The 72089-nt window shown below is 40.6% G+C and overlaps 1 long non-coding RNA gene across 1 annotated transcript; it reads left to right on the top strand.

The window, feature by feature from the left end:
• The first annotated feature begins 33374 nt into the window (after nucleotides 1–33374).
• On the top strand, nucleotides 33375–37740 carry LOC129151470 (uncharacterized). The gene is made up of 3 exons (XR_008558160.1): nucleotides 33375–33406; nucleotides 35458–35576; nucleotides 37420–37740. It is a non-coding gene; the product is annotated as an uncharacterized LOC129151470 (long non-coding RNA).
• Nucleotides 37741–72089: the final 34349 nt, after the last annotated feature.

Raw genomic sequence — 72089 nt, forward strand, 5'->3', positions numbered from 1 at the left:
ATGAGACAATTTTATCTTGCCAAGTCTTGAGACTGCTGGCTTCTCTGTTTGGGGTATAAAAAAATAAAATGGCTCTTTTTTCCTTTCTCCTTCCCTAAAATGGCTGATTTTCTCCCTCTTCTCCCCTCCTTTCCTGCATTCTTTAGTTGGAGAATCATTAACCATTTGCTTTCAACCTTCTTTGGGAAAGATAAAGGCTTACAGTTTACAAGCTGGCTGCAAATTGCCCACACTGTTTGGCCTTGTTTTAACTTTCTTGTCTCAGTTTCCCTATTCTTCTTGCCTTGGAATTTTCCTAGTGTATCACTTCCCTGTAACACTAGAACAGATGCTCTACCTGAATTCAGATGGTTGCTTTGAAAACAGATGCTTTGGTGAGTTAACTGTTTGCTTACTTCTTTTTCTTAAATATGCTTTTTAAAATGCAGTTGGGGAGCTGAATAGAAAGACAATGAAAAAGGAGAACCCAACAAATGAGGAAATGACCCTCTACTGACAGGAAAACCTTATTGGAAAAATGAGAAGACAGGAGTGACCCCAAGTGAAACAGTGGAGATTTCTTGGCATCCCTGAATCCAGAAGGAGCCTGGACTCTGACCTGGAGCCACAAGTTATGGAGTAAAACAAGAATGAAGCTTGAGACTAAGGCCACTCATTCTCTGCAGGCGGCCCCAAGAGCAGCTCCTCTGCCAACGTCAGAGGATTGCTGAGGTGAAGGAAGAGACATGAGGACCCACCAGCTTCCAGGTTGAGTCAATGTACAGTAGCTCACCCCTTATCCACACTTTTATTTTGTGCAGTTTCAGTTATCTGTGGTCAATGTTGGTCCAAAAATATTTAATAGAAAATTCTAGAAATAAACAATTCATAAATTTTAAACTGGGTGTCATTTAGAGTACCTCCCTTCATCTCCTCACATAACTTTGTATTCACATATATATCTGTGGGGCCTTGTCTAAGAATACACCGGATGTTCAAGACCACTCTAAGCATGGGCCTAATTGGGGTGCTCAAGGCCAAGATACTTTTATGCAGGTGCAAGGTTGCCACAAGCCTTACACTGCATAGACACACCTTTCTGTAGCTAAATACTAATGTTATTTTTGGCAAAAAGCCTTCTTTGTTTTGATCTTGTTTGAGCATGTATATAAGCTGTCACTGACCAGCTTGCTATGGCTTTTTGTGTGGAATAAAGCATGTTCCATTTGCCTGCTTGCATACCCGTGTTCTTCCGATTCCCCTCACCCAGGAGGGTCAAGTCCTTAGCTGAGGAGCTTGCATCTGACAATATCCCATGATGTATATGTAAAATACACATATATTTCATGTCATATATATGTAATGTCTAATTAAAATTTTAATATAATCTCATGTTGAGTTCCAGCCATGTAATTTAAATAGTCCATACGGAAATATTCAACTAAACAACCTGGGGAAATTCCTAAAATGAAAGCATGGAAGAGATTCAGTCTTACTCCTCGTCATCTGTTTAGTGAACTTTGCATAACAGACTTCAAGCATCCCAACAGAATCTGTTTTAGATGTGGAGGCCAAGATCATAGAGGGAGTGGTTTTAAGCATTAATCTAAAATACACACGTTGTTTTTCTCAGCATCAAACATGACTTTATTATTATCATCTATTATCCTCTTCCTTCCTTTGCATCCCTCAGGCATAATAGTTCTGTGCAGCTCAGTGGAAAATGTATTTGTGTGAACCAGCACAGTGGAACCACCCCTCAGGGAATGGGGCCACAGGAAGATCAGGCCACCTCTGCCTTCTTGGAAAGGGAAGGTGCCTATGGCCAGACCCTATGTCTTGTAGAAGAGGAGAGTGAACTGTGAAATAATGGCTTTCCTCAGGGAATGTTTTCCCCCAAGAGGGATGTTTTTCTTTCTTTAAGGTTTCCAGCCTTCCTACTTAGTCTCATTACTGCCAAGTTGCACACAAACATGTGCTTGAATTCAGCCTTTTTCCAGGCCCTCTAGCCGCATCTTGATTTCTTCTTCTGGTTAGGGTTCCATACTGGGCCTGGTGGTCAGACAGTACTGCATGTGGGAAAATTGCCTAATAAATCTTAGTGATCATGAGTTCCTTATATAAATGGGGTTTTTCTTCATACTAGTATATCTTCTGCCTAGTGCAAAATGCATTGAAGGCTGATTTTGTATGAGTGTGCAATTTTATACATTTTTTAAGAACCCAGGTCTTAATAAATCAGACCTCTGGAGTCCTTGGAGTGTTTTGTTTTGTGTGTTGGTTGTTTTTTTTTTTAGTATTCTCTTTGGTTTTGAATTTGCTTGGTGGTGTTGGCTGCAGACTTGTAATTTCTGCTAGAGTTGAATTTTCCACTCAGAGCAATTTTATAGCTCTCCAGTGTTCATGGAGACCAGAATAGACATTTTTTGCCAATTTGACCAACTTCACTGTCAGACTCAGAATCTTAAGTGTGGGCCAAATAGTGGACATAATTTATTTCTTACAAGCACTCATTAATTTGTCCAGGATCTGATGCTAGCCTCATATGAATAACTACCCAGCCTTTTTATCAGGGTGTCTTGGAATATGCAAGAACCTATCCCACAGGAAACACAATGTTATCCCTTATTTCCCAGCATGTAGTCTCGGGGTCAATAAAATCTTTTGGGAGAGATGCAATGTCCACACAATCCTGAATAGCTTTTTTATTGATTATTTAGAAGTTGAGAGAATGTTTAGTGTTCAGAGTTGAAGCAGAATTATGACTCATCAGACCAATAGATTTGTTTTATGAAGAAAAAGCTTATTCAAATATTCTGTTGCATGGGAAGGCTACATGATTCCAGAGAGGCTCCTTCATTCTCTTTTCTTTAAAAAAATTTTTTTCAATTACAGTTGACATTCAGTATTATTCTGTATTAGTTTAAGGTGTGCAATACAGTGATTAGACAATTATATAATTTATGAAGTAATCCCCCAGGTAATTCTAGTGCCCACCTGGCACCATACATAGCTATTATGATATTACTAGAGGCCCAGTGCATGAAATTTGTGCACAGGGGAGGGGGGTCTCCTCAGCCCAGCCTGTACCCTCTCCAATCTGGGACGCCTCATGGGATGTCTGACTGCCGGTTTAGGCCCAGGGATCAGGCCTAAGCTGGCAGTTGGACATCCCTCTCATAATCCTGGACTGCTGGCTCCTAATTGTTCACCTGCCAACACTAACTGCCCCCACCTGTCAGCCTGGTCGCCCCGCACTGCTTCTGCATGCCAGCCTGATTGCCCCGAACTGCCCCCCCATGCCAACCTGGTCACTCCTAACTGCCCCCCCACCCTCACCAGCCTGGTCACCCCTTACTGACTCCCCTGCTGGCCTGGTCACCTCCAACTGCCCCCCCCCCTGCCAGCCTAATCACCCCCAACTTCCCTCCTGCCAGCCTTGTCACCCCCAACTGCACCCCCCCGCCGGCCTGGTCATCTCTTAACACCCCGCCCCCCGCCCGCCGGGTCACCCCTCATGGCCCCCCCCACCGGCCTGGTCGCCCTACACAGCCTGTTTGTTCAGTCGTTTGGTCATCCCTCACTAACCCTCCTGCCAGCCTGGTCGCCCCACACAGCCTGCTTGTTCAGTCGTTTGGTCATCCCTCACTATCCCTCCTGCCGGCCTGGTTGTAGGCAGCCATCTTATGAGGGTGTGATGGTTAATTTGCATATTACCTCTTTATTATATATGATTGACTATATTCCTTATATTGTACTTACATCCCCATGACAACTTTGTAACTGCCAATTTTTACTTCTTAATCCCTTCACCTTTTTTACCAGTTCCCTACTCCCTCCCACCCCAATTTGGTAACCATCAGCCTACTTTCTGTTCCTATGAGTCTGTTTCAATTTTGTTTGCTTATTTATTTTGTTTATTATATTCCACACATAAGTGAAATCATGTGGTATTTATTTTCCTCTGCCTGACTTATTTCATTTGGCATAATACCCTCTAGGTCCAACTATGTTATTGCAAATGGTAAGAATTCATTCTTTTGATGTTTTGGTAATACCTCTGTTCATGAGAGATATTAGCCTATAACTTTATTTTTTGTAATGTCTCTATCTTGTTTTAGAATCAGGATAATGCTAGCTTTATAAAATGATCTTGAGAGGTTTCTCTCCTCTTGAATTTTTAAAAATAGTTTGAGAAGAGTAGGTGTTAATTCATTGACTTTTTGCTAAAATTCACCTGTGAGGCTATCTGGTCCAAGACTTTCGTTTGTTGAGAGGTTTTTTTAATGAGTGTTTTTATTTTGTTAAAATCTTTCAGATTTTCTGTTTCTTCTTGATTCAGTCTTGGAAGATTGTATATTTCTAAGAATTTATCTGTTTCTTCTAAATTGTCCAGTTTATTGGCATATCGTATTTTTTACAATCCTTTGTAGTTCTGAGGTGTCAGTTGTCACTTCTCCTCTTTCATGTCTAATAATATTTACTTGAGTCCTCTCTCTCTTTTTTTCTTGATGACAGCATTACCTGGTAAGAGCTACAAAGCCATCTGTAGTTGGCAGCTGCCAGTACTGGTCCTGGAGGCATGTGGGAGAGACTATGCTGCTAACTAAGGCCAGATGCCACTGGTATCAGACCTGGGATCACTTGGTAAAAGGGCACCCCGAGGACTGTTACTGCCTGCCAGCTTCCCACAAGGCTCAGCCACCAAAAAATCCCTGGACAGTAGTCAAGTTGGGTGAGGAGTAGTCTCAGGAAGTTACCAGAATAAGGCAAGTGCTATTCACCAGGTCAATGCACATTCAGATTTGGCTTTGTGTGTGTGTGTGGGGCGGGGAGGATGCTCAATACAGGAAAGATGGTGCCCACCTGGCCACCATGTGGGAAGAGGGCTCAATACAGGTATAATGGGGCTGTCCCTCCAGGCCTCACCTTGCAGCCACATAACTCAGCTTCTCCCTATATGTCTCCAGCACCCCTTGAGCCACTGTCCTTCTGCTGGAGGCCAGGGTGAGCACTTGCAAGTCAATGAGTAGTGTGGAGGCCTTTTAAGATGACACCTGGATTTCCAGCAGCCTTCCATCTCACCCCGACCTGTGGAATCCCTGCTGATTTTCACAGCCAGATATTGTAAGAAATCCACTTCCTGGCAATGGTGCTTCAGGCTGGGAAGCCCAAAGTGGGCCTGAGACCCCTTGCTTCTCAGGGGTCCCTCTGCAGTTGAGATATTTCTCCTAACTCTCAACTGCTGCAGGTGGGTGCAGGGCCAGCCTATTTCATATCTCTGCCCCTCCTACCAGTCTCCACATGGCTTCTTCTGTATATCCTTACTTCTAGGACTTCTGTTTAACTATTCTTCAGATGGTACTCCAGTTTGATTATTACCTAGTTTAGTTGTAATTTTGATGTTGTCATGGGAGGAGGCAAACACAGTGTTTGCCTGCTTTGCCATCATGACTAGAACTGCTATATAAGAATGATATTCTGTTTTATGAGAATGATAATCTGAAGAATGACATTTAAGTGTAGCTGATATAAGACAACTCTTGCCTAATTTCATGTATCAAGGCAATAAAAACTCAGTACTCAAATCCGTTGTATATAATATAGCTTGGGCTAAAATTAATGCAAATTATTATGCATGAGTAGGAACTGTAAGATATGTTCAATTTTATATAGAAAATAATATATTCTGAAAAGTTGGGGAAGGGGAATTAGCAATATTTAAGCATTTGCTATATGGCCCATGTCTTGCCTTTATTAAGTCTAACTAAATGTGGAAGAAATCTCACTTTATGGATTAACCACTCAAAACAGGAAAATTAAGTAACATACTCAAGATTACACAGCTGATAACTAGCAGAGTTAAACTAGAAACCATGTTTCTCTGACTACCAAAGCTAATGTTCTACCCACTACACAATTATTTTCTTAAACTTGTATAAAACTTTGAGTCTTCAAGCAAAATTTGGTAAACACCTGCTGTGATCATTGCCACTTCCAACTTTCCTGCCATTACCTTAGGTGTTCCCAATTAGATACACTCTCCAGTGAGTGTTCACTCAGTGCCTGCCACCAAACTTGTGCAAAGTACTACTAAATATACAAAATTTAAAAGGAATTCATTCAAATAGATATATATATATACAAGTTGGTATGGACATCAATGCATCAGAACCTCAGAGGACCACCAGTGAACTCGCTGCGATTAACAGAGATTATCTGAGTAAGTACTGCAGAGAAGCAATTTCTGGCAAATGTGTGGGTGGCAATACAAATGATTTTATGAATTAAGAATATCCAAAATTAACTACAGTAAATCACCGAGCAAGAAAGTCACTTCCTTATCAATGTTCTTTCACTCAGACTGTCTCCATTTGTTGCTGAGTGATTAACTCCAATACTCTCTAATACCTACTACTAGCTTTCCATTTCAATAAAGGAAACAGAGGTCTCGGGCTAATTGCTTTCAATAAGTCAGAGTATCTAGTGATAATTTTGAACATGATTTTTTGTTTTATTTTCATGGTTTTCTCCTATTTATACTAGTTTTCTACTTATTGTAAAAATGTAAAGTTCCCTTTAAAATCAATTTACTTATGTCTTAAAGTGACACTTTTTTTCCTATCCTATTGGTATAAACTCAAAATCTAACAGTAACAAGTACTGAAGTGGGTGTGGATTCATAAGATACGTGTATATGATTGATGGCAGAATAAATTGTTATGACTCCTTTGGAAAACAGTTTGGCACTGTTTCCTTTAGTTGAACATTTGCCTGCCCTAATGAACCACCATTCCACCCATATGTCCATATCGAAAATGCATTTTTTATTTTATCAGCAAAAGATGTGCATAGCAGCCCTCTCAACAATGGCAAAATCATGCAAAACTTGAATGGGGACTTGGGGTGGGGTCTCAGAGAGTTAAGTCGTTCTCTACAGGAGACTGAACAAGATAGAAGCTTTGGAGTCTAGAATAAGCCTGTGTTGAGAGGGAGCCCAAGCTGGGGGGGAAAAAAGGATAAAAAAGCAGTTAAAAGATGAAATATTCCCAAGACTGTTTATTTGTAATAGATGTCCCATTTGGAAAGGAGAGCCAGTATAGGTCTTTAAGCTGTGGAATAACAAAACAACGATAACAAAAACAGCGCCTTGGAGAAGATTAAATGAGGCTGGTGCTGGGTGTTGTATGGGGCTGACATGGAAAATGTGAAGCCAGCTAAGGAATTAGGGTTGTAGTTTAGGCCCTGAGGCCATGAGCATTGCCTCACATGTGAGAACCTATCTCTTCATGACCCCTTCCTTCTGAGTGAATGTCCTGTCTCCGTATGGGGCTCTGTGCTGCTGTGTACAATTTCAGCTGATTTTATTCCCCAGCGAAATCACTGTTTTTAGTTGTCTAGGGAAGTAATTATTGTTTAAAACCAACCCTTTCAACAGGCACTGGTCCAGAAACTAAAGACTACACAGGATGTGGTAAGAATAAAAAAGAAACCAATATTAGGAGGTTACTTTCAAAATTTCATTTTTTCCCACTTGGAACATACTTAAGCAACATGTGATTTGAGAATTCTGACTGATATATTCCAAGGATGTCATACAATTCCTCTTGAAATGTCATTAAAATATCAACCTCAGGCATTCCTTAAGATTCTGTAACTAGGGAATAACTCCAAGAGGAATCCCTGAAAGATATAGTGTATCCTTTCCAATGTCCAAAACTCGGAGCCCTACTGGCTTACGTCTTCTGGAAGTCCTGTTGGGCATTCATCACCACACCCTTACGTTCCTCTTTTAGACCATAACCAAACTGCAAAACAAATCCTTCTGGCAGATGGAAGGAGACAAATAAGCCAAAGTGGCTATGAGCTGGCCGGCTGGAAGGCTGATATGTATGCATGAAAGCTCAATAGGGCATGCGCATCCCAGTGAAGACAGGAGAGGGAGAAATGGATGGTTATATAGAGAGAAAGCTGAGCCCAATGCTATTTAAAAATTTTGGTCAGTTCCTGAGTTATTATGCTAGTACAGTGTGACTTTTGAAAAAGAAAGAAAGAAAGAAAGAAAGAAAGAAAGAAAGAAAGAAAGAAAGAAAGAAAGAAGAAAGAAAGGAAGAAAGAAAGAAAGAAAGAAAAGTAAGTGTTATCATGGGTTGAACTTTCATGCAAAAGAAACACCATACCAGGTTCTCTATGCCGGTGAGGCAGCTACTGTCTAAGGTCAGTAGCTGATCTCATCAACTTAAGCTAGAGGATCTGGGAGATGGTTTTCCAGAAGTAACTAAGGATGGAAAAGAAGAAAAAGAACTGTATCAATTTCCCTCTGACAAAAATATTTATTCTACATTAAATTACTAAAATTATGTTTTAATTTTATTGTTGACATTGTTACAGATGTACCCCGCCCCCCTCTTTAAAACCACAATGAGATATCACCTCACACCTGTCAGAATAGCTACCATCAAAAAATCAACAAACAGCAAGTGTGTGGAGGATGTGGAGAAAAGGGAACCCTAGTGCACTACTGGTGGGAATGCAGACTAGTGCAGCCACTGTGGAAAACACTATGGAGTTTCCTCACAAATTTTTAAACTGGCCCTAGTAGGTTTGGCTCAGTGGATGGAGCATCAGCCTGCGGACTGAAAGGTCCCAGGTTTGATTCTGGTCAAGGGCACATACCTGGGTTGAGGGTTCAATCCCCAGCGTGGGGCGTGCAGGAGGCAGTAAATCAATGATTCCCTCTCATCATTGATGTTTCTCTCTCTCCTCCTCTCCCTTCCTCTCTGAAATCAATAAAAATATATTTAAAAACATTTTTAATGGAACTGCCATTTGACCCAATGATTCTACTTCTGGGAATATTGGCCTCATCGGCCTTATCTTTGATGTCTACTTTTTCTGCTTTGATCCCAGTCTCAAGACTTTAAATGATTACATTATATGGTCAACCTGTCCTCTGATGGGCTTTGAGCGAGTAACTTGGCTTGGTCTTCCAGGTTCCCTCCTAGACACAGGGCCTTGTCCCTGAACTCTAGCAGTGGCTAAGGCAGTTAACCCATGGAAGTCCTTCCCAGGTAATGTCTGCTTCCTAATTGAGGAGAAGATTCCACTATTTCTTTTCCTCACACTCTGTGCGCGTGTTAAAATCTTGACCTCAAACTTACCATCTGCCATTTCTGAAACTATGCTTGAGACAGATGTGTGTTTGAACGTTATTCCTGACTCAGGGGACTGTACCTAGGGTCAGCCTCCCCAGGCACATGATTTCTACACCCTTATTCGATTGAAAGGTCAGAAGTTTAGCAGGCTCCTGGCTGCCTGTACCTTCCTGCCTAAACCATGGCATCTCACTGGATTCATAAGGTCTAATATCTGAGTTATAGATGTCACAGAACCAGAAGCACTAGTTTTGCAACTATATATCTTGAATAAGCCGGTGTCTTCAGAGAATACCTAGTTTTATGCTTTGTTATGTATCATACATAGCAAATTGCGTGGCACCTAGTATGTGATTCATAAACATTTATTGAAGGAAAGAGAGATGGGGAGGAGAAAGGGAGGAAATGTCGTGCTCCCTTTTTACTGGGTTATTGAGGGAGTAAATGAGTAATTATATGCAAAGTATTTTCAGTTTGTTGAAAACTCACTGCTTACATCTCAAGTTACTTTATTGTTACCATCAATAGAATAATCAGCTGTGTCCATAGAACTCTAATGCATTTTTGTGATGTCATGCTTCTTCTCTAGACTAGTGGGTTTTACCTATTAAGAGATTTATAAACTTAAAAGAAAAAGAAAATTCAACAAATCCAATAAGAAGGCAGCTCAGCACAGATGGGAAAATAATCACTTGGGAGTGAAAAGAGACAGGTGTTCCTGTGACACGCTAACCCACTGAGGTCACGGGAGAAATGCGCCAGGCTAGCGCAGGAAGAATTCCAAAAGCCATCTTGCTTGTTAATCATCCCAGCAGCCCTGGGGTGAGAAATAAAAGTGCATTTCCTTTGCACAGAGGCTGGGGGTGGGGTGGGGACCATCCATGGTCTGGGGTCTCCTGGCAGCCATAGGATTGGCTTCTAGGGCTTTCTTGGGAGGAGGGGGAATAATAGCAAGGCTTTTCCTTGGCCTGACCCTCAGGAGCCCTGTTACCCTCAGTCATTTCTCTACATGTCAGAAAGGAGTTGGGGGCATCCAAAGAGAACTGAGCTAGTAAGAGGGTATTTGTTCCACATAGGTTTCTGAGTTTTGTGGTTCTTCTTTTGATAAATTATGTTGATATTTCCTTAAATGGCTAATTTCTCCCCTCTGTCTTTTCAAGTGAATAATTTCTTACATTCTCAGAACAAAATTGAGTTTCCTTTTACCATTTTTCTGCCCTAATTTAACCTGGAGATGCAAGGTTGGTACAATATTCACAAATTAATAATTGTGATATAAAACATAAAAAAAATCACATGGATCATATAAATAGATGCAGAAAAAGCATTTGATAAAAAAACCAGCACTCATTTGTCACAAAAACTTTCAGCAAATGGGGACTAGAGGGATTATACTTCAACCTAATAAAGACCATATATGACAAACCTTCAGCCAACATCATACTCAATGGGCAAAAACTAAAAGCACTTCCCTTACGATCAGAGTAAGACACAGATGTCCACTTTCACTACTCTTACTCAACACAGTACTGGAAGTCCTAGCCTCAGTGATGAAACAAGAAATTATTAAAGGCATTCAAATTAGAATGGAGGAAGTAAAAATGTCATTATTCGCAGATGACATAATATTGTACATAGAAAACTCTAAAGACTCCACCAAAAAAAAAATGAGTAGTTCTAATAAATGAATTCTCCAAAGTAGTAGGATATAAATATATATGTGAAAATATATCATTGTTAAAAAGGCAAGCAGAATATAAAGGTAGTGGACCAACCTCCTATGAAGCTAGTATGAAGGTAATGGAAACACACACAAACATGTAAAATAAGACATTAAAAACATAAAATGAGAGGGCGAAGTAAAAATATAGGGCGTTTAGAACTGAAGCAAAAGGCAGAGAAGGCTGGTTGTAAATCAAGGCTGGCCAAGACGGTTGTGGTTCCTCCTACTGTTGGCTGGAGACAAACCAAATATGTCACTTCGAAGAGACTGGCTCAGAGTCCTCTGCCGCTGCTTCGTGGGGTGTTCTTCTCTCACTCTTCTTCTTACTCCCTTAGACCAGACACCGATGCTCACACAAATCCCAAAGCTATCATGAATGTTGGTTTTACTGGCAGTTTGCATTGGTTTATGTCGAATAGAGGAATCAATGCTAAGACCAAACTGAAAGGGTGTACTAGTATTGCTAGAAGTGCTTGAGCTTTTAAGGATGTTTCCCCTGGAAAAGAAACAATTTAGGAGAAATAACATAGCTGTTTACACATATCTTAAGGACCACCAGAAGGAGGTGGGATTAGGCTTATTTAGTGTAGCTAATTGTTATTAGTGAAGCGACAGTATTATTCGTGTAGTTCCAGCATGCAGAATTTTGTTAGGCTTGATTTACAACCATCTGTTTTGTGCTCTTAGTGAAAATAGTGGCCAGATCATAATAATATGCCAAGGTAAGGAATCACTTTGTCAAGATGATTCCTTTTGCCCTCTCATATGTTTATTTTGCCATCTGTAAAAATAATACATTTTTGGTAATTTAATCATTGTAATCATTAACTAGAAACTTAGTTTTTATCTATATTTATAATTTTAAAGCTCACTGCAATATATGACTTACAATTCTAAAGGAAAGTGAGTAATACTTGAGAAATTCCATGTTTATATAGTTTAGAACACTTGTGTTCAAGTAGATAAAGGACACATGCCCACAAATCTCCCCACCTTTTAATGTAATTTAATGATTACAATGATTAAATTTATTTTATTTTTTATTTTTTTGATTTGCCATATCAGAATCTCTCTTTCTGGATTAATACATACCTGGAAACAATCAATAGTTTCTACTTTTTTTCAATAACTATTGAAATGTTTTCTGATTAAATATTAAGTTTGAGAGGGATTCATACTGTACAGAAAAAAATGCGATGAGTTGTGAATCTGCCTTTCTTAGATACATTCTTAATTTAAACTGCCAGGTGCCAATGACCAAGAGATGAGAAACCCAACAATCATGCCCAGATGGTCACACCACTGTGAGCTCTTTGTTTCTCTAGGGGTTGGGTTTGAAAAATGGGTAGACTTTAAGCTGGTTGAGAACATTTGCACACAATTGGAGAGAATTTCAAAACCTTCCTATTCTTCTTCTTGTTTGTGGACCTCTGCCAAAGTTCAGACATACATATTCTAGTTACTTCTAGGAAAGCCACCTTCCCTGCAACAGAGGGACAAATCAACCCAACATTTAGAGCAGCAGATGGCTTTCAGGTTAAATACAAATAATCTACCTGCTGTTGCTGGGGGCTAATTCCAGCAGGTCATAAATGCAAGAAGTTCATCAAAAGGTTGGTGAACCTTGAGGCTTCAGCTGGGCTGAATTATATTGCCTGCTGCTGGAATAGCCAAAAGCATTTCCCCAAACCTGAAGATACATATGATTGCCTGCTGCCAGACAGCTGAGGGCAGTTCCCCCAACCTGATAATTCTACTGTTTACCAAAACCTTACCTTTGATATGTATATCTGCTCTGCTATAGGGCAAAATTTGGGAATAGAGAGCCCTGGGTGCGGAGATTCAGAGAACTTGGTTACTGAAGCTAGGTCTCCTCTGGCTCCCCAAAATGCCTTCCAAATTTATATTTCATGTCTAGTCTCTTTATTAACTTACTCGCAGCCCTTGTCCAGATTCCTGAACTCTTCTAGATGCTGAGAAACACCCTGGCATGCTGTAGCAAGGAGCTGACATAACGTTGGACATATTTGAAGATGACTCAGGGTGCTGACTTCCTTGTGGTTTTTCAGCATGCAGCTTTCTCAGGCCCCTCTGATTGCTGGGTGCACAGCACAGCAGGCAATATAGCTTGACTGTCTGTTCCTCGGGGGACAGTAGGGATCTGTCTCTACCCCGACACATGAGTGCTTCTGGGCAAGGATCTGGCCTCACTTTCTTGGTAGCTACAAAGTTTAATCCACCTTCTCCCTGTAGCAGGAACTTGTGAATGTTTGTTGAAATAAATTTAAATTCAAGGTAATAGATGAAGATGATAGTTGTCTTTCGGGACCTCAGGATCTAATAGGTGGGTTTATGTAGTACTAGTCCATTTTTAGAGTATTGCTGGAAAAGTCTAGCTAATGATAGACTTCCTACATGAAGTTGTTTTGCCTAGATTCATGGAACCTCAGATTTAAAAAAGCTCTTAAACATTGCCTGATCATACAGATTCTCTGAATACAGTTTTGTGTGTTGTTTCCTGGGCAGCATGGTTCTTAACTCTTCTAAAACACACATGTTCCATCTCCATCTCACAAGGAGAGATCCACTTTTGTCAAATAAAATTATACTCAAATGTCCAAGTCAGTTCTAGTTTATGAGTGAAAATACTTTTCTTTACTAATCAAGTAAAAAAGGAAAAAACATAGGAGGGTAATAAAACTATTAAAGTATCATATGGTAACCTTTAGTTACATTATTTTTAAAAGTAGAAGATACTTGACTTAACTCTTTTTAAATTAAATTATTCAAAGAATACTAAATACATGTGTTATATTTTGTGTACATACACATATAATTCTAGGTCAATAAGCAATCTTAGTGATTATATGCCATGTTTCCTTATGCTCTAGAGCAGTGGTTCTCAACCTTTCTAATGCTGCGACCCTTTAATACAGTTCCTCATGTTGTGGTGACCCCCAACCATAAAATTATTTTCGTTGCTACTTCAAAACTGTAATTTTTCTACTGTTATGAATCGTAATGTAAATATCTGTGTTTTCCAATGGTCTTAGGCGACCCTGCTGGCGGTTCGCGACCCACAGGTTAAAGGGTCACGGCATTAGAAAGGTTGAGAACCACTGCTCTAGAGAAAAACTATTAGGGACATACAGGAAAGGGGCATGCTCATGAATATGTAGTGGTAAAGTTAGTTAAAGGAGAAAGAAACATAAACAGAGACTGACAAAGAAACAAATATCAGGTAAGAAAGAATAAAGAGGGGAAATGAAAAACAAAGACAGAAAGAGGAAGCAGAGGTGTGGAGAAGAGACAGAGAAGCTGTTGGTAGAAGTAGAAAGAAAAAACTCAGGGAGAACAGGAGCAAATGGAGATGAGGGGCAAAGTAGGGAGAAATGGCAAGAGGAAAGTTTAATTCAAAAGAAACTATAGAGCTCTGGCCAGTGTTGCTCAGTTGGTTGGGCATTGTTCAATGCACCAAACAGCTGCTGGTTTAATTCCTAGTCACAAGGAATCAAACATGACTGGGTAATGGGCTCAGTCCTCAGAAGGGGGCATGCAGCTGACCGATTTTCTGCTCTCACATGGATGTTTCTCTTTCTCTCCCTCTCTCTTTTTTTCTCTAAAAATAAATAAAATATTTTTCAAACAGAGACTCTATAGAATAACTAGAGGCCCAGCGCATGAAATCGTGCACAGATAGGGTCCCTAGGCCTATTCTGTGATCAGGGCCATCTTCCACCTGCTTGCCAGTCCCCAGTCCTTCCCCTGCCACCTCCCACCCAGTTCCCTGTGGTTCCCTGTTCACCATGCTGCAATGGGAGCCTGCAGGCCAGGGAGAGAGACCGAGAGGTGGTCAATGCACCTCATAGCAACTGGTCGAGCAGTTGTTCAGTCTTTACACTGTTACGGTTGCTGGGTTTTTATTATATAGGATGGTTACCAAAAATGGACTTTGTCTAGGTTTAAATACCAAATATATCTCTTACTGTGCATTCTTGGGAAGTTATTTACTCAGTTTTCCTATTTAATATCCTGATATTAAATAGAAATAATAGCAGTATCTATCTATCCCCAGAGTTACTGTGAAGTGCTGAGACATGGTGAGCACTATATCTGAGCAATTTTTTTCATTATTGTCTGCTGATCCATGAGAGGCCCTGGTAGCTCCCACATTCACTGCCAAAATTAAATAATAGGCATTTTTGAACACCTCTTATTGATTTTTCAAATTCAAATAATTGCTCTACTTAAAGCATAATTATAGTGACTGGATTTCTGGAATAGTCTGGATTTCAAATATTCTTTCCCATTGTCACTAAAAGTAAACCATGTCAGACCACATGTTCCTATTTCCTCACGTACACAAACATGGTATATTTTTGGCTCAGCATCCATGGTGCAGAAATTGCCAAGACTGTGACCACAGGAGGACTGATTCATGTGGTTGTCAATGGCAATGCACACTTCTGAAAGTCTTCTAAGCAAAGCCTACATTTGGGCGACTATGTCTCCACTGTGATCCCCAGCCTTTAAATTAAATCAATTTATGAAATTCTTTTATGTTATTCACTTCCATGCCTTACTCTTCTCCCCTTCATTTTCTACCAGCCAACTAATGCCTTCTAGCCACTAAGTACCCTGTATTCTGGCATTTCAGATCAACCTTTGAAATAAAAATTTGGACACATGATGTTCTAGAGTGGATTACTCAATACATTGGCTGTGTAAAAAATTCTGAAAGTCAAGATAGTTCTGAAGTCCTGATAAATGTAGTGCTTGTTTTGGACGTTCAGACTTTCTCAATTCACAGTCATAAAACAGAACAAATATCTTGATCTAACCCTGTTAGATTTCTCCACTGATGTAATTAATATATACCTGGTCATCAACATTAACTAGAAAAACTGATGTTTTATCATTATTAGTTTCAAAATTGTGCCTTTTGGTATAACTGACTTAGGGAGAAGTACCAAAATTAAAATGAATTGAAATGCATGAAACACCAAATGGCAGCAGTAATTAAAACAACTTTATTCTCCGCAAAGGTAATCAAACATAAAAATTCATGGAATTATTCCAGTTGACAAATACCAAAGAGTTAGATAAAGTTCATTCTGACTCTCATATAGTGTGAGTTAGTTCTCCATTGTATCTCAGCTTCTACACCATTTTCAAGCAATTTGAAAATTGTACCAAATAAATATTAATGTTATTAACTGGTTACTTCTTAAGGATGCTCTCAGTCCTCTCACCATCACCCTCCTTAACTGTAATAAGTGAGCAAAATGGGCTGATTTTAGCCCTGGCTTGTGTGGCTCAGTTGGTTGGAGTGGTGTCCCATGCACCAAAAGGATGCTGGTTCAATTACCAGACAGGGCACATTTCTTCTCTCCTTTACTTTCTTTCTTTCTAAAATCAGTAAAACATATCTTTAGGTGAGAATTTTTAAAATGGCCTTATTTTATTTATTACTGCTTCCCCTAAAGCTTTTGCCAAGGTGATTTTGAAGTAAGGGTCATAAACAGAAATGTAGTTCTAGGAAAGAAAGGGAGCAGGGACTAATATAAAATATTGGAAGGTTGAAAAAATAGATGTGCTTCAGAAAATTGTGTTTGGAAATGAGAGTATGTTGAAGAGCAGATACAGGTGAGTCCTCTAGTTCTCAGTGCCCATACCTGTTTTTCTGCACTTGACTGTTTAGCCATTGCTTTTTAATTGTGATTTATTTAAATATATTATGTCACTTGTATATCATATATATATATAATATACATGTAAATATACATATACATAATACATATTATATATAATATATATTATGTACTACGAACACCTGTGTACACAGTACCCAGCTAGAAAAATAAAAATGTTGAAAATTTGTTGAAACTACCTGTATCCCTCTCTGGTCTCTAAGTTCATTCTGCTTTACACACACAGAGGAGAGCATTATCTGTGTCTTGGTGTTCCACATATGCCTATATATTATTCTGAGTGTTGTTTTATGTTTGTGCATTTGTGTAAAATATTATGTAGAATTCCATGAAAATTTTCTTTTAACTCAAAGTCAATTTCTGTTTGTTACTCATCAGTTTGCAGGATAATAATCTCTACTACCAAAATAGCTGGGAATTATGGAAATATAGTGATTTAATTTGGAGGCAAGGAAACAACACACACACACACACACACACACACACACACACACACACACACACACATTTCCTACCAGCAACAATTCGAAACACCATGAGGGCAGGAATTGCACTTCTTTCTTGGGCTTCATTATATCTCCTGTGCCTAGTGCCATTGCCTGGCATGCAATTGGTCCTCAATGAATATCTCTCAGATGAACAGATGTGGTTTGCCAACGCTGCTGTTCCCCTCTGATGGTGTGGTTTGAGTGCTGAAATTAGTCCTTAATTTCAGCATGTTAATAGCAGGAGCAATTTCAGTTGAGGAAATCTGTAATGCATTTTGTGGATGTAACCAGAGAAACAATGCAACTACTAGAATTCTCTAAACTCTAGTAAAATAAACTCAGGCAGGGCTTTAACCCGTTACCCTGGAGTTAAAGAGAAAATAAGAAACTATTGGCAAGAGGCTAAATTATTGTTTAAATGATTCGATTTCCTTGAAATACACGGTCAATTAAATTATTCCTACTCATGAAGAAGTCTAGATCAAAATGCATGAATTAAACCCCATTTTCACAGTTCTTTCCCTCCGGACCCCATTCAGAAGCTCAGAGACATCAATGACTGATGATGTTTATGACAAGCTCTAATCTTGGCATAATGGGGCTCCTCCGTTTGAAGGCCCTTTCATTTGCCATATAACAGCTCTGTTGTCAGCAGCATTCAATGACATCATAGTCATAAAACTCAGCCACAGCAAGAAGACTGTCTTGGCGTGGAAGTGGGAATTCCGCTGCAGCCAGCACCGTGTCATCCCGTGTTCTTTGTTCCAGATCAGTGCTCATGCTGGGCTGACTGTACCCAGTATGGGCTCTGACTAATATGCAGGCTGCTCACTTTTCACTGCTGCTTCCAGCTAAGAAACACGATTTCGCTCTGACATTTTGTTTCTAGAATTTTCTTGTACTCTGGCCTTTAGGATCAGTAACTCAGGTGGCCACCTCCATGATGGATGATTGTCTTAGGAAAGCGAACATGAAATTTCACCATCAGAAACATGTCTCCATATATGGAAGGCATTTCTAGCTTCATTAACCTCTTCCTACAATCTGAATACTCCTTTACTGGTAGCTGACTGTATCCCCACACCACCGGACCCTGGGCGAGGTCACTGGGTTATCTGAGCACAGAGCTTCATCCTTCAAGGCCAGGGGGGCCGCAGCAGGAGCAGCAGAGCATGGGCATGCACTAACTGAGCTAGCCACCCTCTGCCCTGGACCAAGGAAAAAAAAACTGTTCATGCACCCTCCATTTGCCTCAAATGTTATTAAAAATCATCAAGAATAGAATTAAGCCCTGACTGGTTTGGCTCACTGGATAGAGCTTCGGCCTGCAGACTGAAGGGTCCCAGGTTCGATTCCGGTCAAGAGCATGTACCTTGGTTGCGGGCACATCCTAGTAGGAGGCAGCTGATCGATGTTTCTCTCTCATCAATGTTTCTAAGTCTGTACCCCTCTCCCTTCCTCTCTGTAAAAATCAATAAAATATATATATTTTTTAAAGAGTAGAATTAAATGTAACATAACTGGGCCATTATAGAGATAGAATATTGGAATAAGCATCTGCAGAGAAAAAAAAACACACACTAAAATGCCACTCTTGCCCAGCCAGGTGTAGCTCAGTGGTTGAGCGTCGACCCAGGAACCAAGAAGTCACCGGTTCGATTCCTGGTCCAGGCATATGTCCAGGTTGCAGGCTTGATCCCCAGTGGGGGGAGTCCAGGAGGCAGTCAATCAATGATTCTCTCTCATCATTGATGTTTCTATCTCTCTCTCCCTCTCCCTTCCTCTCTGAAATCAATAAAAATATATTTAAATAAATAAATAAATAAATAAAATACCACTCTTCCTAGGTAGAAGTAGGCATGAAAATAAATGGCTTTAGGAAGAGGTAAAAAGTATGAAGTCACATCCTCAGAAAGCAGTGGCCCTTCTTACCAAATATTATAAGAGAAGAAGTAGCCCTAGCCCCGTGGTGCTCAGTTGGTTGGGCATAGTCCTGGGCACCAAGGGGTTGCTGGTTCAATTCCTGTTCAGGGCACATGCCCAGATTGCACTCTCGATCCCTGGTAGGGGGCATGCAGGAGGCAGCCAATTGATGTGTCACTGTAATATCAATGTTTCTCTCTCTCTCCTCCCCTTATCTCTCTCTTAAAAAAAAGTCAGTAAAACATATCCTCAGGTGATGATTTAAAAAGAAAAAAATTTTTTCAAAGACTCCTTGTTACCTCCAAACTAATCTTCCAAATGTGCAGTGTACATGCAAGGTTTTTGTTACAAACTTTCCTTTTCAGGCTCATGCCCCACCACACCTGCCCACAGACCCAGACCTCCCAACACAGTCAACAACTCACTGTAAGCTTATGAGAACCCACGGAAGATCTTCTAGTTCATCTGAACTGTGCTCTGCATTCCCCACCGCACAGGGCCTTGACACACACATCTGGGACTTTGTTTATGCTATTTGTCCTTTTAGGATGCCCCTATTCCTTTGATTCATTAATTTAATAAACATCTACTGGTGGCTAAATTTTCTTTGATTTCTGGAAGTTACCAGATATCTACCTATAAAAAAAGGAACTTTGTGGTATTTTAAAAAATAAGTCAGCTACCACTTCCTCCAGAAAGTCTATCTTAGAAACGGTTGAGTCTAACCTTTCCTTAAGAGAAGGAAACAAAGTAAATTTACTCTTCGTAAAAGTTGGGGGCAGCCCTGGAAGTTTTGGTTAATTGAAAATGGACCACTTCCCCAAGGTAAGGTGACTGCCTCACCATAACGCACCCAAGCTTTGGCTGAAACCACAAGCAATTCAGCGTCTCCTTTCTTCAGATAGTGTGGCAAGACAGTTGAAAAAAAGAAAGAGAGAGTAACTCTATGACTTGGTCAGTGAATGTGAATTTTGCATTGATTTTTTATAAGTGGCCTTAATGTAAAGCATTAGTACAGAGTGATAAAGGCACAGACTTTTGATTCAGACGTGGGTTCAAATCTCAGGTTTCTGATTTACTACCTGAGGTATCTTGGGCAATTTGCTTAACCCCACTTTACTTCCACTCCCCCATCTGAGGAATGAGAATAATTGTAGTATTTATCATGCAGCCTTGTCAGAAATTTGAAAATTTCTAACATATATAAGACAATTAGAAAACTTGCTGGTCAAATATTGAACACTCAGTATTTCTTCTTTGTTGATTTTTATAACACATTTATTGCGATATAACTTCATACTCACATACAGTACAGTCCACCTATTTTAAGTGTGTAAATTAATGGGTTTTGATATAATTGTGCAAGCATTACAATAAATATTTCTAATAGTAATAATAATAACCTTGTGGAAAAGCTGGTGGCCAATGGCTGGTCTGAATTTAAGTAGAGAGAAGGGAACAAAAAGATGCAGGAAACAAAAAATGAGGCCAGAGAAGAGAAAAAAAATTGAGAGGTGTGCCTGTTTTATGTACAATACCCGGTTAATTAGAAAGGAAGCCACGGTTGAGATCCTGAATTACCCAAATTAGTCATTGGTGCTGATTTCCCTCTCAACCTGAACTGAGTAGACCCAGAATTAACTGAGAATTAAAAGCAGCAATATAGAAAAGTTATTTGTCTTTCATGGTGGGGAAATATGAACCTTTCGGAACTACTGCTCCCAAAAGTGACAGGGACATACAGCTCTGGGCAAAATAGTTGATGATCAAATGGGTCCCCACTGCTCCAAATAAGGGAAGGGTCTTTTTACTTCACTTCCTGGTGTTCTCCTTCTGCTTACTCCCTTTTACAAGGATCATTTTTCTTCTCATTTCTGTTTTTCCCATTAAGCCTTCTTCTCTTGTCCTTTAGGAAATAAAATAGCACTATTTCAATAGACACCATTCATGGCTTCTAATATTCTTCTACTCACCCTGTACTCACTTTCAAAGACTTGGAATCTGAGCTTATAGAGGGAAAACTCAGAAGAAAGGGAACATTTTTGTTTATTATGAAGTAAACATTTGACGGTCGAGAGTAAAGCCTATCTTACGCACATTGCTCTGATGAAGAACCAAGGATCCCAAGTTAACCCGCTCTTTCCATCAGGCATTCAGACCGGCTGTGATTCCAGAAGCTGAGGAGGGTTCTCTGGGGACTTCATCTTGGCCAGTGCTGGTCCCCGGGCTTAAAAATGAGGCAATGTCTCCCTTCCTTGATGTTATTTGTCAGTGTCTCCTCTTCCCCTTTTTCCCTCACTGAGATCAGGTTTGAAAATGCCCAGCTGCATTTGGAATGGCTGTGAGGGCTGTTCTCTAATTTGTTCCCTCTTACAAAGCAAGAAGCTTCTTAGCACATATCATCCAGAGCTCATCACTTAGCACTAAAATTATTGTGTTGAACACGTGTCCTCTACAATCAGTGCGAGCAAAGAGAGTAAATAGTTCAACACCACACTGCAGAGACTTTTGTTTCTTGAGGAAAGTTATCTAACTCATTTCTCTTTACCAGCAAGGGGGAGAATTAATAATCTGATTTGGGCAAGTTCAAAGACCTGTCATTGAGCTGTGGTTTTTAGCAGTGGAGCTAATGTGCAGTTTGTGTAGTTGAGCATCAACCTATGAACCAGGAGGCCAGTTAGATACCCAGGTTGTGGGCTCCATCCCCAGTGTGGGGCATGCAGAAGGCAGCCAATCAATGATTCTCTCTCATCATGGATGTTTCCAGCTCTCTCTCCCTCTCCCTTCCTCTCTGAAATCAATAAATATATACATATATTTTTACAAAAAAGCAAAAGGCTTTAATGCCATTTCTCTGAAAGGCTGCCCCTGCTTCACCCAAGGCAGGCCTAGGACCAGAGGCACAAGTGGGCTCCACCCAGAGGCCACGTCAGGTTTCCACTGGGGGATACCTCATCTAAAATATGACAGGGATAGAAAGGAAGCATTCACAGACTTGACCTTCACAGGATTGGTCTGTTTATTGTACCTCAGGCCAGTGAGTAAACATAATTATGAGATGGTATAACAGGCAGTATTCCATCAGAGAAACAGGAGCCCCCATCAGCAAGGACATCATATAATTTGTCAGTTCAATCTAGACCCTCAATCTGGAACACTTTGAGAACAAAAAGAAACATTATTAATAATTACGTGAGGACAAAAGGTGTGCATGGGGCCATCCCAGGTAAATCAGGTGTCTGAGCACCCTAACTCTAGAAATTTCAAGTAGGGAGACCTTTCATACAGGGAACCACGGCTGCACTTCAACCAGAGAAGCTGGATGAGCAAAAGTCAGGGACAGGGCAGCTGCGACTGGCCCAGAAGCTGTAGCAAATCAGTCATTGTTGGGCGACAGACCATCAATGGTCTCAGCTGCCAAAGTGGGTGGTTTTTGCAATCTTGCCTCTGCTCTGCAACTACCTGCGTCTACTACTTGGGCTCCAGAAGGAGGACTTCTCACTTGCCTTCCATATGTTATGTGAGAGCCAGTGGCTGGCAGACTACGCCAGACCTTGAAGAAAAAAAACAAACAAAAAAAACTGTGGAGAGCCTGGCATGGGTATCAGGCCAACATCAAATGAGTCAGCATTGATGCATAAATGCTAAATTGCTAAATGGATTTACATAAACAAGGGCAAAGCAGTCCATCTGGAAGGGCAGAGGAGGACACAGGAGAAGGAGAGAGAACTTGGAGCTATTGCAGGCTAGCCTTGTGGTTCTGAGGAAGGAAAAATAAACGTGAAGAGGGAGAAGAGAGATTAGTGCAGCTAACCCCCTATAAAGCACTTGAGGGAGATAGAGGTGTGAAGAATTTTGGGACCCTGTGCGTGTGATGAGGTAATTTGATACTTGGTTGTGTCTTCTAGAAGTTTTAGCAAAGGCTTACATTATTTTTCAAGGGTTTTTGCATCTGTGTTTTTTAATAAGATGCAATGCTCACACCTTTTCCCGGGTCACATAGTTTAAAGGGAGTGACATGGTTTAGGCTAGTTTTGTAGAATTATGTACTATAGTTTGGGGGCCATATTCCCGCTAAGAAACCAAGTTTCTCCTTGTTCCACTTTCTAGTCCTTTTCCTGCATGTGTACTTTTCTCTCAGGGGCACAGAGATAGGCATCTTTTGTATGGGGCAGAATTGGAGTAATACTGGTATACATGCGTGTGCCAAGCATGACCCTGAATTCTTCCAAGACAATTACTCCAGTTGGGAAGAAGACCCCACAGGGAATTGAAAAAACATTTTGATAAACAAATGAAAAGCTAAAGAGTTTAGAAAGTTACAGGAGAGATAAAGATAGTGATGTTTCTTCTTAGTGCTTAAACTATTGTCATTAACTAATTAATAATTAAATAATGTGTTTAATGTTTGTCTGACTTGTAAGGCTGTAATCTTTGTGAGCAATGACCGGCATATCTTTTCTTCACTTTTGTGTTCCTGTTGCTGAGCATGTTGAGACCGGCATAACATGTGTTTTTATAGTTATTTGTTAAACACAGTGGTTGATAAATGTGAACTTCCTAATAGTGGATAATCAGCAGGTGAGTATCAGAGCAGTGAGAGGCGCACACCAATATTTGGCACTATTGGTAATGCTCTGTTGCTTAAGTTTGGTTGCTTATTCGATTAACTAAATTGTTAAAAAATTAAAACCTTGTTATAATCAGGAAAGTTTTCAAACTCCTTACCACAACCTGCAGAGATTTATCTTGGTCTTTTTTTTTAACCTCCATGGTTCCCTTTGCTACCATTTAACGTTTATTTGTCATTTTCCAAACACACTGGTCTTATTTTAGTTCCTTAAATGCTCCAAATATTTTCCCACCTTAGTGCTTTTTCTGATATTCCTTCTGCCCAGAAACCTTAATGATAAAGATTGAAGAATATCTGTCCTTGGCAAGTATAAAAAGGCCCCTCAAAACAAGGTCAAACTCAGGTAGTGAAGACACTGCCTCTCACTGCTTAGCCATCATGCTCCATTCAATTTAACGAGTTTGAGAGCCATGAGTCATGGGTGTTTGGACAAGTGCAAATTGGAGCCAAGTAGCAGGGGGAGTCTCATGTCATGTTTCCTAGGAGATTCCTGCGAGACTGAGAATCGCAGGGTTTCATAGAGAAAAGCAATCCTAATAGATCGAGTCCATTACTTTGCCCCTTTGGATAATTGTTTGCTGCTTTTGCTAAAAAGCTCAGGATGCAAGCTGTGCTCCAAAGTCATGGGGATTGCCAACCTCCTGCCAAAGAGCTGTGCTGCACAAAAGCCTTGGCCGTGGCTGGGGCCAGGACCTTTCTGAAGAAGCATTACAGTAATTGGGGTGGAAAAGTTAAAAATTAAAAAAAAAAAACACTTTTGAATAATGTTACCTCTAAACATACCTAACTATGAACCAAGAACAGGTAAAAATGGGGAATTTATAAAATCAATTAAACATGTACTAAATGCCAACCCATTCTAAATATTTTACATGTTACTCATTTACTTATCACAAGAAAAATTTAAGGTAGATTTTGGCTGCATTTTTTTTTTCATGCAATGACTTAATCAGAGATGAAGTAACTTTTTTGAAATCAGGAAGCCACAGCTGTAGAATTTGAATGCAAGTCTGCCTGACTCCAAATCTGATGCTTTGTGCACTCTGTCAAGTGGCTTCCTATCATATTTCTAGGTCTTTGGTCTACTCATCCATAAAAAAGCAGGTGGGGGGAGAGGATTGATATCATCTGTCTCTCAGAATTTTCGTCCTAGCAAAGGCACTGCTAGTATCAAGTCTGCACTCCTCAGCCTTTTCCATATGGTAATAAAGGCTCCTGAAAACATTCGCATTGTCTTGAGCTTGTATATTTGCTTTTAGATCTTTAGAAAATTGTTCTTCAAAGCAATATGAAAAATAATGATTTCTTCAAAAGCTGGAGTAAAATCCATCACATCTTGGTAGCTTCTCTTTAATTTTTAAGGTCCCATTCTTGGTACAGACAGATGCCATCCAGACAAATACTCACTGGAACAAGCAACAGAAGATGCAGAGGTCAGATGTATTAGTTTTCTACTACTACCGCAAACTTAGGGGCTTAAAGCAACACACATTTATTACCTCACAGTCTCTGTGGGTCAGGGTTTCAGACACGGTTTAGCTGGATCTTCTGCTTAGGATCTCACAAGGCAACTATCAAGGTGTTACCTGGGCAGCATTCTCATCCAGAGGCCCTCCTGGGGAAGAATCAATAACAACCCAGACAAACAAATCATCAAGTGTGTGTGCAAAATAAAAACAATTCGGATGTGCCAGAAAATCCTTTCACACACCCATTCTTTAAAAGCTACTAAAGATGTACCTTAGGAGGAGAACAAAGGATTCAACTCAAGGGAGAACATGAAGTCCAGGGAACCATGGACTCAACACAAAAGTCAGGTCCCAGCACAAGCTGTGCTGCAGACTTTGTGCAGGAACATAGATGAAACTCTGCTCAAGTTCCCCCAAAGGACAACTGACTGCAGTGGAGACAGTTAGCCATAAATGTCTAGCACTGGTACATACGGCGTTTCTAGTGCCGGAACCTTCCCTGGCAGAAGCAATACCACTGCAAAGGACTGACACTGTTTAAAAACCTTCAAAAAGTTAAGCTGGGAAATAAAACACAGAAATTTGGCCTTCTGTCTATAACCTGGGATCACTTACTTGTTGATTCTAGTGAAAAGATCCAATACTGTTCTCAGTAGTTATGTGGTATTTGGATAAATTAACTGGTTTTATAACTTCTAATTTTGGAAAATGAGGCATATTTAACTTTTAAAGAGAAAGTAAAAGAGATGCTGCCTATAATTTATAGCAAAGATTTTGTTATATAAATATTAGCTCCTAAAGTAATGAACAGAGTTAAAGAGTCACATTTAAACAATTATGTAGCTATTTGGGTTGGAGAAGGAGGATATATTGGGTAGTTGAACTTAATGCATACATTTTAGGAGGAAATGAAGAGATATATATTCAGGTAATAAATAAAACCCAGCATTTTATGAAGCAAATATCTTAGATGGAGGCAACCAAAAATAAAATTTATATAACATAATTGCTTGTATAAGAATATGACTTAGCCGAAACTGGTTTGGCTCAGTGGATAGAGCGTCGGCCTGCGGACTCAAGGGTCCCGGGTTCGATTCCGGTCAAGGGCATGTACCTTGGTTGCGGGCATATCCTCAGTGGGGGGTGTGCAGGAGGCAGCTGATCGATGTTTCTCTCTCATCTATGTTTCTCTCTCATCGATGTTTCTAACTCTCTATCCCTCTCTCTTCCTCTCTGTAAAAAATCAATAAAATATATTTTAAAAAAAAGAATATGACAATACCACTGAACTAGGCACTTAAAAATGGATAACTTTTATGCTATGTGTATTTTGCCACAAATAAATTTTTTTAAAGAGAGAAAGAACTGGTTGACTTTGAGTTAGAAATAAGTGGAATTTGGTACTGTTGTGTATTATTTATCATCACTATAATATTTAAGTTTTTTAGCCATGTGCATATAATATTTTGACAAAAAAACAAATAAGTTTTATATCAAATAGAATAATTTTAGCTGCAAGTAACAGATTTTTTTTTAACTGAAAATGGTATAAAAATTAAAGAATTTATGATCTTGCATAAAAGGAAGTCTGAGAACAGAGCAGGTTGAGGCTCAGGGCGGCAGTCCATCAACACCATCCTGCACTCAGTGGCTCTCCATTTATCCTCTCTGCTGCTTGTGCCACTTGTCATTTTATTGCCTCTCAGTTTCAAATTCATCCTTCTTTCTTTGGCTTGGGGAAACTGGGTCTGGACTCTTTCTTCTTTGCGCAATGTCAAGTTTTTCTCAGTAGAGGGCACTTGAGGACATGCAGGAAGAAATGGCTCTTCCTGGTTCTGGTAAGCAATGTTCTGCTGGCTCCTATAGCACATGTGACTGGCAACACCCCAGGCATCCTGCAGTGCGCACCCCGACTCCAGAGGGCGGAGTCCCAGTGAATTCTGCCTGTGCCCCAACCAGCTTCCCAACGGGTGTCATCAGTGCCCCAGCAGGCAGATTCCCAGTGAGTTTCAGCGGCATCCTACAGTGATACTGTGCCAGCTTTTCTTCCCCTTACCAACATCTGGGCCAGATCCAACAGTCCCTATCAGGTACTGAGAACGGCATACAAAAATTGTTAGTTTGTTTTACTTAACTCCTCCTGCTGATGCTTCTGGTCAAATAGGTTGACCTAAGGCTGCATTTCTCATGGGGTGCATGTACAGTTTCTATAGAAATCCTGTGCAGACTTCAGCATCATCCGGTGCCATGATGTAGGAGCTCTAATCTCCAGCTCTCTTATTCTCTCCTCATCCATCTCCAGGCTCCTGTTCCTAGAAGACCCCTCACAAAGCCTCTTACAGTTGGCATGGGGACCAGTCAAGATGGTTTTCTTCATAGTCACCTTTAAGAAATCTGAAGGTCGGTTGTATTCTCCAATGTCTGGGATTCTGGAGAAACACAAGTGTCTGTCGTATAGCTGACTTTTCTCCTAAGTCTGCAATTAAAGGTTGTTCAGTCCACTCTCTTATATTTAGGATTGTCCAGGAGAACTAGATAATTTACTATCCACATTTACAAACACGGTAGATTCTTGGAGACAAATAAATTAACCCCAAGGACTCTCTCATCGAAATCTCTTCTGATGGGCTGGCAGCTCCAGGGAAGGCCTGCAGACACCATCACTTGGAAAAGATCTTGCTGTGGAGGGAAATGCCAGCTTCCCCTTTTCAGGCATCATCAGTTTTCACACTTGGCTTTCTGGGAGCCTCTCTCATCTGTCCTGAGAAAGGAAAGATGCTTGGCACTCCTCATTCAGACAACAGTCAATACTGAAACTACTGATACTTGCCCACTATATCACACTTCTCTCAAATTTCTAGTTTTCTCTTTGGAGGTTGGGACAGAGACTTGTAAGACCACTTTGGCTACTTCTTAATAATCCCTGGAGATGACATGGGCACTTGATGAATTAGGGATACATATCAAACCTTGTCCTCAGTGCAGGGCCTTTGACAGAAGTATTGGGTGGCCGGATAAGTCCAATCAATGTCTTATTGTATTATTCTTGCATGTGTCCTTGTGTATATACCCCAGTTCATTTGAAAAAGTTGTGTGCAGCTGTAGAAATGCATAAAATACAACATAACACAGGTAAAGTCAAGAAAAGACTCATCTGATACTGTGAAGATACTACAGGTACACCTAAAAATTTATTAACAGATGAGTAACATGAAAACAATGTTTTAGAAAGAGTAAGCTGAGGTTGGTCTGAAGGATGAATGGGAGTGTGAAAAATCTGGAGACTAGGCCTGTTACATAAGTCTGGGCATGTGGAAGTGGTGGGAGAAGGATGTGTGGGACAAGTTGGAGGACTGATTAAGAACGGGAAATGTTTACAGGATGTAGAATGGTTTTGCTCTCCTGCTGAATTAAGGCACAATGTGTCCAAGAAGACACACTTGCAGGCTGCTTCTCTTTGCTAGTGGTGGGCTTCAAGTCCAAAATGGTTCTCCATGGACTCAGTAAAAGACTCAGTAGAATTGTGCACATTGAGTCATTAGATGATAACAGGCGAAGTTGGGTGTTTGCTAAGTGCACTTTAAGATGAGAGAGAGAGAAAATGAATCAGTGCTAACTGGGCTATCTCAGCCCTGCCCAAGGCAGTGCTTGCCCAATAACCAGCACTATGTTAGATTTTGGAAAACAGTACAGCAGTACCAGCTTCTGGGGGCAAATCTTCAGTTCAGTCTCTCAAAGCAGAAGAAACACCTAGATATTCCTGCCTGGAAAGATGCTCCCTCTTTCTGAAGTCCCAAGTCACCCTGAACCACCTCCAAATGTGGATTCAGAAGCAGTTAAAGAATATTCAAGTGGAGCAGTGACACAGGGCTGACATTTCCAGGGAATCTAAGCAGGGCTTTCCAATTGCCCTTCATCACACTCTAGAGAGTTCTCTGTGGTTCCCAGCCTGACTCCCTTCAAGCGGTACCAGGCAAGTCCTCTGGAACTTTTCTCAGCTACTCTCTACAGCTGTGGAGACAGCTCTTTGGGTGAACTCCAGCCTGCTGAATCACTCATTTCCTGTTCTTGATCTCAGAAATTTCTGTTTGATGTTGCTTTCTCAAAAATCTTATAGCTTTTGGAGAGAAAAAAAATATTTGTATGGTGCAGATTTATGGGCTCAAGTACTAAAACTAGTTCTGGGTGCTGAGAAAAACTCAAGGATGGTTCTCCCATGATATGAGAAGATGTTGGATGTCATAGGCAGAATTCCCAGTTCTGTTTATACTGTAAAGTTGAAGGTATCACTTAACTGGTCAGCAACAAGTCAGAAGAAGCTGCCATGTATAAAAATATCAGATGAATTACCAGAACAATCCAAGAATCAGTTGTGTGGGTGTTTCCTAGTCTTCCGTCCTATGAAAATATTCTTCTATTTAGAATTGAAATGCAAATGAGTTTATTCCCCATCCCTCATGTAGCTGACTCCCTCTACTTCTCAAGAATCTCAGGGACTTTCCATTTCTCATAGTTATTCCATCTCCTAATATCTTCCTTCTGTTCAATTACCTGCTTCCTTTCTCCATTCTGCATTAAACCAAATGTGGAAACATGTATTTTTCCCCATAGTTTTTCCAAGGCATTAACCCACACAAGATGGTAGTTATAAGGAAGTTTCCTAAGGAGTCAGAAGTAAAGAACAGACCTTGGAGAAGTACAGCAGATGACTGGAAACTGCCTGTTAGTGCATCTGAGAGTCTCCTATTCCATGAAATCTCCTGGCCATTTCTCCCAAGGGAAACATCTCCCTGGCTGACCTTTACCTCTGACCTCTTTCCACACAACTGGCCTTTTCTTACTCTTCATTCGTCCCTAAGCCCTCATGCTGCTTCCCTCATAAGCTCCCATGAAAACATTTGAATTCTCTTGTTTTATTGGGCAAGTAAATTTAATTTTCTTTATCTTACTTCTCTTCTCCTAGGCCAAGGCTTGAGTTCTATTTATCTTCCAAAAATTCAGCACCCATCAATTATGCTGCCTGCCAGCCAAACTTTGTTTTCAAACTCCCATCTACTGCATTCATTTTTAAATCATTAATTTTTTTTTTAAAAATGTGTAAACACTAGTCTCATTAGAAATTAGAAGGACTCCATTTCAACATTTATCATTCCCATAGTTATTCTAAAACATGCATCTACTTGACTTGGGAAAAATAATCTTTATGCTCAACAATGTTTAGACTGAATTTTTTTCTGGCTCCCTGTGGAGCATAATGACTGGGAATAAGAAGCCATTGTCGGTGGACAGGCATAAAGACAATGGCTCCTCTTAAACCAGCAAAAGAACATCTCCCAATGAAAACCAGCTCATCTCTCTTCCTTGTAACAGAGAGGAGACCCTGAAAGTGTCCTGGCCCTCCCAATTCGTATGCGAGAAAGACACACATAAAGCAATATATCATGTACAAAGTTAAAATGTGAGCCACACACAAAAAAGAGAAAAAAGTGATCTCAAGTTCTGTGGAGTTCACTAATACAAGAGCATTAAATGCATATGAACGGCCCATCAGTTTTTATCTGGGACTCTACCCTAAAAGAGTAAGCCCAAAAGATCCATGCACTGGTGCCAGCGTGTGGCAAAGTTTTAAATGGTTTAAGACAAGATAATATAATAATTATAATATTGTCTTTTCACAAAGCTTATATTAATCAAAAACCTATTCTCCCTCCTAATATTTCAGTAGCCCCATTGCTGTCTTCCTCAAATCCTTAATCGCCTGCTTGTGACAAGGGATTCTACAGCCTTCTTAACCACTGCTCCCCTCTGTTTTCCAGGAGGCCTTCTTTAATGCTGATGAGTTTCATTTCAATCACTGTCCGTTTCATCTCAAACACCAGTCAAGTAGAAGCAATGTATAAAGTCAAATTGTTTCTTTGAAAATTAAAATTTATTGTATCCTAGTGTTGTAAATGTAGCACTGTTCATTCAGTTCTGTTCTCAAAATTGAATGATATACATAATTCTTCAATGGGATCACTAGGAAAACAGTTTCAAGGATCCACACCTGGGAGACTGTGATGTGGCATGGTTTAATTGTGATGCAATATTAAAAGAGTTCTCCTCCTAGTTTTCCAATGCCCCCATCTCTCTATTCTACCACAGAAAAAGTCCATCCATGTCTTCCGCTGGGTCAAGACAAAGGCCAATGCCCAGAGTTTCTGCTGCTTCAGTCCTTGGGAGCCTATACAATCTATCTTGGGCCCCAGGTGGCTACTAGACCTGCGTGATCATATATTGTCCAGTTGGGAGAGAACAGGAACAAATGGGTGGGTATGGTTGGAGCAGGAGAGAGAGCTTTGTTCTCCTGGGGTTTTGAGCAGGAGCTTTTTCAAACTAGCTAGTTCACTTCCCAAGTTTTCATTCATTGGCTTGCACTGGGGCCCACCCCTTGGTCAATGATCTTTTTCCCAGGTTAGACTGACAGGCCTTTAGGGCCAAGCACCTCCCTCGGCACCATTTTGACTATTATGTTTGCCTCCTTCTTTTTTCTATCCCTTCTCCCAGTGATCTGTGGGGAATGGACTGGTACTTCCCTGGGGGCGTGTGAAGCTGTCACTTCCTGGTGAAGCAAACAGGCCTCTGCTTCCCAGTCAAATACATTCAACAATGTCTTACTCACCTGCTCTCTTCCTTTCAATAATGACAGTGACAGTAGTGTCACTTTTACTAATTATTAAAGTTAATAGTATCTAAACCTGCAGAATTTCTTTTTTTTTAAAATATATTTTATTGATTTTTTACAGAGAGGAAGAGAGAGGGATAGAGAGCTGGAAACATTGATGAGAGAGAAACATCGATCAGCTGCCTCCTGCACACCCCCTACTGGGGATGTGCCTACAACCAAGGTACATGCCCTTGACCGGAATTGAACCTGGGACCCTTGAGTCCGCAGGCCGACGCTCTATCCACTGAGCCAAACCAGTTTCGGCAAGACCTGCAGAATTTCTTATAAACATTTAACTTTTTTTTCATCGAAGGGAAATCTCCTTTACAATTTATATATGGTGATGTGCCTTCTGTTGTAGACTAGTTAGACACAATGTATTTATACCAGTGAATCTGGGAATAACATCACTAAGATCAGAAATGGAGCTGAACCAACCAGTCAGGCAACTGGAAGATTTTTCGATGTACCTCTCCCTGTCACACAGACTCAAGCTGTGCTGGCCATAACAGACTCCAGAAAGAAAAGGAAACCCTCTTTCTTGGGTTCTGAGACAATGCCACTTGGAGAGAAGCATCCGAAATTTTTCTTTAGGTAACATGAGTAGGAGAAAAGTAAGATGCCTTTTGCTTTATCTTTGTCCTAAATTATTTGAAGAAAAAAAATCTGAAGGAGATATCAAAGGAATCCTAATTTCAACATTAGGAATGTTTTAACAAAATGCAACTCAATAGGGAACAAAAAAATTATTCTGGAGGCAAAATTTCTCCCAAGAAGGCCTTCTAGTACCTTTCAGTTGGAGAAAAAGTTAAGAACAAATCTGGGTAATTATAATTAGATGCTGAATTCAGACCAGTCATTCCTGATTTAAAGGAGAAACATGTAGAGTTCCTGAGTATTCAACACAGTGACCAGTTGACTTGGCTGACTGTTCATTCAGTTCTGTTCTCAAAATTGAATGATATACATAATTCTTAGCAATGCTGCTTTAATTTATCTGCACAAACTTCATAAAAAAGTTGTTTCATTACATAAGCTGGAGTCATACTTATGTCTGATGTGTTGCACATGGCAAGCAGCATGATTTATGTTCTGATGTGCAGTCTGCCATAATCAGGCATTTCAATGCTATGTCAATTATTTAGATGTATTCAGAATCTTGCTGTGTGTTTTTTTTTTGCCAATAAATACTAGGCTTTCTTCAAGAACTCTATGTAAGTGTCAAGATATTCTTTTCCTCAGAGAGATGCCAAACCCAGATGTATTCTGTTCCCCCAAGGTTAAAGCAATGAGTGAGATGTCCTTTGTTTTTTGTTGTTTTTCTCTCCACTTCTTACTCCCAGAAAATAATTCATTTACATCCACACGGTGACAGCTCTAGGCATGAACAAAGGTGTCCCAAGAAAAGCCGGCAGGCATCCATGTAATTGCTCCTAATTATATCATTGTGTATTTAGCATATTTGTAGGCTTTTAGGTTTAAACACTAACCTGGCCCAAAATAAGACAAAGTTAAACAAAAAAATTATAAAGTCATCCCATTGTACTTTACAGTATGTTTGTAAATGTCAATGGAGTCCAGCAGGTGAAGAAATCCACTATCAGAGATTACCAAGAAAAGTAAATTGGGTATCTGCTTTTCTAGCAGGTTTCTTGTATTTTCTTCCTTAGCTCTGAAGTAATTTGTTTATAAAACCCATCCTTAATCATGTAAGTAATCAGAGTTTTTTTTAGTTGTTGGTTTGCTTGTGTTGCTTTGGGGATGTATTATAACTGTTGTTTTTCCTTATTGCCACCTAGATAGCAGATGCTCCTGATGCTCACATTTACTTCCACACAAACCCAGGTGTGACGGGGCTGCCAGTAGGTAGGAGCAGGAAGGTTGCGGCTAACAATGTATGGAAGCTATTCCCATACAAATAATATCTCCATAAAGTTAAATTTTTTTCTCTCTCTTGCTTTATCTCTTCATTTTAAGTTTTTCTTAAGAAAATTGTTTTTGAGATCAAGTGATGATTCTACTGTTATAAACATCTTATATCTCTAATTGTAGAGCAAATTGTCCCATTTTGTCTCCAATATTTTTAAGTAGAGAGGACATTACCCCATTTCATAGACAGAGGAAGGAGGGTATCAGTACTGACAGGTCCATGAGGCGACGCAACCTGGAACATGGTTCAGTCTAGCTGCCTCACATCTTCTGCTCTCCCCTAAGAGATGGGCCTTTGCTATGACTCACACTGGCGGGGCATGAAGAATAAGAAGAAATAGCTAAGGAGCTCAAGGAGGGTTATTTTACAAGGTAAAACACTTATAATTTAATAATGTGACAAACAATATAACAAATGAGCCGAAACCGGTTTGGCTCAGTGGATAGAGCGTCAGCCTGTGGACTGAAAGGTCCCGGGTTCGATTCCGGTCAAGGGCATGTACCTTGGTTGCGGGCACATCCCCAGTAGGGGGTGTGCAGGAGGCAGCTGATTGATGTTTCTAACTCTCTATCCCTCTCTCTTCCTCTCTGTAAAAAGTCAATAAAATATATTTTAAAAAAAAACAATATAACAAATGAAGACAATATTTGAACACACACTACACACAAAAAAGATTCAAATGACTAGTAAGAGCATGATGAGATTCTCAACATCAGTAGCCACAGTGAAAGACCACTTAACACCCCCTAGAATGGCCAAGTAAAAAAGACAAACAGTAACACGTGTTGGAGAAAATATGGAGCAACTGGAACTCTCACATATCGTTGGTCAGAATGTAAATTGCTTCGAGCAATAGAAAGCTATTTGACAGCTTTGGACAAAGTTAAACATACAGTTTCCACACAACCAGCAATTCCATGCCTAGTTATTTACCCAAAAAATAATGAAAACATTAGTCTATACCTAATAGTTAAAAACTGGAAGCAATCTAATGCCCATTAACATATAAACAGATAAACTGTGACCTCTCCATACAATGGAGTACTAGCTGGAAATAATACACACTGAGATGTATCTTTAAAAAAAAGCTGAGTGAAAGAAGAGTACATGCTAGATGATTTCATTTATAAGGAATGACTAAATAATCCATAGTGACCGAAAACAGATCAGTAGTTGTCTGGGTTGAAGAGTTAGGGGAGACTGACTTGGAAGGCACACAAGGGGATTTTGGGGGTAATGGGAAACTCTATATCTGGATTATGATGGCGGTTATATGTGTCTATAACTTTACCAAAATTTATTGAAAAGTACACATGAAAACGTGTTCTGTTCTGTTTTGATTTTTTTAAAAACCAGCTGCTTAATAAGTACCCTCCCACACACCCCCATCAGTCTCCTTGGGGAATGTTGGGGACTTCCTGCAACCAGCTAGGGCTGGCAAGAGAGCTTGCACACCCACAGCTCTGCTGGCAACTAAGCAGTAGAAAGAAGCCAGCTTCATCGCCCAGTCTCATTGAAGGAGCGGCCAGAGGGAAATTGTGTCGTGTGGAGACTGGATGGTGCTATTCTCAACTCCATGTTCAACTCCGCGTTTCCAATACCAGAAGCACGTGGGGAGCTGTGCCAAAGCTGAGGCCCGACTCCACTGAGACTCAGTCGGGTGTGGGTGAACTGGCATGATTTTATTCCTAGTTTTCAGTCTCCACTTCACTTCGGGGTGGTCCACTTTCCCTCCCACAGGTCTGGTTTCCCGGCCGCAGTCACGTCTGCAGAGGAATCTCATCTCATCAGGAACTGCCATCCCCACTCCAGACACAGAAGGAACTCCGACCTGTCCCACCATCACTCCCAACCCTCTTGTGAGTAGCGGGAGGGGCTGCTCATCCCCTCTCAGCATTTGTATGGCACCACATTCCAAGCTCAGGAAAGCATTTGCCTTTGAAGGCTGGGATATAACTAGGCAGATGCCTCTGGACCCTCCCAGGAACCTGTGTGCCAATACCCAGTGGCTGGGACTGAAATGGGTAACTTCAGACTGTTTCTTCATTGTGTTTGCCTCCCTGAGCCCTCCCCTTTACCATATGGTGTGATCAACCTCTAGGGGTCAAACTCCTCTCCGAAGCCACTCAAACATTCAGCCTTTTCATGCCTAGGCGGAATCTCTGAAGCCCTAGGAAGTTGTTTACCTTTCAGCAGCCTGGGGGTGGGGGTGGTGACAGGGCAACTGGAAATTTGCTTCAGACTCAAAGGAAGGCACCTGAGTGCACGAGTGCCCAGAGCGTTTCCCCTGCCCTCCCTCTGCTCCACCCCCATTTCCTGGTGTCACTTTCCAATACGTCTTGAGGAAATGAGCTTTGTCCTGTTCCTACCCTCCATCGCAGCCTGCTCCTCCCATCCCTCTCAGCTCTTGGGTCTGAGGACCTCCTTCTTCCAATTCTTTATTCCTCACTAAGCTCAATACCAGAGCACTGAATTGGGAAGTTGGGGAGTAGCTGAGAATAACTATAGCACCTGTTAAGAACAAACTCTAAATTCGGTTCTAGGCATCACTCTGTGGAAAACCCTTGAGCCATTCAGCACCATATGATGTTTCCTATTGGCCTGTCCTTCAAATCTCCCAGTTTCTACCCTCTTTTTTTAAAAATATATTTTTATTTATTTTATTTTATTTTTTACAGAGAGGAAGGGAGAGGGATAGGGAGTTAGAAATATCGATGAGAGAGAAACATTGATCAGCTGCCTCCTGCACACCCCCCACTGGGGATGTGCCCACAACCAAGGTACATGCCCTTGACCGGAATCGAACCTGTGACCCTTCAGTCTGCAGGCCAACGCTCTATCCACTGAGCCAAACTGGTTAGGGCTCTACCCTCTTTTTTTAAAAAAAATTCTCACCCAAGGATATGCCTATTTAGTGTTGAGAGAGAGAGAGAGAGAGAGAGAGAGAGAGATCAATGTGAGAGAAACATTGATTATTTGCCTCCTGTAAGTGCCCCTACCAGCGATCAAACCCGAAATCTAGGTATGTGTCCTGACCAGGAATCGAACGTGCAACCTTTTGGTTCTGGGACAATGCTCCAACCAACTGAGCCACCTGTCCAGGGCAGTTTCTCCCTTCTTCAAGAGTCTTCTCTTCCTATTGCCACTGCCAAATTCCTGTGATTCTTTGTCCTGTCTAAGCTATGTTCAGTGGCCTTATTGTTTACTACCTTAAGGTATTTTCCACACTAAAAGGTAATTTTGCCTTCTTTCTAAGTAGATATGTTCAAAGTACTACCAGACTTTTAAAACAATTCTTCCCCCCACCCTACCCTTCATATATGCGCATATATATATATATATATATATGCGCATGTGTGTATGTGTATCTGCGTGTGTGTGTGTGTGTGTGTGTGTGTGTGTGTGTGTGTATCTTAGCCATGCAAACATTCTTTCCTTCATGCTTGTTTATGAACAAGAGGGAAAATAATTCTAAATGTGTTAGTCCCTTCCCGTAACTATTTTTAAGGTTTACTCAATCTTTCGGTAACAAAAAAAAACACGTCTGGTTACTGTGTGCACAAATAATTTTAACACTGGCACAGAACTTTGTCATTTGCTGTCATTATTAGACTTTCCCCCAAATATTTATTACTACTTACACTGGTTCCTGAGGAAAATAATTTCTAGTAATGGTTTTCTTTTCAATTTTTTTTCAATCAGGAACTTAAAGATCTTCTGTGAATATTTGAAGGCAACTCAAAATGAGGTTCTTAGAGACACTGAAAATGCAATGACTTTTCCAAGCTTCCCTCCAGTACCGTGCCCGGTGGGGAGATTAATCCACCCTCCACTGATGAAGTCAGCATGTCTAGGAGCCTCTACTGATTGTGAATTAGAGGCTGTTCACTTACTCTCCGCTGCTGGGAAAGCAGCCACAGTAGCTCCAAGTCTTTGTTCCCCCCAGAAGCCAATTAACCCTATGGGTGGAAAATACATTTTCTGACCCAGCTGCAGTTTTTTATTTCCTAGTCTCCCCTTCAACACCAGACTTAGGGAGCATGGAGGCTTGCCATCAGTGTGGAAAATATGACTCAAACTCGACACTTGCTCATTCCAGATGGCAACATGTTACCTGAATGTAACGCACACTGTAACAGGAAACCTGGTTTTCATTACAAAGAGGAGTCTGTGTGTAGCTAAAAAGAATATGACCAAAAAGGAATCAGTCAGTAATCCTAGCGGCTCAAGAACCAAATGATCCCAGAGAAGACATAAGAATCAGAGAGAGAGAACTAAGCCCTGGCAATAATGTGTGAGAGCTCTTCGGTGGTGATGAAATCTCAGAACATTTATTATCTTCCTTATGTCAGCGCTTCTTCCTTAGTGCCTGGGCGCTTGGCCTGGTATACGCATGGCAAACACCTGGAAAGCAGGTGAGCTTTGTCCTCAGCGCTCCCTTAGTTCACTTTTTAATCTCTCTCCTTTTCCCCAGCCTCTCTCCTTAAGAAGGCATGTGCCCCCACAGCCTCCGGCAAGGGGGCTGTGTACTGTCCCTGGGATGTGGTGAGCACTCAGATATTTGAGAGATGCTCGAAGGAGTGAGTCTTCTTCCTTGCTTGATACACAAGACAGCTACCCTCTCCTGCTCTTGCCCAGGTTAACTCTGAGAAGAACAGACCTTCACAGAATACTTAGTAATGACTAAGCTTAACATGTTATCACGATTAAGGATAATCACGGAGATGATGCCGTCACTCCAAAAAGGAAACTTTCATTGTGACAGCCAGAGTCAGGCATCACAAAGTCTTCAAAAATAAAACGTATCAAGATCGTTCCTATTTATTCCTTAAGGGATAGCCCTGATCTATTCTGTAGCATTCTCTTTCCCAAGACTTTAAATATTAGTGAATAACAAAGTATTTGAAAAATATTTGGAAGGAAAACAACATGGTAACAGTCCACTGGAAGACCGAGCTTCTGTCTTTAATTAGGGAGCTAGATGGCTTTATTTTATGTTGGGCTGCATCCTGATATCCTCTGTGCCAAGCGTCCTGTGCTAATTCCAAGTGGTTTGGAGTCAGTTTGCCTCTTCCTCACCCACACAACTCCCTGGAGCAATTGAAACTCAGAAACAGGCCTCCACACTTTCTCACATTTCCACAGCAGTGGGCTGGGCTGTGAGGAAGGGTGGCCCGGGGAGGCATTCAAAGGCTCAGAGCTGATCTGGCACCACGTCCCAGCCTGGGCACGCAAGCTCCTCACCTGCTCCTGAGGAACCTTGGCTAACTGCCTTTAATTGGCCTTCAAGCTTTGAAGATGCTCTTCTCTACCTAGAACACTCTTTCCCAGGCTCATCACAAGACTAACCCTTATTCATCCTTGAGTTTGCTGTTGGTCTTCAGAACTGGGACCTCATGATGACCTACCATAGTGCCTGATCAATTCCTCTTTATGGCACCCATTTATAACAGTTTGCTCTGGACCTGTGTCTGCCACAACACCATGGCCATGAGGATCTAGCTCCGTACCAGGCTTTGGTGAGACATTTGGCAAGCACCTGTTGAAATAATGACAGAACTCACCCAACCACAACACCTAGAGCTGAAGATGGCTATGTCCTGCCAGGCTTTATGTGAGGTAGAATCATTGATTTAAACTTAAATAGGAAAACCATAACTGAGAGAGGTGATCAAGGAAGAAGGAACAATATGAAATACTGGCACAAACATAGGCTCTAAAGTCAGATCATTCTTTTCAATACCCAGTCCTACCTCTTACCAGCTCTATGACCCTAGAAAAAAATATGTAACTGCCCTATGCACATTTCCTTTATTTTTAAAATGGGAATAAAACCTCTCTGGCCAGATAGCTCAGTTGGTTAGAGCATTGATCTGATACACCAACATTGCATGTTCAATCTCCAGTTTGGGCACATACAAGAAGCAACCAATGAATCCATAAATAAGTGGAACAACAAATCAATGTTTCTCTCTCTCTCTAAAAATCAATAAATAAAAATTTTAAATGGGGATAACACTACTAACATACTAATAGGGCTATTATGAAAATTGTGTGAAGTAATTAAGAAATATTATGTTGCTAATATCATTCAAAAACATGGTAGCTACCTTAATCAAGGTCATTGCTCTAACATTGTACCCAGATCTCAATTCTCATTACAGCGGACCATAAACCTGACTTCTCTTATAATTCACAGACTGGGAACAAGACCAATTCCTGGGAGCTGCTGTATTATGAAGTGACATGTGGTGCTAAGCTATTTAGAAAAGGTTTTACCACACATTACACATATATTTTTTCCTCAATTCGAGTCTGGTAAATTTTGCCAAAACACTATTGGCCCTGGATAATAAGAAGAAAGAAAACAAGGCAGTAATGATTAAATTCAAACCAGAACTGAAATCACTGGTTTGCCTTGCTGGCCCCTTAGTTGTGGAAACACCTGTGACAAATTGTAGATCCAGGGCAGCAAAGTCATAAGAACAGTAGAATCAGCCTTCCTACCAGGGCCCAATCTTAATTCTGTAAGCAGTATCATGATAGTCCCTGGGATCACTAGAAACCCCAGTGCTCTGCCTCTGTCAGCTGAATTAAGAAGAAAGTTCTAGGGCAGAATAAGTTTTCTTGAACCTAAGTAGTCATTGGCTCTTGGCACTGAAGCTGGAAACAGAAGTTGGCTGTAAGTCAAGTCTATAAAAGGAGTTGTGTGCAATACGTGTGGCTGAGCAGCTGCTGACATTGCAGTTCTACATAAAATCTCTAGGTCAGTTTCAGACACAACTAGGAGATCTCTTTGTAACATTCATTGGCAAGTTCAGTAAGATTTCCTTAGGGAACGAGAAGATGTCAGGAAGAAACAACTAAATGTTCCAAGCCTTCAAGTCCTCCTGTCCTTCATTCCATATTTCATTAAAACGGAGGGATGTGAGTGTGAGAGGGCACACACAGAGAGAAGCAGGCCAGGCAAATCCCAAGCAAGCTTAGCTAAGGAAAGAGGATTGAAAGTTTGTGAAGGAAACATTGGAGTTGAGTACAATGGAAAGTGCCATGGTAAGGAGCCCATGGATTATGTAGACTAAGCATTTGTTATCTAAAAAACAATTAAAGGAAGCATACTTATTTTTCTAGGTAACCTATCTTAGTCAGTTTAAAGAGGTAGAGGGATAATGAATCTGAGAAATGTCTTTTTCAATCAACTGTTTCAACCTCTCCCATCATGCATTTTACCAAAGCTGCTGTGTTAGCATTGCTCTCCTTTCTGCCTCCCTGTCTGGAGGAGTTTCTGAGTAGTAAAAATGACTAAAGGGCATGCAATGGAGGGGCGGGAGAGGGGGAGGAGAAGGAACTAAGGCCTTAGATAATCTTTAAATTGTATAATCGGGTTCCAGAAATTTGACTTCATCTGTGTTAAGGAGTTTTACAAAAATAAATCTTATAGTCAAAGAATGTTAGAGCTGGAAGACACCTTTAAAAAGATCCTTAGAACCCTACCCATTTAAGAGGGTATATAAGGCCATGTTTATCCCAGAATAAAAAGCTGATAAGAATGTTTTGAAAATAAATTTCAGTTGGATAATAATTCATACCGCTGACAAGAAGCTTAATATGTTTGCAATAAGTGATGATGAAGTACTAGATTCAAGAACGAATAAATAATTCTTTGAAGAAACTCTGAAAGGCAATCCAGGAACAGGCTAGATAATGTTCAGACTTGTTCTTCATCACTAGAAGAGAATTAACCTTTATTGAAAGCCCACTGTGTGTCATGTGTTTTCACATGCTTCATCTTCTTTAATCTTTATGTAAGCCCTTCAAACTATATACCAGGGGTACCTGACCAGACTGTAGGGAATAAGATGGGGTCAGGGAAGACTTCCTGGAATAATCAGGGCCTGTGTTGACTTGAAACAGGAATAGTGGTTGGCCATGTGCCAACAAGAAGAGAACCAGACATCAGTGTGAGCAGATACATAAAAGCAAGAAGGAGTATGGCCAGGTAAAGGGCAAGCAAGGGCCTCAGGCAAATTAAGAAGCAGGCTGGTAGATTTCAAAAGATTGTGTACAAAATTGTGAACAAAAATGTTCAACCTTTATCTTAAAGGGTATGGTGAAGCACTGAACTATTTAAAGAGGAGGGATGAGAAGTGAAATTGTAGTATTTGTCTCTAGAAAAATGATTCTGGTCTAGTTTGAAGGACTGCAAGACTAGAGGCAAGGAGACCAGGGAACAGGTTTGCAGGAGAGAAATGATTTTTTAAAAGTAAAGAATTACTCTTTTCATTCTGTGCAGAATGTTTCTTAAGTGTAGGTGATAGCTTAGCCTTGTGATAGAAAAAAGGTTAAAGAAGTGAAATGTTAAATACACAGTGTACAGAAGAAATCAGAAAGAGAAAGACCATAGAGTTCAAGGAGGTAAAGGAATTCAGAAACAAGCTCCTCAAACTCTATAAGCTTCAGAGAATATAGGATTAAGTTGGGTCTCATAGAAACCTCATTGCTTCAAACCATATCTGCTACCAGAGGAGTCACAGACAGGATGGCAAGACACAAGGAAAGAACCACAAGACACTTCTTGAAAACATCAATATTGTTGTTGTTGTTGTTGTTTTACCCTGGCCAATTGTTATCTAAAAGGCTATTAAACAAGTAGTTATCTGAACAAAATGGGAGCCTTTCTTTAGTAGTTTGCAAATTGACTAGGAAAATGGAGGCAGATTTAATTCCTCAGGACTTGTGTTGAGCAATCCAGAAATTCAACTGATTAGATAATGTACTATGTATTTAACCAACATTCTTTCTGGTACACACTAAAAAATTGGGTCTTAGAGTCGGCAAATGATCAGCCTGAGGTCAGATATCTATTGAGGGATGGGGCTGGGATTTAAAACCACACCAGCCTCATTTCAAATCCTGTTCTCTTAACACTACACTACAGTGCCTTCGTTAAATAAAAACTCCTGTGAAAATGTATATTCTCTAGATAAGTATCATGAAAGTATTTATAAGAAGACTCCACGAACAATTGTTTTAAACATTGAAGGACCAGGTCTGTTGAATTGTTTTATTAGACAGTTATAAACATGCTTCTGATCCACAACAACAATGAAAATTATGCTGTGTATTCTGTTACCTCACACTACTCCTGAGGACTTTTAGCCATTTGGTGAAGCAGCACTTGTAGTTTTCATTACAGTCTCCTCTTCCTATTTGGCAGAAACTTCTATAAGTGACAGATACCACATAACACTTTCAAGTATTATCTCCCTTCCTTTGAACAGCAATGCCTTATCCTTGGGCCAGCTTAGATACACAGGCTTCCTCAGAGTCTTGTTTGTTTGTTTATCTGGTGGCTGTCTCTTCCCATGCAAATGGAAGCATATCAGGCCTTTCTCATAGTCCCTCTAGAGACAGGTGGCCATTTTCAAATTGTAGGGCTCCCCATGGGTGTGTAGGGCTGGCTCTGTGGTGTAGGTTCACATACATCTACAGGCAATAAGAAAGGTAGCCAATGACTACATGTGTTTGTTTTTCAACTATTTATAACCCACAAATAGATCCAGTTTTGAGAACATAACCAATAGTTATAGACCATTGATCTTGGGAGTACATTTAATTTCCAAGGTGTAACAAGCATCATTTTTCTGTTTGGTTCAAACTGACTCAAAAGAGAAACTCTTTTCTTTATTGAATTTATTGGCTCACAAAACCAGTAAATGTTTCATGTGTACAGCTCAACAAAACATCATCTGCACACGGCATCATGTACCCATCGCCCCAAGCAAAGACTCTTTGCATCCCAATTTTTTCCCCCCTTGCCCACCTCCACCTACCACCCACCGCCCTTTTCCTCTGGGTATTACCACACTGTTGTCTCTCTATATATGATGTTTTTGGCTTAATCTCTTCACCTTCTTTCATCCAGCTCCCTAACCTCCCTCCCCTCTGACAGCTATGTCTATGTATCCATGCTTCTGTTTCTGTTTTATTCATCTTAAGTTGAAGAATTGTTATGGTCACTGGAATGTGTATATAGCAGTTCAAGTCAATTTCTTTGACAGACATTTATCTATATGTTTAGTTTTCTTTTTTTAATTTAATTTTATTGTTGACAGTATTATAAATGTCCTCTAATCCCCCCCCCCCACTTTGCCCCCTTCTCCCAGCCCATTTTAAAGTTTTCTTTCAAAGTTAGTCTCTCTACTATTAGTCACAACTCATGCATTGCTCTACTTTGAATGTATGGTAGAATGGGGGAACAAAATTTGATTACTTTAATCAAGCCAAATGACTATTTATAATCACATCAGCTATTGGGGAATATGTTGAGTTTTACATATATTCTTCTCCTGTGTGTTGTTCATTAATGGGGGCAAAGAATCATCCTAAATATTTTGGGGAGCAGTTTCACTAGGCAACTACCAAACTCTAAAGTACTATATTTGAAGTTGGCCTATACAGAGTGTAGATTTTGATGGAAAAGCTCTGCTTTAAGTCTTCTGCCCTAATCCATAGAAAAGTAAAACTTAAGCCAAAAAGAAAAATTGGATGATTGCCACATATCTCTGTAATTATGGGTTGGATATGAAATAATTTAAAATGCAGTAAAACTCAGTAAATTAGCACATAGGTTAGTGAGAATGCACATGTTTTGCCAAAAGGCTGCACACAGATGGAAAACCTATTTCTAGACACCAATTTGTTGGGTTTTAAACGTCCCCTGTTTACTTCATTCATTGTAAACCATACTTTTATTTCGAGTTTTTCTGTCAAAACAGTTGGTAACAAGTCAGTCTAAATCCCAGGAAAAAGGCTTAAAAATGATTCTTCGATACCCACATTTATATCAGCAACCAGTGATGGGGTAAAAGTGGATAAGACAGTAAAATATAGACCTGCCAAGCGATTGCAAAAATTAGGAAACTGTTTTTGAGAGAAAGAAGTGGGTGATGTATGGATGTTCCAAGCTTTCATGTGTTGGATGTTCCCCAGCAGTTACATAGCTCTGTTGTCAGCAGCCACATGGTGTTAAAGGGAGAGATTTCAGTCTCTTGCAGCATCCTGGGTATTATTTTTATGTACAAATATGTACTTCAGTGTCAGAAGTTCTGTGCAGAGAAAAAAAAATATATGTGGGAGGGAAATAAAAGCAGATGGTCTGGGTCCTGAGTAGATGACATTGTTACCTTTTCAAGAGTGACCTCTATCAGTCGTGAAGTCAACATAACAATCTGAAACTAATTTATTCCAAGGAAGAAACTCTGAATTGCGAATTGTCAGCATCCTGGATTTTCCTGGATTGTCCTACCCATGAAATTCAATGATTGTCGTGATAAATTGCAACTGGCACCACCTTTGTCACAGGTCACCCTCAGCACCTGTAAGAACTAGTGAGGCCAGGTGGAGGCTAAGCTGGAGGCTCAGGCAGGAAGGGAACTCGAACAAGGAGTACAGAATGGCTCAAACTTTAAAAGCTTTGTCTGCTTTTTACTTTTTTGTGGTTTCCAGATTTTCTGTGATAGCTTTCTCTCTTTCATCCATACATGTTTAACTTTCAGATGGATTTTATTCATTAGTCTGCATTTTTAACTTTGCCAATGTTTCAGTGTGGTGAGGTTCTTTCTTTTAAGCTTTAATTGTAAATATTATATTCTAAAGAATTTATTCTGAGTCAGAAGAGAGATGAGTAAAACCACGTTTATGATTTGAAGCTTCAGGGACATTTAAGTAAATAAACATAATTATTGCATTGAACACAATGAAACACCATCTGGCAAGAATCAGTTCTTGTCATGGGGAAGCCTCGAGCCAAATTAGTAAAGCGGGAGAGAGACTCCTTCTGGTCAGGAGAAGTGTAAAGTTGTAGGTTCAAGTTCAGGGTGGGAGCACTGCAATTTTTTAAAACTATGTTTTTATTGATTTTAGAGAGAAGAGAAGGGAGAAGGAGAGACAGAAACATCAGTGAGAGAGATCAGCTGCCTCTGCAACCGGGCATGTGTCCTGACTGGAAATTGAACTGGCAACCTCTTGGTGCATGGGATGGCACTGAACCAACTGAGCCACCCCAGCCGGGCGAGGAGCACTGTATTTTTAAATTTCCCTCTTGGAATCTGTAATTAGCAAACCTATCTTTTTCTCCTGCTCCCTCACACAGGCGGTCACTTTCAGTTCAGAGGTGATCATGTGGTATTCTACTGGTTAAAGGAAGTTAGTCGTTGGAAGCAGCAACGACTTATGTATTGTGGAAACCTAGAAGTCTCAAGATCTGCTACAGTCAGGAAGCTGGAGACCCAGGAGAGCCAGTGGTATAGTTCCAGTCTGAGTCCAAGGGCCTAATAACCAAGATACCCAGTAGTGTAAACACTGGTGTGAGTCAGAATCTGAAGACAGAAGTCCCAGCTAGAACAGTCAGGCAGAGAGAGAGAAGTCTTTCCTACCCAGCCCTTTTGTTCTATCAGGCAGTCTGTAGATTGGATGAGGCCCACTCACATGGGGAAGGGCAATCTGCTTTATTCAGCCCAGCAATTCAAATGTTAATCTCCTTCAACACCCTCACAGACACACCCAGAATAATGTTTAACCAAATATTTGAGCAACCTAAGACCCAGTCAAGCTGATACATTTTTATGTGATTCTGGGGAAAAATTGCTTAACCTGGAGATCCTCAAGTACTTACAATTGTAAAAATGGAGCTAGTTCTTTATTGGGCTATTAGATTCAGATTATAAGCAAAATCTTTGGCATTGTGTCTGTCCAGTAAGAAGGGCTTGGTAATGAATCATCTGGTACCAATCATATCCACACAGTTATGATACCTGGGCATCTTTGCAAATGTTAAACCCCACAGCACAAGTGCTTTACACACATTATCTCATTTAATCTTCACATCAACCTTATGATGTGTTTTTATCTCCATGTTACCATTAAGTAAACTGAGGTTCAGTGAGCCCTACCTTGCCCCATGGTCACACAGACAGCAGTCTATGGAGCAAATATTTGAACCAGACGTTCTGACCCCAGAGTGAACTCTTAGCTCTTATACTGTACTGCTTTCCTCAACCTATAGGTCATGCAAATTATATGAAAGTTAATTAGCCTACCATTATTACTTATTTTAATCACTAGCATTGCAATAGCATTATTCTCTATTATTTTTATTATAATTACAAAATATTTCAGCTATGTTATGAGTTAAACAGGTTTTTATAAGGTAGCTTAAAAACCAAATTGCCATCTATAATACTCTTGCTGAAAATATGGTCTGAATTTTAAACAACCAACCTAAAAAAAGAGTTTTGAATGGTAACATGCTTCCAAATCAGGGAATATCTGCTGAAATTAATAATATTCTGTAATGTTATTCTTCATTGTTTAACTAAAGAAGGGTTGTTGTTGTTTTTTAAATTTCTTTATTGATTAAGTTATTACATATGTATCCTTATCCATTTTTTAAAAACTGTTTGAAGACAGTTATATGGAAAACATGCCAGGTTCTCTGTTATCCATATTATTAGAAAATCTAGTCTTAGAATATACAATTAAAAGTGCTCACCCTAAGAGCTCACCCTAGTCAGCTGACACCCTTAGTGTAGACAAACTCCTGAGGAGAGGAAAATAAGCACAAATTTGCAAGTGCAAGGTTAAAAATGCAGAAGACACCCCCTCCCCATACATACACACACTCCTCACTCATATACTCACATGCACATGCTCCCCACCTCCCCTCTCCACAGAGGAGTCCTGTTCACTTAGAGCAGCATCACAATCACTGGGACTCCGGAAACAGAAGAGCCTGTTTTACCCAAGTAACTTACTAACTATGCAACCTTCACCAATTATTTAACATCTCCAAACCTCATGGTTTTTGTCATTTATAAAGTAAGTCTAATACTAGCTGTTTGTGGGATTACTATGGGGATTAAGTCCATTTTTATATGTAATTTCTAATATAAATATACACAGTAAATAGCCATTTCTAATCACTTTCCTTATCTTTTCTGTACTATCTGGGTAGGTTGAAGATGGAAATCCTACACATGAAGACAACAGGGAGGGTGGTGATTATCATCAAAGGCCTGACTAGAGAAGGTGGAGGCAAAGGTGAAGGAGAGGAGACTGGGAAAGGGGCTCCCATACATTTGGCTGTAAAAAATCCAAGCTCTGCCAAGGGTGGGATTCCCATTAGTGAGGCTTTATAGATTCACGTTTCATTTATAATCACTGCTCTCAGGATGTGCTGATGGGAAATAGAAATACCTTTATTCCAGCAGGATTTCACTCAGCGTGTTTATTGGCTCCTTGTTGATAAGTAGAGGAACCTCAGGCCCAGGTGGAGAGGCCAAGTAGTTCAGCAGTGTACTCCCACCTCTCTCTTTCCTGAACTCTGTCAACCTTAAAGAAAGCCTTAGTGCTAAAATGTATCCTACACTCATTTTCTCAAAATTTAACTCAAATTTATTAGGTAACATCTGTAACTGCTCCAAAGAACCCATGCTTCCAAATTACATTTAAACATGCAATTTAAAAACCACATGCTAATGACACAACTGAAGGATCCATAAATTAGGAAATAATAATATATACCTTTGTGCACACTAAAACGCTGCTCTATAAGACACTTCAATCAAATCAGGAATTCTTTTCTCCCCTATGTTTTGCATATCCTCAGTTTTCCCATTAATATAATTGGAGAGAGTAGAAATAAAAGTAATAGAGACCTTTTGGTACAGAGATAGTCATTCTGCCCACTGAAAACAAAGATACAGCTTGTTTTGTCAACAGCAAAACCTTTAGTTATATTTTCTTCACTCGATATATATTTAGGCCCTATTTCTATATTTCTTTTCATTCTCATGAAATACATCATATTCTGAGATATAACAAAAAACCAATAACATAAAGTAATAAAAATGTTAAATTTTATTTCTTACTTCTTTTTGTTATAAATCTATGATATTTGACTTGGATGCCTTCTTTTTTAAAAATAAACATGTTACATCATGTTTCTAATAACATGGATATGCTAATAGTATTGAAAAATTATTTAATTTTTATTGAATTTATTAGGGTGACATTGGTTAGTAAAATTATATAGGTTTCATGAATATAATTCTATAATACATTATCTGTATGTTGTATTGTGTGTTAATCACACCAAGTCAAGTCTCCTTCCATCACCACTTACCCCCCCTTTACCCTCTTCTACCTCCCCCAATCCTCTCTTTCCCTCTGGCAATCACCATACAGTTGTCTGTGTCCATGAATCTTTTCTTGCTTAATTTCGTCACCATTTCACACAGCCCCAACCCCCTCACCTCTGACAGTTGTCAGTCTGTTCTCTGTATTCATGAGTCTGTCTCCATTTTGTTAGTTTATTTTGCTCATTAGATTCCACATATAAGTGAAATCATGTGATACTTGCCTTTCTCTGACTGGCTTATTTCACTTGGCATAATACTTTCCAGGTCCATCTATGCTGTCACAAAGGTAAGATTTCCTTCCTTTTTAAGGCTGAGTAGTATTCCATTGTGTAAGTGTATCATAGCTTTTGTATCTATTCATTTACTGATGGGCACTTGGGCTGCTTTCAAATCTTGACTATTGTAAATAATACTGCTATGAACACAGGGGTGCATATATTCTTTCCAATTACTGTTTCAGATTTCTTTGGATGTATTCCCATAAGTGGAATTCCTGAGTAATAAGGCTGTTCCAGTTTTAAATTTTTGAGGAAACTCCATACTGCTTCCCATAGTGGCTGCATGAATCTGCATTCCCACCCACAGTGCATGAGGGTTCCCTTTTCCCCACCTCCTCACCAGCACCAGTTGTTTGTCGATTTACTGATAGTAGCCATTGTAGTTTATATTTGCATTTCTCTGGTGATTAGTGACTGTTAGCATTTTTTCATATGTCTATTGGCCATCTGTATGTCCTCTGTGGAGAAGTGTCTATTTAGGTTCTTTGCCCAGTTTTAAATTGGATTGTGTGTCTTCCAGCTGTTAAGTTGTATAAGTTCTTTATATATTTTGTAAATTAACCCCTTATCAGATGTATTACTGACAAATATGTTCTTCCATACAGTGGGATCCTTTTTCATTTTGAAGATGGTTTATTTTCCTGTGATGGACAGATTGGTGGTGGGAAGGCCTGTAGGAAACCTGATGGATGCCAAGAGTTTGCCTGAGTGGTAGAGTTGGCAGGAAATGGGCTTCTGGATGGGTCCTTACTCTGAATAACACCTGTGCTGGACAAGACAGAGATTACTTGTCATTCTTTTGAGCAATTTGTAGTTTTCTAGGAACTGGATGACTAATTGAATAATTATGGTTCTCAGAAGTCCTATATTTGTCTTCATCTGATAAAGGAGCAAATATATTTATGAGAAGGCTATATTCACTTCTCATTGCTGGTATAACAAATTGCCACAATCTTAGTGGCTTAAGTCAACACAAATTTATTCTCTTACAGTTCTGGAGACCAGATGTTCAAAATGAGTCGTATGTGGCTAAAATCCAGACTTGGGCAGGATTGGTTCCTTCTGGAAAGCCTAGTGGAGAATCTGCTTGATTGCTTCTTCCAGCTGTTGGTGGCTGCTGACATTCCTTGACTTATAGCTTAATCAGTCCACTTTCTACTTCTGTCTTCACAATGCCTTCTACTCTTCTGTAGCCTAATCTCTCTCTGCTTCTGTTTTATGAGGGCACTTGTCATTAGATTGGGTCCTTCCAGACAATCTAAGATAACCTCTTCACTCAAGAGCCTTAATGTAATCACATCTGCAAAGATATTATTGCCATATAAGGCAAAATTCACTGGTAGTAGAGATTAGAACCTAGATATTTTGGGGGACCATTATTAAGCAAGCATACCACAGAGATGAAAGATGAACTTCTGTAGATTACATCTTCAGTGACTGAGGGCTTTCTCAGTGTTGTTCCTCTGTTGGGAATATATGAATGGACCTGTTGATGGACTCCATGTGGCATTAGGAAGTGGACCAATGAGTCCAGAAGTAGACAAATTTGGATAATTTTTTTTAAACCAGAAAAAAAAATTGTGGGGTGGATGGTCGTGGTTGTAATCAAGGGGCTAGATTGTCTGTGTACTCAAATCACAATAATGAACAAAGAACTAACAATGAATGTTGAATCATGACCAGTGTTGGAGGACAGGTTGAGATCGTCTTGGTTATGGAAGAGGTAAGTTCTCAAAAGAGTGCATTGTGATATTTTAGGACATAAGTAGATGCTATGCAGAACATCAGGAAAAGGGGAACATAGGTCAGAGAAGTGGAGATTTGAGTTTTTGTGAGAGTCCAGGGCTCACTATAAATGTTGTAAGAGTCCAGGGCTCACTATTGACTTATTACTGAGTATTCATTCATTCATTCATTCAACAATATTTATTGAATACCTACTGTGTCCCAGGCCTTGAAATAGATGAGTATACAAACAGATTAATATCTTTCCTTCCTATTACAATGGGGGATCAGAACCGGAATGTGCCATGTGTAATGTAGGGCTAGCAGAGTGCCACAGACTATTTTTAGGAACTTGGAATGTGGACAGAATTGAGGCACAGCCACAGTCCTTGGATAGTTTTTATCTCCTGGGAGATAGAGCTTTCTGTTCTGGAAAGCCAGCTCTCCGTGCTCTCTTCCCTGGATGGATCTCACTGGACTATTACCATCAGCTGTTACACAGTCTGAGGGGAGTGAAAGCTTCCCAGTCCAGAGGGTTACTTGGGATTTTGAATTTCCCTTTGGAATTCTGACTCATGTTAAGAATTACCTGCTCAGCAGTAAATGTCAGGCCATTGATAATGTCAAAGTTGAACCGTCTGAAGGACATGGCCAATATCACCTGAGAGTAGCTAAACTTCAGATATTAATAATCAGATTATATGGTAAGGTGGTTTCCTTAAGCCAACAAAGGGGTCCAGCTCCACATATTCAATGCTCTGTCTTCCTAATAAAACTGGGGTTTCTTTCCTCAACAGCCTCAGTCAGGGAAGGATCTGTGCTGGGGATAAGAATGGATAGTCTTCCACATATGACCACACAAGTTATGCTCCATATAGCTCTAGAGGATACCTTTTGCATTGCAGTATGTACGAAAAGCGCCCCCACAGATATGCAGTGCACAACCATACAGTCCTGAGAAAAGAGGCTCCAAACACATTTCCAGGTTGAAACTCAAGACTGTGAGGACTAAGATGTCAGAGTGTTTAGCCCCTGGAACTTCATCATTATACTAGTGGCCCCGTGCAAGAAATTCGTGCACGGGGGGGGTGTGTGGGGGTGGGGGGTGTTCCTCAGCCCGGCCTGCACCCTCTCCAATATGGGACCCCTTGAAGAATGTCCTACTGCCCGTTTAAAGGGATTGGGTCTAAACCAGCAGTCGGACATCCCTCTCACAATCTGGGACTGCTGGCTCCAGCCGCTCACCTGCCTGCCTGCCTGCCTGATTGCCCCTAACCACTCTGCCTGCAGGCCTGCTCACCCCCAAATGCCACCCGCCACTGGCCTGCTCGCCCCTAAATGACCCCTGCCAGCCTGATCACCTCTAACTGCCCCCCGTGCCAGCCTGCTCACTCCAAACTGTCCCACCCACTGTCCTGATCACCTCCAACTGACCCCCACTGATGACCTGCTCATCCCCAACTGGCCTCCCTGCTGGTCTGCTCACCCCCAATGGCCCCGCCCCCCACCAGCATGATCACCCACAACTGCTGTACCATCCTGGCCTGATCAACCCCCAGTGACCCAAGCCCCCAGCCCCTTTTTTTTCTTTTTCAGCACCTCCTTGAGCGGAGGCCAGGGCCGGCTGGAAGCAAGTATCTGGGATTTATTTATCTTCTATAATTGAAACTTTGTAGCCTTGAGCGGAGGCCAGGGCCAGCCAAGGTGGGCGGGAAGCTTGGCTTCCTCCATCACCGGGGCAACCCAAGCCTCCTGCTTGCTCCAGCTCCGTGGCCACTGCCATCTTGGCTGGGTTAATTTGCATACTCACTCCTGATTGGCTGGTGGGTGTGGCTTGTGGGCATAGCAGAGATACGGTCAATTTGCATGTTTCTCTTTTATTAGTGCAGATATTTCTCCACTGAGGCTCTTGTGAGCCCAGCCAGGGCCTGGGACTTGGCCCACAGATGCTATGCAATGTATCATAGTGTGGTCCTGGAGGTAGAATTCTACTAGTAGCAAGGTGATAACTGGGTGTGGTGGGTGTAATGTCCATTTCCCAACTGGGTACCCTCTAGGGACTCAGGGGTGTTTTGGTGGTGGAGTGTCTACAGTCCCTTTGGAAATGAAGAGGGATCCAATTTCTAGAGGTTGATAGGGATCCTCATGTTAGGAGAATGAGTATAGGTAAGAGGTGAATATTAAGACAAGATCCAAAAAGTCAAAGTGAATTCAAATGCATCACCAAATATAGGTATCAAAGCTGGGGCCATGAGATCAAGAATCTGAAGGCCAAAGAGATGAGCATGAGAAGTATGAGTGTGCTGAGACAAGCCCTAGGTCTTTAAACTGGAAAACTGTTTGAAAAGATTCATCTTGACCACCAGCTCCATTTTGCAGATGAGGAAACTATGGCTGGAATGCCAAGAGACTTAATAAGCAATGACAGGATCAGGCAATTTATCAAATTCCTGTGGATCGCTCCTTTCTTTTGTGTTTTTAAGTAGTCAGCAGAATCAGATGCTTCCTGGAGAAACAGGCTTTCAGCCCTAAAACCAGCATCTTTAGAGAAAGCAGATTGTGTCTGTCAAGTCCCTCGACTCTTCTCCAATGATACTATGTGATCTTTCATATCTCTCGCTCACTGGCTGACAGGCTGTCCAAGCCTCTGGTGAAAATCTGATTAATCTGAAGATATTTTAGCCTACATCCCAAATAGTTTTTCCCTTGAGATTTTTATCGCTCTTATGTAAGTTTGAAATTTTGCTAAGCTTGCAGAGTTCTTTACTTCCCCAATAGTAGGCAGGCAATTGAAGGACAGACATCCATTTCACTGTAGACCTTCATGCACCAGCTCAAGCCTTACACAAGGTTTGTGGTCTAGGGTCACTGATGAGAAATTGACAGACAGCAAGTGGTGCAAAGTATGCTCCTAGTAAAATGAGAGACAAGAGAAAATGCAGACTCAATGTTTTCTAAGTAGCATGGGTACATTTTATGTTCCTGAATTTCATGGCATTATTAACATAAAATCTAAGATGAGTCACAACTCATCCCCTAAAGCTGTGATGAGAACACTAATGAGAAACAACTGATTTTTATTTGCACAAACATTCCTCAGCTGAAGAAATGATCTAAGTGTTTTGACAACAAAGTTCTTTGCATATTGGTTGTTGGCAGTAACTTTAAGGAGGTAATTCTGTCTTTTTTTTTTCCATGCTTCCTTTCAACATCTTAGATCCTGGGCTTTGAATATTTCTGGTCCCTAATTAACCTAGAGGCTCTCTGGGCTTATAACTCTCAATATAGCTCCTTGACTGGTTGAAGTGTGGGAGAGATGGAAAGACGTTTTTTAGTGGCTGAGAAAGCGTGGATGTAAGGAACACAGCAGACCTCCACCTGAGTACCACTACACTGATTCAGAGGACACCTGCAAATTCTTAGTGACATTCTAGACATTGATCCAAGAGTTAGGATCGATAGCCTTCCAATCGTTCAAAGTGGCTGCCACACTACTTGTTTTTCATCCTCATATAAGGGCCCTTCAGTTTTTTTAGGTTGACCCTTTCCTCTAGCTCCACACTCCCTTACTTCTGTCACCCCTTCTCTACTACCATGATCATCAAGACTTGAAACCTGAAGCCACCTACCTCCCCATCACTCCAGTGACCTAGCCATCACTGGGAACAATTCCTCCTGTGAACACTACAACTCAAATCTCCACTTCTCTGACCTATGTTCCCCTTTCCCTGATGTTCTGCATTATCACAGCCTCTTGGTTGGACTTTCTTATCCGCCCAGTCTACATCCCAGGGTTAGTCCCCTAAATATTCTCACCAGCTTCTCAGCATCTTTGCTTCCCAGACCTTCTACTGCACCTAAACATATAAAACCTTACCCTGGATCTTTCCTAATCACCTTCTCTTCCAACTGGGCTGCTAGAGGGCTGGAGACAACCCTCATATGCTGTCCATCTTCCACTAAAATCCAAGGTCCATCGCTGGTCCTTTCATTTGTCCTCTTTCATTTATTTTCTCTTCCAACCCTTTCCTTCAGTGACTGTCCCAAACCTTCATTACTCCTTTCAATCCCCCAGAACACCAGTTCCTAGTTCACTTCATCAAGAGACTCAGATTATCAGAAGATAGTGGCCCCAAATCTTTTTATCTCACTTACAAATTTTTAGACAAGTCTTTTAATTTTCTTCAAAAGGTAGGTGTCTCTTTTCTTCCACCTCCTTACAAATTATCCTTTTAAATTTGTTCTTGGTCCCAGTTAATCCCATTTTGTGAAGGATCTTGTTATAATTATTTTTTTCTCTTTCCCTGCCGCCCTCTCTCTCCCATCCCCCTTCCTGAAATACTTTTTTTGTGTGTGTGTGCATTTTTTCACTCAAGAAATATTTACTGGGAGCCTACTAGGTGCCAACCACTGTGACAGGTACAAGAAAACTTACTTGGAAACAAGGATGACATGACCCTTCCCTTCATGGAGTTTAGGGTCCAGTGAATGAGAGAAATTATATATATAATTAATACAAATCATGACAGATACTAAAAGAATTACAAAAGAAAAGCACAAGCCTGCCACACATGCTTGTATCAGGGGATATCTTCTGGGTCCAGGGGTAAGAAGGTTTCTCTCTGAGAGTGTAAGGGTGGACAAGGGTCAGGATTGGTGCCAGCCCGACCACTTAACAGCTGATCATTTTTTCTTTTCTTTAAATTTATCTTTAGTGTTGAAAGTATTACATATGTCTCCATTTTAAGCCTTAACTCTCCCCACTTCAGCTGCCCACACATTTCTTCTCATTTGAGCTTCTGTTTACAATAGTCTATGTTTCTACACTCTTGGTTCCCTTTTTCCCTTGGCCCACAGCTCTGCTTCCATTTCTGCTCTAGCCAGGGTCATTTTTGACCTCCTGACTCTAAACATAAAAGACACTTCCAAGTCTGTGTTAAAATGAAAATTCATTACAATTTCCCCCAAAAGAAACTTGTGCATATTCTCTTCAGTAACTGTATATCTTGCTAGAGTTAACAGGCATAACATCTCCTAGTCTAATGAAATTAGAAATGGGGAAAAATATATATATATATATATATATATATATCCAAAAGCATGAAAGTATTTTGTATCATAAAAGAATAATATGTTAACTATTTAGCACCTAATTTTAAAATCTCAATGGAATAGACTAGAAAAATAAGAATCAACATTAACTCAAAAAGAAAACAAAAACAAATTTAAAAATAAAAAAATCGTGAAGGAATTGTCTTTGTGGTTTTGAGCATTTCTCCCCAAATGTCAAAGGGTATATAGTCCTGTTCTATATATTGCAGAGCCTAGATCAGCACTGTCCAATAGGATGACCACTAGCTCCATGTGGCTGTTGAGGATATGAAATGGGGCTCATCCAAGTTGAGAGGATCTGTCTGTGTAAGAACACACCGATTCTGGAGACTTGGGGTGAAAACAGAATGTAGAATATCTCATTAATAATTTTATACTGATTACATTTGAAATGATAATATTATTTTTCTTGGGAAGTTTGAATATATGATTAAAATTAAGTTTACCCATTTCTTTTTAATGTAGCTACTAGAGAACTTAAAATTACATATGTGGTTTGCATTGTGTTTTTGGTGGACCATGCTGGACTAGTAAAAGAAGGGTGCCCTAGCCAGTTTGGCTCAGTGGATAGAGCGTAGGCCCAGGGATTGAAGGATCCAGGGTTCGATTCCAGGCAAGGGCATGTTCCTCGGTTGCAGGCTCAATCCCCTGACCAGGGCACGTGCAGGAGGCAACCAATCGATATGTCTCTCTCACATCAATGTTTCTCTCTGTCTCTCCTTCTGCCTTCCACTCTGTAAAAATGAATGGAAAAATGTCCTCAGGTGAGGATTAACAACAGCAACAAAAAGAAGGGACAAGTGACAAATCACCATGATTAACTACCATAAAAGTAAAAATGTTACTGGCAAGATGATGAGACTTCAGTTCTTCTCTTCTTGAAGGAAAGATTTCAATCAAGAAACAAAATGTAGCAAAGTAGGTAAGAATTTATTGGCCGAAGCAAAAATATACTTAGGACAGTGAAACAAGGAAGGGCATAGAAGAAGCTACAGGAGAGCCTAGGCTGAGCTGCTTTGTCTCACTGAGAAGTCAGAGAAAAGGGTCCTTGGAGAAGGTTCAGGGGGTTAGCCTGGGATGAGCTGCTGCTGCCCATTGCTCCCCTGGTTGCAAGTGTCATGGGGTCCCTTAGAGGGAAGAAGGAGGGAAGGGAATGGTGTGGGCATGCTCCCCTGGGGAGAGCACACACTGGGTCCTTCATCCTGAGCATATTTATGTCTCGGTTGCAGGTGGAAATGTTAGGGAGGTCTCAGGGGACAGTCTCAAGAGACTAATCATCAGTTTTCCAGGTGTGCTCTTTCAGAGTCATGGTCTTCATTGATTGGTCCCACTGATTGGTCGGTGCTAGGGCATGGGGTCATTAGTCAATGCAGCTGGTCCTGAGGCAGCCATGACATCACTTGTCTGATTTTACTGCTTTTTCTGGACCTGGAGCTGAAATACAACTGAGTCCTGGATGTTATCTAATAGACCGCATGGCCAGTGATATGCTATGGCACGATAGGTTAACCTGGGAGTGAGATTCTTGTTTTCCCAGTTTTGCCCCTTGCTAGGCATCTGGGGCTTTTTGCCCTGGTGAGAGTCTGTACCTGGTCCATTGTTCTTGCTCTGCTCATATCTGTCTAACTGCTATAATAGAAACAATATTGAAAACACTATTAGTGATATCTAATGTTTACTGTTATTTAACTATGTACTGGCACTATGCTAAATATTTTACATAAATTATCTCAGAACTGGTCTCAGAACAACCCCACAGGGCAGATGACTTCCACATTTTTTAATAGCATTACTTTGACCTTACCCAGGTGTTCTAGCCAGCGTGTGACAGAGCTGACCCTCCCATTCTGGTTTTTCAGAACCTGAAGCACTTGTTCTCCACCTTGACACCCCCCTCACCTACATCTACCAGACAAGGATTAGGAAGGAATGTGCTCAGCTTCACTCTTTTAATACATGATATTTCTTAAGTTCTCAGGTGCTAACTTATAGTCAATTTTCTCATGTTCTGGGGTCAGTTTCTGGCTATGAGATGGGAAGAAGCTGGTACCACATCACCAACAATTAGGAACATAACCTGATGTGTCTTAAAGGCTGAAGAGAGATGCAAAAGTGCCCCAGGGCCAACCAGGCCCACACTCGGTGTGCTGATGGCTTGACCATTTGAATTCTATTTGCATTCCCTCTGTCCTCCTACACAGGAACAGGCCTTTTCAAATGGGCTTAGCTCTCCAAGTCCACTCAAAATGTCACGAAATTAAATGAATGGTTTCTTAGACACCATGGGGAGTAGAAACTCAATAGCAAAACACTAATGGTTTCTTTTGCAGAAAGCCCCTTTGAGGATAAAAGAATTCATCTCCGAGTCAGACCCCTTCCTGGCTGGTGTGTCTGTCTGTCAGATGACAAGCCGTGGGGAGTCCATCGCACCCTTGCCCCCCTCCATCTGTGATCCTGGAGAACAAGAGAGGAGCTGGCCAGGGGAAAGCAAATCCTGATCCTGTGATTTCAATTACAGGGAGGCAAAAAATTATTTGATATCTGAGCTTGCTAAAGGCGCCCATTCCTTCTGCTCCAAAGATCTTTCCTGCTAAACTGAACAAAAGAGCAGAAAGAAGTTTCGAGGCATTTTGAGGGGAGGGGGTAGTGGAGAGAAAGCAAGCACAGCAGGCAGAGAGTTGATGACAATGCAGACAAAGGAAAGAACTTCTTAAGATTCTTTCTAAGAAGTGGAATTCACACTGTGCCGCTTCCTTTATTTGGCTATCTCTCACCTTCTCCCTTGCTCTTTCTCTCTCTCACACCAAGAATCAGATTTGGATTTTTGAATTTACATTGATAGCACAGATTTGGTTGGTACCTTCAGCCTCTGCCTTATCTGAGCAGTGCCAGATTAAACATGGAAGCCCTGGCTAGGCCCAGCTCACTCCGTGGCAAGTGTCCATGTTGGTTTTTCTGGAAACAAAACCCTGACTGGGCTTTTGGGAGTTTGCTCTCTTTTACACCTAAGGGACGAGACAAGGCCTCTGTTCCTTGCAGCTCCTGCTGAGACAGACTTCTCACCAGGAGAGGCGGAGTGTTATGCTGACTATTGCATCCCACAGACCAATATGCAAATCTGCCTTGACTTCTAGATGATGGTGTGCAAGTTACCTAAGCTCTCTGAGCGACAGTTTCCTCATCTGGTACGTGAGGAAAAGCGACATTACCTAATAGGGCTGTGAGAGGCTAAAATACATGCACATTGTTTGGCTCAGAGTAGATGCTTAGTACTTTGTATCTTAGAAATCAGTTCTCCTTCTGTAAAAAAATAATCATCATAAATATAGACTTTTGGGAGTTTAAAATCCCCTGTTTTCTAGAAGCTCAAATTGCAGCATCCAATAATGATGAAATAAATGTGCCTACTCTGTACTCTGCTGCTGATTCAGCAGTGTCATCATTTTCTCTAACTGCATTTTCATCCCTTAGCATATTCAATAAAAATATTATTTATCACTGTACAGTGATCATGAAGAATAACTTCCGGTTATATGGCAGCTGAGAAAAATCATCTCATTTTCATATTTCTGCTGTCCCGTATAATTTTCACAAACATGTTGCAGTACAGAGCTGTGTAACTACCATAATAAACTGTACATAACTGGAAATGATAATGCTTTAATATAGGGACACATGAGGGGAACTTAGTCAATGTGAAAATTCTGGCATGTTTGTTCTAAAAATTAAGTCACACTAATATTACAGTCACCTATTATAAATGTGGTCTCTTCATCTAGACAATAAACTTGCCAAAGGCAAGAACCCTTTCCAACATCTGGGCAATTCCTTCAGCATCTGCCTCTTTGCTTGGCAAACGGTGGTTGCCTAATTCATATTTGTTTCTGGGATGGCTGATTAATTTTAAAACAACAACAATCCTTTGGAGGCTACAGAGGCTGGAGCAAAGTGGGCATGGTTCTCCTCACTTCCGGGAGACCATGCCCTCATGCTAAGACACTGGGGGCCATCTTTGTGTGAGAGTCCTGTCAAAGAGTCCCCTTGCACAAAGGAGACACATTGGGAGCTGGGTCTGAAAACCATGCAAAACTCTGAACCTCTTGCAAGTACAGACTCAGCTCCCTACAATACTTTTGCACCAATGTGCATGAGCTCCTCATGTCAAGACTCTGCAGAACAAAGCTCAGACCCAAGCAGCACATGTAGGCTGATGAACAGAGAAACCCAGGGTAGTTAGTGGGGTCTGTCTCAGATGTTCCCAGGAACATCAAGGAAGCTCCAAAATTTAGGAAGCTTTGATGAGAAGAGAACAGAGCAGACTTGGGGTATCAGGAATATGAGTTTGGTTGTAGGATATCCCCCCATGGAGTATTAAAGGAGCAATTTGACCTATAATAACAACCTCTGGGTTTCATGAGCTGGTTCACACAGCAAACTCCTAACAGGACTGTCTATGCATGAAGGCAGGGGTAGACCCATTTTTCAGTACCTAACCTTCCCAGGCCACCAGGTCTGAGGGTACCTGAAGGGAAGCCCAGTGCTGCCCAGTGCTCTCTAGAGACTGCCATCAGTGAAGATGGGGAGGAAGTGACAGCACAGACGACCTACAGAGGCTGTCAGGACCCCTCCCAAACTCGTCCTCCATATCCCATCAGTGCACACCAGCCTGACTTCCCACTGCCAGCATCGGCTTGTTCACACCAAAGTGCCTCCTCTGGCTGCCAGAGACCAGTTTGCCCACCCCGGAAATAGCCTGGAAGGGTCAGAGGTTTAACCTCCCCCTGCCCAGCAACCCTTCACCAATGACTAAGAGGAGGTGATGTAGAAATGCCTTATCTCTTGTCCTCTGGTGGGGCAACTGAATCACATGATCTACATTGGCCTCCAGAGTTCCCTAGTGGTATTAAGGACCATGCTTCTTGGGGTCATCTCCTAAATAAATGACTTGCACTCAAATCCTTGATTCAACTTCAGCTTCTGTAGCTCAACACAGAGTATACCTTCCCCGTTGACAAGTGCCACATGGCCACAGGAACAGGCGAAGATTCTGGTTGTCCCAGAGCCTCCAGAACGCTCATGTAAAAACAAAACAGACAAAAAACATCAGAATGCTTAGAGCCAGCTGGTCCTGGTTAATGCGAGCAAGAAGCTCCCAGCCTTCTTCCCCTGTCCCATGGGCCGCAGGCACGGAAACACACCCAACTTCCTGTTCAAGATGCCAGACCATGGATGTCCTGCAAGAGTCATCGGAGTCTCACAAGCTCATTTCTACACTGTTTCTAGTTCTTTCCCAAGTGATGGAGTCTCATGGACCTATCTCACTGACAGAGATGCACAGGCAGAAACAAGAACAGCCACAAGGAAGACCTTGTGTCTTTCTTGTGCTGACTCCTAATTGGCACAGAGCACAGTGATATGCCCACAGACGGATTCAGTCACGTAGCTGGGGAAGGGCAGCGAAGTCCCAACCTGGCTGGACAGAAGGAATGTGCTCAGAGCACATCACCATCATGGAAGCAGCGGGCTCATGAATCCTAAGTATATAAGCTTGGGTGACCGAGTATCTGGCTGGCTTTCTGGTTTTCCAGAAACTATCACTAGCCTGGCACTGAGAGAGCTGTTTGGTGGTGCGGAGATAAGAGAGGCCTTCAGAGTTAGGAAAGGCAGAGGCTGCACCAGGCGCTCAGCCTTGAAGGAGTCTCCAGATCACTCAGAGGAAGAGTTTCAAAGAGCAGGCCAGTCAGTTGATGTCCTCTGGAGATCTTTTATCATTTATTCTATCCCATCGGCTCTTATAACCAATGAATATTCCTTTTTGAACTCTGATGGATTCTGGGAACCTATCTATCTTCTGATGAGGTTTAAACCGGAGTGTCTGTTTAAAATCACACTGACAAGCTCACTTCATTTCTTTAAGTCTACGTGAAAGAGAAGTTCTGTATTACCTCAAAGATATAGTCCTTGGGTTGGTTGTGACTTCAACATATGATGATAGGTCAGTGCCCATCCTGAGAAATGTGTCAGAAGCCCCTTCTTCCTCATTCATTTAATCATTTTAGAACACAAATTAGGAGAGTTGGAGGCTGTGCCTGATTCTTCTTTCTATTTCTCAAAATGTACTAGGGCATGTTTTTTGGAGAATTTTGGGGGGTGTGATTCAAGCTTTTCTCCTGTGACAGCAATGTTGTTCTTTGACTGCTTCTGAGATGAAGGGTGTGTGCCATTCTGACAAACTGCATTAAGAACATCCACAGAGTCTGGTCAATCTGAGGAGCTCTGGGGCTTAGGGTCCTGTTTTATATTTATTTTTGCCTAAACTCTAGAAAGTAAATAAATTACTGCATTAATTTAAAAAAAACACTTGATTCCTAAAGTAGTAATAAATTACGTAATTCTGGAATAGGCAGGATGATATCCCCACTGCCTAACTGGCTAAAGAAGAAGGCAAATTTCCTTCTCATATTATTTTAGTGCAAAATGTTCCAATTGGGTCTACAACTTTTTGCAAAGCTTAGAGTAACATTCTGCATTTTTCATCCATAAACATTTTGAAAGCAATCACCCATTTTCCAACAACTTACGGCAGACTAACTGGACCTGCCAATTCTGCTCACAAGTGCAATTTAAAACCAGCCTTTCCTGGATCTAGGTCATACATAATTCTACCTTCTATGCAAAGTGCATAAATTAAAATGTGTTTTCTGTGGACACATCTGTGCATAGTCTTGCAAACAAGGATTGGAGACAACACAATCCTTAACTGTATGCCTCAAATACTCCACTGTAACATTCCTGTAAAATTTCTGGTTACCTACCCCCTCTCTGTGAAAGATATAGAGGTTATTGTTTAAAATGGTATTACTATTCATTTTTACATTCAAAGAGTGACTCCATTGATCATGGCCTCTCTAGATTCTTCAGTTTCAATTCCTATAACAAAGCAAAACAAATCTCCAAAGAAACTGTAACAGCTTTAAAATAAGTTTTACTAGAAAACTAACTGAAAGCCATCTTCTGATAGTAAAAATTACTCAAGGAACAAAAGCTATAAACCTAATTTTATATTTAGAAATAAGCTGAGAAAACATAGGCAGAAAGTGACATTATCATGTTTTCAAAACCAGGAAAGAGATACTGGGGAAGTGATGGTCTAAGAGTACAAAGTCTTATGCAAGACAAATCAGTTCTGGTGATCTACGGCATGATGTGTATGGTTAACAATACTGTATTGTATACTTAAAAAATTCCAAGGTTGATAGATCTTTGGGAGATTATGGGTATGTCTGATAGTTTCACAGGTATATGCTTATCCCAAACTCAACAAGGTGCATACATTAAATATGTACAGCTTTTTATATGTTAACCTCAGTAAGTGGGTTTAAAAAATAAAAGTAGTTGGAGCATTGTACTTAGACATTGCCCCTTTGCTTGTAGTCTGATTTTTATCCTTCAAGGTTGATCAATAAAAGCCATGAAAATATGAACTCACCCAGCCAGTGTGGCTCAGTGGTTGAGCATTGACCTATGAACCAAGACCTCAGGGTTAGATTCCCGGTCAGGTCACATGTCCAGGTTGCAGGCTTGATTCCCAGTAGGGGGCATGCAGAGGGCAGCTGATCAATGATTCTCTCTGATCATTGGTGTTTCTATCTCCCTCTCCCTTCCTCTCTGAAATCAATAAAAATATTTCTTTTTAAAAAAGATGAACTCAAAGGAAAATATTTCCCTACAAACTAGAATAGAGCTGGCCTAGTTGTCAGCTGCCATTTCCTCTAAGCCCATCACAAATGATCTTCTGAAGGTAAAGAAGAGAGCCAGGATGAGATCCGCCTGCTTTAGAAGAGAGAAAGACCAGCCTTCTCCCTACAATAGTCTCATGAGGAAGGAAATAGAGAATCTATCCAAAGAGGGAGGAACCTGGTCCAAAATATCCATCAAGCATGACTTTCAAATGGGGCTTTTGGAAGTCTGTATACTTAATATATGACTGGAAGTTTTCCATAAAAGCTGTTCCCTTAATTTTATTTTTATGTCATCTGTAATCTAAAATAACTTCATATAAACATATTCTTAATTTCCTTGTTAAATTCTCTAACTATTTCCACTCTTTTTCAGTCCATACATTTCTGCTTATATGTGCAAAATCTATTGGCACAAAGTAATTAAGTTATATCATTTAAAAGCCCATGCAATTGTTATTAGACTGTGTTTTGCTGAACCCAGGAGCATATAGGGTCCACCTCTCTGGTGTGAGAAACACAATAGTGCATTTTCCCTAGTCTGGTTCTACCTGCAGTCTTACAATTCCTACTCTAGAAAATCTATTCTCATGCTATAGTGGCCCCATTGTGACCCAGGTTGTCCTTAACCAGGCTCTGAGGCCCTCTTTCTTGATAGTGTCTAACCAATTAATAGTTTAACCCAAGATCTTAATAAATAAAGCAACATTACTTGAGAATACATTTTGACTATTCCAGATGGATCTAATGGCATCTTGAAAAAGATTACAAAAATTAGGTTTTCTACTTACATAAAGAAGCTTACGTTGTTGAAAGCAAAGAAACAAAAAACGGATGCATTGTGTTAATTGACCAAAAGTGATCAGAGGCAATATAAGTCTCGCTTCTAAGATCTCTTAGTACTCGATACAGCATGCATGTGCTGACCACTTTATAATAAATATAAGGATGTAATTAATTTCCTTCCTTGCCTCATCAAAATATTCATATCAAAATACTGACCTAAGGTTAAAAAAAAGGAAAAACAAAGCTAATCTATTAATTTGCCAACTCTAGAAAATGACTTTGATGTGCCACTCCCTACTGAAATTTTCTACTTAAAAAAAATCCAAAAACATGCAAATATATGCAAAAACTTCTACTTAAAGTGTTGTCTAAAGACCAACAGTATCTATAACACCTGGGAACTTGTTAGCAATACAAATTCTCAGTTCCCACCTGAGACTTCCTGAAGCAAAATCTCTGAGTGGGGGGCTAAAAATTTGAGAGTTTTAGTGAGCTATCCATGCATCAATTTGAAAAGCAGTATCCTACATGGGTGACAGTTAATGCCCATTAGTAGGTTAATGGGATTTGTACATATGAGACATAACTCACATAGCCATCACTCAAAATTATAACACGACATGGAGCAGACTGTGAAAGTGCTTATTCATTCTTTGCTACTCCCTCTCTACTCCCTGCTGGCCCACAGTAGAGCATATCACAATGGCTTTGTTTCTCCAGATTTGATTATTTTAGAAGTTACCATTGTGCTGAAACAGTACAGTGCCCTGCAGAATACATGACACGTAGTTAAGTTTTTCATAAACATTCATTGTATGAATTAAAATCTATCTCAATAAACAGAAATGGCAGGTCTATTAACCAGTAAAACATTTTGGAAAAGGTAAATCCAAGCCATGTTGATTCTAAGAATTCTTATAAATTGTCATTGTTTCAGAGGCTACTGGACTTTGAACTTAAAAATATGAATAGGAAAATTTTCAGAATGAATCTATATAAATCTCCCAAAAAAATTTATGTTGCATATGTATTACCAAAAACATCTCTAATTTTCTTTCCCAATAAAATTGATTTGTTTAGTTTGCCTTAAAACTCAAATTTGAATTTTACTAGTAACAATCTTACTCAGGTATAGACAATGTCCTTGGTCCAGATTCCCTGTTTCCTGATGGCAGTTCTACGTACCCTTCTCCAGCTGCTATGTGCTTTGATGCGAACAGCTTACATCTGTGACCTTCTGAAGGAAACTGTCTTTAAACCAGCAGATCTGCTCTCTTTGTATCTGGAAGTTCCTGGGCACTCACAGTCCCAGTGACTGACTGAGGAAGAAATGTGAAGTCCTCCAGAGCTGGGCTGTCTCGGGAGTGCAATTTAAGGAACTCCCCTGTGGAAGAACACTGAGGGTGGGGCTGAAATTGCACCCTTCCAACCCCTGTCCTGCTTCACCACTTCCTTAGTCTACCCTGGGAACACATTCTTAATAAATTAACTATGTTGGCATCTTCAACTTAAGGTTGAATTCTGGGAAACCCAACCAAAAATACTACCAGCTAGAGATATGAAAGAAGAAAATAATTCAAATGTACACCAACATCAGATATGCCTTTGTCATTCCGACTTTTCTTTCCACACTGTAGGTACTTTTCTAAATACACAAAATTGTCAATATTTTATGATATCACTGCTGGTATGTCCTTCAGCTGTAATGCATCCATGAGATGAGAAATGCTCCCAGAATCGCTGACCTATTTATTTTGGACAATCAACTAGAAATTTGAAATACCTCTACTATAGATATCTTTTATTGCATCCATATAGTTTAAAATGTCTTCAGTTTATAATGAATTTTAATGAATATGTGGGGAAGATTGATTGGTAAATAAACAAACACTTTAATGTTTTTTTCATATTTAGAATGTTTTCTTCAAATTACTCAAAAACATAAATATATGCTATCAAAAAGAAGGTCTATAATTAATTTTAACACTAATAACAAAAATATGTTAATTAAAATTTTAAAAATGACATTTCTACTTCAAATAATTAATAAATGTGCATAATCTTGATATATATGAACAATCAGACATTAATTTGAAATAGAAAAAATTTTCATCCTCTTGTATTTCTATATCACTGTTAGAATCAGAAATGTTTTTTCTTCTTTATCAAAAACCAAAGTTATTAGGCCCATACAACAACTGAATCACTATACAGACATTCTTTAAGCCATTGAGAAGATCATGAACCATTGGTGATGCTGTAGAAAACTACCTAAGCTCCTCATGTCTAGGGCATTAATTCCTAACATGACTGAAAGGGAGAAAATATCATGTATGGAGAGCCTATGGATATCCTATTTAAGTAATTGAATCTTCACACACCTTTGGGAGGGAGCTCTTACCAGTCCCATTTTAATTAATATGTGAGAAGAGGTCCAAGACATGGCCATCATGTGGTAAGCATGGTGCCATAGGTGCAATCCAAATCCTGACATAATTTATAATACAGGCCATTCTCTCAGATACACAGAACTATTTTATTCTAATTTTAGAGATGAGGAAAAGGAGCCTCAAAGGGTCCAAGGTTGCATAGCCAGGAGGTGATAGAGCTAGACTAGAACTCAGACTACCTGTAGAGTCACAGTATTAACCATGTCATCCTGCCTAGTCACACTTAGGGTTCAAAATGGTGAACAGGATACATGTATATATACAACTCAACAAGAGGAAGAAAAAAATCCTATTAAAAAACAGTCAAAGGACCTGAATAGACACTTCTGCAAAGAGGACATACAAATGGCCAATAGACATATGAAAAAATGTTCAATGTCACTAATCATCAGAGAGATGCAATTTAAAACTACCATGAGGTAGCCCCTCACACCTGCCAGAAGGACTACCATTAATAAATCAACAAACAACAAGTGCTGATGAACTCTTGGTGGGAATGCAGACTGGGGCAGCCCCTATGGAAAACATTATAGAATTTCCTCAACAACAACAACAACAAAAAGAATAATGGAGCTGCCTTTTGACCCAGTGATCCCACTTCTGGGAATCTATCCTAAGAATCCTGAAACACCAATCAGAAAGAATATATGTACCCTTATGTTCATAGCAGTGTTATTTACAATAACTAAGACCTGGAAACAGCCCAAGTGCCCATCCATAGATGAGTGGGTATAAAATCGGTGGTACATCTACACAAAACACATAGCTATAAGAAATAAGGATCTCCTATCCTTTGGAACAGCATTGATGGATCTGGAGATTATTATGCTAAGCAAAATAAGCTAGTCAGAGAAAGATGAATATCACATGATCTCCCTCATGTGGAATCTAATGAACAAAATAAACTGATGAACAAAATAGGATCAGAGACATGGAAGCATGGAACAGACTGACAGGTCTCAGAGGGCTTGGGGGTGGAAGGGCCAGGAAGAGATTAACCAAAGAACTTATATACATAGATGTCTAGCCCAAAGACAATAGTGAGGTGACAGTCTGGGGTGGGGCAGGAGCCAGGTGGATGCGGGCAAAGGGGATAAGGGGAACATCTGTAATACTCTCAACAATAAAAATAAAACATTTAAAAAATTATCTTACCATATGGGATGGCGGGGGGGGGGGGGGGGGGGGCAAAGTGAGTAAAAGAGGGCAAATATATGGTAATGAAAGGAAAATAGAGTTCAGGTGGTGAGCATGCAATAGAATATACAGATATTGAACTATAATATTATACACCTGAAATTTATATTATTAACCAACTAGAGGCCTGGTGCATGAAATTTGTGCACAGAGGTGTGTGTCCCTCACCCCAGCCTGCACCCTCTCCAATCTGGGACCCCTTGAGGGATGTCCGACTGCCCATTTAGGCCTGATCCCTGGTAGAATCGGGCCTAAATGGGCAGTCGGACATCCCTCTCACAATTTAGGACTGCTGGCTCCCAACTGCTCGCCTGCGTGCCTTCCTGATTGCCCCTAACCAATTCTGCCTGCCAGCCTGATCACCCCCTAACCACTCCCCTGCCAGCCTGATTACCCCTAACTGTCCTCCCCTGAAGGCTTGGTCCCCCACAACTGCTCTCCTCTGCAGGCCTGGGTCCCCCCCAACTGCCTTTCCCTGCAGGCCTGGTCGCCCCCAACTTCCCTCCTCTGCTGGCCTGGTCACCCCTAACTGCCCTCCCCTGCAGGCTTGAGTCCAACTAAATAATCTAGGCTAATCTCCCTGTCTGAAATTCCAATACCTTATTACCATCTGCAAAGTTCCCTTTGCCATATAAGGTAACATGTTCAGAGGTTTCAGGGATTAAGTCTGGATGTCCTTGGGGCCATTGTTCTGCTTACCACAGGGAGTGTGGAAGTGAGACAGTGAAGAGAAGGAGAGAGTGTGCATTTATTGAGCAGGTCACTACTGAAGTAAGCACCTGGGGCCAATCCCCCTGGGGACGTCTGGGAGACAGTGTAGAGCTTGCCTCAGAGTTGTCTTAGTCTGGGGGCTGACAGTCATACATGCTTCCAGGAGGAAGCTCACAGCACAGCATTATATGCATGGGAACTGTGATTGCTGAAGAAATCTGGTGGTCAACAGAACCTGCTACACAGAGAAACAATTTAATATTTCAGAGTCAATGGAAAGCAATAGATGAATCCTTTATAATCTCCCCATATCTTCAACTAGGAGCGGTTTAGAGAAATTATAGGACCAAGAACAAGAAATCTGAGTCCATGTCCTTTAACTGCCAGACAGCATCTAATTATTGGTCGAAAAATTTGTCTGAGCACCATTTAATCTGAAAATGTTGGACCAGATATTCTATAAAATTCCTTCCAGTTCAGACACACTGATTTCTATGAGTTTTCAGGACACTCACCCTGGTGATGTCTATGATTTTTTAAATTTTTTTTCATAAAAGAAATCTATACAAAAGCAGAGGGCAGCTACAAATATGCACTTTTCCCCAACCCAAATTTTAAATGTCACCACACGGTCTACTTATAATAAGTCATAGGAAACAAAAAATAATTATTAATGGAAAAATGTAATTATAATAACCATTGCCTTGGGATGCTAACCAGGGAAAACCAAGAACTGACTAAATCAGACCTTAAGCAACCACAGAGATGTTGGAAAATTAATCAGATATGCCAAACTGCAAACCTTCTTGACCTTAGCAATTATTTTTGGCCTTGGGAAAACGTGTAGTCAACACAAAATTTCCGGGGAATCTTTGAGATGGATTTGAAAATATTCAGACAGATTCTGAGTTTGCAAAATATTGTGGTTCAAAACAAAAGTTCAACCCTAAGAAACTGGAACTTTTTTGATACAGCATGATAGGAGTAAAGGGGAGCCACATGGGTATGAAGGAGAACCAAGTGCTACTTTTCAGTCATTGGCTTTGCTTTCAGTCTGTTGCTAAACAACCAGATTCCATCTGTGTCATTCATACACATGTCCTCATAGTCCTGTTTATCAGTTGTCTTCAGCCTACATCAATATTGGACATAGAACATAAAGCCATTTGTCCTTTGACCCTGCTAATCACACCTCTACTTATTGTAGGAGAATACACTACAGGAATTGGGGATGTTACTAGTCTAGACAGGTGACCACTTAGTGTGTGTCCTCTAATGATCTGATCAGATGCTTTGCATTCAGGGTCAAGTCTTTTTTTGTATTTTTGCCTTTATAGGAAGAAAGGTTCACACAAGGTTGAACAAATGCTATGAAATGGATATGCTGTATACCTGGTTGGTTTGTTTCTAACTTTGATGGAAATCTAGTTAATATGGACAGATATACACAATACTGTAAGTACATTCAGTTGTAATAATTTTAAAGTAATGACCTTATCTTTCATGTACCACATTTTCACATTTCTGGGGAGTCTTAGGATTTCCCCCCTATATTTCTATTACATATTAAAATTGGGGCTCTGATCAGAGTGGCTCAGTTGGTTGGAGTATTGTCCCATGCACTAACTGATCACAGGTTCAATTCCCAATCAGGGCACATAAGCAGATCTCGGGTTTGATCCCTAGTTGGGTGGGGCATGTATGGGAGGCAACCCATCAATGTTTCCCTCTCACATCAATGTTTCTCTCTCTCTCTCTCTCTCTCTCTCTCTCTCTCTCTCTCTCTCTCTCTCTCTCCCTCTCTCCTCCCCCCCCCTCTTTCTCTCTTCCTCTCCTTCCCTCTCTCTCTGAAATCAGTAAAAACATATCCTTGGGTGAGGATTTAAAATAATAAATAAAATAAAAGTGGGTAGGTACTTATTTTAAATCAGATTTAAATATTTAATATCTATTTAAAATAACAAAAGAAGAAAAACATTTACAATTAATTGTTGTAACATAATACATTCAAAACTGCCCTAACTGGTTTAGCTCAGTGGATAGAGCATCAGCCTGTAGACTGAAAGGTACCAGGTTCTATTCCAGTCAAGGGCATGTACCTTGGTTGAGGGCACATCCCCAGTAGGAGGTGTGCAGGAGGCAGCTGATAGATGTTTCTCTCTCATGTTTCTCTCTCATCAATGTTTCTAACTCTCTATCCCTCTCCCTTCCTCTCTGTAAAAAATCAATAAAATATTTAAAAAACACATTTACAGTTTTTGCATTCATTTTAACCTTTCAAAATAATAAATTCTAATCATAAAGTGAAAATAATAAACTTATTGTAAGCTTATCCTTATGAATGAATGGCACTTGATAACTTATTAAGCATGGTTCCATTTGTTTTATTCATGTATCCTAAAAATGCTCTTAGGTATGAATATAGCCTCATATAGCAGGAAACTGAAACTCTGAGAAGCTAAGTCATTTGCTCAGGGCTATTCAGTTAAGATTCAGAGAATTCCAATTCTGGCCATATTCCCACCTCATCTTTACAATAGATAGAGTAGGGTCTGCTGGCTGCATCAGCCCCACACAGCATGAGGAAATGGGCAAAATATTTCCATGAACAAATTCTGGGTTCTATAATTTCTCTTTGACTCATGTAAGTTTCCAAATGCTGTCATGCTAATTTTTTCTTTTTGTTGTTGTTGTTAATCCTCACCTGAGGATATTTTTTTCCATTGCTTTCCAGAGAGAGTGGAAAGAAGAGAGAGAGAGAGAGAGAGAGAGAGAGAGAGAGAGAGAGAGAGAGAGAGAGAGAAATATCATTGTAGAAAGACACATTGACTGGTTTCCTCCCACACGAGCCCCACCCAGGGATGGAGAGCAAACCCACAACTCAGGCGTATGCCCTTGACCAGGAATCAAACCCACAACCTTTTTGGTACATGGGCCGACGCTCTAACCACTGAGCAATGCCAGCCAGGGCTGTCACTCTAATTTTTTAGTAAAACCTATGCTCAAGGAGGATTTAAAATCAGTTAATATTAGGATGCAGCCTAATGTTTTCTCTAACACAAGAATTTTACACTAACAGAGTTCTGGAGCTTAAGCTCTAGGAATGAAATTTTCAGGGAGCTTTGCACTGAAAGGCTGTGCCTGATCGTTGAGGTTTTGTGGAAAGGAGTTATG

This window comes from Eptesicus fuscus, chromosome 14 (assembly GCF_027574615.1).
Source record: "Eptesicus fuscus isolate TK198812 chromosome 14, DD_ASM_mEF_20220401, whole genome shotgun sequence".
In the NCBI taxonomy this organism is placed as follows: domain Eukaryota; kingdom Metazoa; phylum Chordata; class Mammalia; order Chiroptera; family Vespertilionidae; genus Eptesicus; species Eptesicus fuscus.